Below are 55,403 nucleotides of genomic sequence, written 5' to 3'. Positions count from 1 at the left end.
TTGTGGAAGGGGAAAGAAGTCTTGGAACACATCAGAACATGGCTGGGTAGACACCAGAAACAAGAAAGCCAGTGTAAGGCACTGGAGGTCATGGCCTGACAATTAAGGAATCTTAATCGCTGGAGGCTTTTAAGAGCAGATTAGAAATGCTTTGCTTAAGTGTTTAAGATGTAAGGGAGTGTTGATCACACTCTGGGATACAAAGATGCATTAAATGAGGGCTTGAGGGTGCTACCAGCCCTGCTTTTTAATGAGAGCCTCAAGACTTCCTCGGCTAACATCAGATGAAGGCTTTTTATATCACACGTGTAACCATGACTCCAGGTTTGGGAGGATTTCCCGGGACTGTGGTGCTTCCTTAGCACAATTGTGAAGCCTGAGGGGGTGTGTTTGTTCTCCCCCCCTGTGCCCACAGAGCAGCTGCACCACTCCCCGGCTGCTGCTGTTTCACAGCACGTGAAGAGCTTGAACACAGAGAGCAGCAGGGCCAGACTGGCTGGAGAGCTGCCCAAAGACAGCCACGTGTTGCTTCCTAGCACTGGAAACTCCAGGAGGAAAGAAATCCCCAGCAGCTGCATTTGAGCCGTGTGTCACAGCTGAGCGTAAGTCTGTGGAGAATTGTCACGTCCGACAGTCCAGCTTCTGATGGAAACGGGAAAAGTCAAGTAAATGAGATTTATGGAGCGTGTTGGGAAGGTCTCTGAGCTCTTTGGTTTGGCATGGGCAGGGTGCCTTGCAGGGCAAGCAGAAATCCTTCCTCGCTGTTGGTGTTTTGGATTGGACCAGCTTTTCCAGCGTGGGGGTGGGACACCAGCACAGGGACACCTCAGAGAGGCCCTGCCGAGACAGGAGCACGCCAGCCTGAGTGCTTGGCTGAGAAAGCATTTGATTCTGGGCTCCCCCCTCTGCCCGGGCAGCTGTTGAGTGTTTCCATGGAGGTCACAGCGGGTGTCTGCCAGCTGGACCCTTGGCTGTTGGATGTTATGGAATAATCGCCCAAGTGAGAGAGACAGGAACGCCTGGAGAGGCCTCCACTGCTCCAGCCTCCCTTCAAATTACAGCAGCTGCTCCTCTCCGAGCTCCCAGATGGAGTTCTGGAGACACCTGTCTGCTAACACCTGCAAGCTGACAGCCGGTGTGGGGCCTGAGCCCGCTGCAGAGCCCTCAGTTTCCCCAACAACGTGCAGAAGATGTTTGCATTTTATTGCCATGCAACTCGAATTCCTCCTCATGGAAAATGTGAGGATCCAAATTCCACCGGAAAAAAAGAAGAAAGGGAGGAATTAAAATGATTCATTGGATATGAGGTGGTCAACTCCAAGAAAAAAACTCGTGCATTTTGCCACAACGTGACATACTGTTCTTATCGGGCCGATATACAAAATAATAACTGCTTTCAAAAAAAAAAGAATATATTAAAATTCATCAGCAAACTAGCGAAGTAATGGAGATTTATTTAAAAGGAAACATTTTGGTACTAAAACTAGAATAATAAAAATAAAATGCTAGAGGAATGCAAAAGACACCATGCAAATTTAAGGCTTCTGAGCTGAAATGTGTATCTATTTACCGCAAATGCATTGAAACAAAAGAGGTGGATGGAACCACTTTTGCTGTATCTTTTGGTTAGTACTATAAAAGCATCCTCTTTGTTGCAAACATTTCATTGTGACTGCTTTTCAGGCTTCCTTTGACTGAAAGTGTTCACTTTTTTTTTTTCCATTTATATCAATCCTTTAGTGGATATATTGTATTAATATGGGACTTTAAGTGTAATTTTAAAAAATATTAAATGTTTCAAGATTTATTTTAGAAGTGATTTGGTTGCATTTTGTACTGCCTCCAGTAAAACTCTCCAAATATCTTGATACTCAATGCTGTTTTGGGTACTAACAAGCTAAAAAATTTGATGTGTCAAATGCTAAGTGTACTTAGGATTTCTTTAAATTACATTTAGTATTGAATAGGTCTCAGAAGTCTGGGAAAGGCTGGGAAAGGTTTTGTATTTCTAAGCTGTTCTTTGGCTTTTTAAATTACAAGGTCTGCAGTGAAACAATAATAATCCTGGTCGGTGTGACCTTACAGGAAATCCTTTACTTTGTATCCGAGAACACAGTCGCTGTTGGTAATTCAAGGAGCTTTAGAAATATTTCTAATTTTCTCACTTAAAAAAACTTCAGTACTGGGCTGGAAGTATTTCTGCTTCTCCAATTCAGAAATATTTCTCCTAAAAAAAACCAAAACAACAAACAACAAACAACCCACAAGTGAGTAAGCAGAGGCTTTACCAATGAGAATGTGTTTAAAGTAAGTCTCGTGGCTCCTTCTCTCTTCACCAGGTACCACCTGTGTGGGAGGACACACTCCATCTGCCTTGAAGTCCTTCAGCACTGAACTGTGTAAGCTCCAGTAAAAAAATATCCAACAACTCCAAAACTAAAAACTAATCTAATAAATGCTTCCTCTAGCCCCTTGATAAATATGCCTCTAATGCTAATTAAGCAGCTGTGCTGATTAATTAGATGATGTTGGCTGATAAAACACAGCAGCAAGGAAAGGTTTTACTTCTTTTCCTTCCCCAGGAGATTTGGGCTGTAGCTCAGGGACGAGTGAACCCCTCAGTGTCCCAGACACTTTTTCCATGGTCCCAGTTTTGCAGAGGAGCCTGGGTGACCTCATGAAGGAGCAGGGAGGTGGCTTGGCCAGGTTTCAGCAGCGCATTTGTGATTTCAGATGCTTGGCAGCCCACACCCCAGCTTGGGAAATGGGTGTTGCTTACATGTTACTCAGAAGGTGAAGTTTCTATATATTCCTTCGCAGATGGTTAGCAGTGTCCCTATGGATGCTGCCATCAGATGCATGGAGATGAAGCGTCGTTGTCCAGTCTGGAGCTGGAGGGAAACTTATGCCTTGGTGCTGGGGGAGAGATGGGAGCAGGGACGGAGGAGCTCTGCTCCCTCTGCCAAGAGTGAGGTGAGGGAAGCCAGCCTGGAAGCCCTTGTGAGCCAAAGTGCTCTCACAACCAGCTTTTGGTTGGCAGGGGAGTGTAGCTTGGGGTTGTGCTCCAGTGCTGAGTGAATTTCCTCCCATTGTCCTTGGGGAAGTGCAAATGCCACAGAGGGAGGTCATGGTGACCATCCCCTGGAAGTTCAGGCTGGGGCTGTGCCTCTGGGCCTTCCACAGCTACTCCCATCCCCAGTGGTCCTTTCTAGGGGTGCCCCACTGAGATTCCCTTTGCTCTTTTCTTTGTGGCAGAGGAGTTCTTATTGCTTCCTCATAGGGTAACAAATGCTGAAATTATTTCAGTTTTGGCAGAGGCAGTCAAAGAATGATAACACGGAGCCAAAGGAGCCTAGAAGAGGTGCTGGGCTGTATTCCCAGAATTCCATGAGCCAGTACCATCTCCTGCCTGTCCCCTTCCTTTCCTCATCTTTCAGCCCCATCTCCCTGAAAATTCAGAATGAGTCCCTTGGTATTCATCTTAATCTGGCGTTTAAAACCTCAGGCAATAAAGCTTTCACCACTTCCCTTACAGAGACAATTTTCCAGCCTGTGATTCTCCATTCAAAAGCTTTCCACACGGATTCTCAGCTTAGACATGCCCTTCTGTAATTTCACCCCATTAAAACCATTAATGTATCACCAGTCTTCTCCCTTCGTGCCACTTACTTAATTCAAACATTTACAGATCACTAGTGTGTCCCTGCTTAGTTTACTAATTCCACAGTACCTACGACAGCTGGAATTTCTTTTTTTTTTTTTTTCCCTTTTGTAAAGCCTCCAGCCTGCTGATTCCTTCAGTTGTGGCTCTTGGAGCTGCATCCTTCCTGCAAATCTGAGGCAGACGCTCACCGTCCTCACCTGTGTCCTTCTGCTCCTCTGCACTCCATCCAAACCCGCGTTGCCTGTTCCTGACTGCCCCGCCCTAACACCTGTGAGCAGCCTAATGTCCTGCAGGTGTCCTGCAGGTCATGCCTCCAGAGCACATCCTTCCCTATAAATACAGATTCTGGATTTATTTTTTTTTTTTCCTCCCCGAAGCAGCCAGCTGGGTTGTGGAGGTTGGTGTTAGTGGGTGGCAGCGTGTGGCTAAAGCTGCATGGGAGCAGACTCTGGATCTGAGCTCCCAGCAGCCCAGCCCAGGGGAGGTTTTATTTTTCCGTAAGTATGTATCTTACTAGTGTGTTCCCTCATGCTGACACCCCAAATAGTGCATTCACCTCCCTTGCAAAGAAAGTTTTTTTACATACCCGGTGAGAAGTATCTTGCAAAGTCGCAAAACACTGTTTTGAAAAAGAATCTTGAGTTCCTGAACGCGCAGCTCTGGTTCTACCTGGACCTGTCTCTTTATTTCTCCTAACATGATGAATGCTTGTGAGGGAGCATGTGATGTCTGTGGTTCCCAGCATGGTTTGGGTGGTGGTGTGGGTAGATGCATACACGCTTCTCTACTATCAACCCTGTGACTGGTTCTGTGCCACGAGCAGCTGCACGGTGAATGTTCAGCTCCCGAACTTCCCAGGTGTTTGCAGCCCCGATCAGGACTTAGGGACTGTGCTGAAACGATTGCTGCCACGTTTCCCAATCGCGGGGCGCTTGGGAAATGCACTTGTGTGGTTGTGCAGCACACACGCCCCGGGGGCGCGAACCGAAACGCGCTGATTAGGAAACACCAGGGCGATGTTTAACGAGCGCATTACAAATTCGGCCCTGCTGCACACCACAGCTCCCCCACCCAGCCCCAGGGACTCGGATCTGAGTCCGATCTGAGGCTGGGGCTGGAAGATCTCCAGAGGTCCCTTCCAACCCTGACGATCCTGTGATTCTGTGATCTCAGGGAGCGCAGAAGCAGGATCGCTAGGATCAGTGTTAGAGGCGATCAGCGGGAGATCAGTGTTGGAGGGTGCCTCTCCTGGGAGTGTGTGAGGGGTGCCAGGGCTTGTGTGTGACGGGGATAATGACAGGGATAATGACAGGGACAGGGATAGAGATAGTGACAGTGATAGGGAGACTGACAGTGATAGCGACAGGAACAGGGACAGTAATAGTGACACAGGGACAGGGATAGGGATAGTGACAGTGATAGGGAGACTGACAGTGATAGCGACAGGAACAGGGACAGTAATAGTGACACAGGGACAGGGAGAGGGTCAGGGACAGTGACTGCTACAGTGACAGTGACACAGTGACAGTGGCAAGGACAGTGACAGTGTGAGTGACACAGTGACACAGCGACAGGGACAGTGACACAGTGTCAGTGATACAGGGACAGGGACACTGACACAGGGATGGGGACATGGGGACAAGGACAGTGACTGTTACAGTAACGGCGACTTCCAGTGCCAGTGACAATGACCCAGGGACAGTGGTAATGACACAGTGACGGCGACACAGGCACGGAGACACAGAGGCAGAGACACAGGGTAGGGACACAGAGGGACACAGGGACAGGGGCACAGTGACAGTGACATGGGGACAGGGACACAGACACAGACTCAGGGACACAGTGGCAGTGACAGACACAGTGACAAGGACACAGACACAGGGACACACTGACACAGGGACATAGACACAGTGACACAAGGACAGTGACAGTGACACAGACACAGGGACAGTGACAATGACACAGGGACATAGAGGCAGTGTCACGGGCACAGCCCCATCTGGCCCCAGCCCGTTCCCGTTCGCGTCCCCGTTCCTGCTGCCATCCCCGTTCCCGCTCCGATTCCCACTCCCGTCCCCCTCTCCGTCCCCACTCCCATCCCCATTCCCGCTCCCCTTCCCACTCACGTCCCCCTCCCTGTCCCCATTCCCAGTCCTATCCCCATTCCCATTCCTATCCCCGTTCCCATCTCCGCTCCCGTTCCGGTTCCCATCCCCGTTCCCTTTCCCATCCCCGTTCCCTCTCCCCTTACCACTCCCGTCCCCATTGCCAGCCCCATCCCCATTCCCGTTCCCGCTCCCCTTCCCACTCCCGTCCCCCTCCCCGTCCCCATTCCCATCCCTATCCCCATTCCCGTCCCCATTCCCATTCCTATCCCCGTTCCTATCCCCCTTCCCTTTCCCGCTCCCGTTCCCATCCCCGCTCCCATTCCCGTTCCCATCCCCGTTCCCATTCCCATCCCCGTTCCCATTCCCGTTCCCATTCCCATCCCCGTCCCCGCTCCCATTCCCGTTCCCATCCCCGTTCCCATTCCCATCCCCGTTCCCATTCCCGTTCCCATTCCCATCCCCGTCCCCATTCCCATCCCCGTTCCCATCCCCGTTCCCATTCCCATCCCCGTTCCCATCCCCGTTCCCATTCCCAACCCCGTTCCCGTCCCCGTTCCCATCCCCGTTCCCATTCCCATCCCCGCCCCCATTCCCTCTCCCATTCCCTTTATGAGAAGTAAAATAATCTGGTTTTATTATAAGTAAAGTTATGAAAGTGGGAAACGGGGTGTTGGGGCTTCCTTCTTACCTCCCATTTAATTTTATTTCAGGCGTCTCGCGAAGATTGTAAGGTGAAAGGCCCCGTCAGGGCTGTACACCAAGGGAATATTGCGGCCGAGGTAGGATACAATATATAGATGGAAATTTTACATCGGCCACGTGTCTTTTTGTACAGGGGGGCCCCCCTGTACATGTACAGAGGGGTACGTCACCAATCAATCAAGATGTACAGGGGGTATGCCCTGATCCAATCAGGTGGGACCAATCAAGTGAGGAACCAATCAGGTGGGAGGGTGACACCCACCCGCCGGTTTGAAAAATACCCTTTAAGGTAAAATACTTGTTACCTGCTGAATATTCAAGATATTGGGTAGATAAAAAAGACACGGGCTCTGGGAGGGGTGTGCTTTTCCAGGCGGGCGGCTTGGGACTGCACCCAGCGCTGCAAATAAAGGATCCTTTTCTGTAAGTTTCCTTGTCCTGCGAAAGTTTTTTTTGCCGTTTCTATAAATTGATAGAAGAGAATTTTCTCACACCTTTCCCATCCCCGTTCCCGTTCCCGCTCCCATCCCCGTTCCCTTTCCCATCCCGTTCCCTTTCCCATCCCCGTTCCCATTCACATCCCCATTCCCATCCCCGTTCCCTTTCCCATCCCCGTTCCCATTCCCATCCCCGCTCCCATCCCCGCTCCCATCCCCACTCCCGTTCCCATCCCCACTCCCATCCCCGTTCCCATCTGTTACGACCCGCCCCAGGAAAAGAGAGGGGGGGGGGTAACCTAGGTTTTATCAAAAATTCCTTTGGGGTGGATTAAAGCGAAGCGACACTAGATAATCGGTGTATGAAAATATATAAGATTTATTTCAACAGTTTTGTATCAACAGGTAAGTTAATAAGATTTATTTTAATAGTTTCATATCAACAGATAGGTTAACATTTTTGGGTGCTGTCATAACCTTCCTGGGGAGGAGAAAAATGCATAGGGGAGAGAAAGGCAGGATAAGAGCCAGGGAGAGTAAGGGAAAGAAAAGCTGAGAGTAGACAGATGTCCATAGTCACCGCCCACGGGGTCCAGCGATGCTTGAGAGTGATGGTCTTGATTCGCAGGCGGTGGGGGAGAAGAACTCCCAAATTCCCAAAGTCACTAGTCAGTTTATATGCTCTGGCGCCTCCCTGGCATAAGGGGTTGTTTTTCTCTTTTTTGGGCTTAGTCCTCCAGAGGCACATTGTCTTTTTAGTTGTTTTCAGGACAGTGTAACTACTCGCCCAGCAGAGGTGCCAATAGCCCAAGGTCAGTTGTTGTTTTCAGGACAGTGTAACTAATCGCCCAGCAGAGGTGTGTCAAGAACCTGAGAATGCATAAATCATCAACTATCTCAGTCTCTGACACCATCCCCGTTCCCTTTCCCATCCCCGTTCCCTTTCCCATCCCCGCTCCCATTCCCATCCCCGTTCCCGTTCCCATCCCAGTTCCCATCCCCGTTCCCTTTCCCATCTCCGCTCCCATCCCCGCTCCCATTCCCGTTCCCGTTCCCGCTCCCATCCCCGCTCCCATCCCCGTTCCCGCTCCCATCCCCGTTCCCGCTCCCATCCCCGTTCCCATTCCCATCCCCGCTCCCATCCCCGTTCCCGTTCCCGCTCCCATTCCCGCTCCCGCCGCCCGGGGTCGCTGTGGCCCGGTCCGGCGCCGCGCGGCGCTCTGGGCCCGGCGGGCGGAAGTGACGGCGCGGCGGCCCCGGTGACATTCCCGGCGCTTCCCGGCGCTTCCCGGAGCTCCCGCCGCTCCGCCGCCCATGCCCCGGCCGCTGCCCCCGCCGGGGAGCCCTGGGGGGGCCCTGCCTCCAGCAGGTGAGTGCGGCCGGGGGGCAGCCCGAGCCCACGGGGTGGGGTGAGATGGGATGGAAAGGGGTGGGATGGGATGGGCGGTACCGGCCGCGCTCTGCTGGGAGCGGCGGGAGCGGCCCCGCATCCCCCGGGATGAGGGTAGGTGCCCGGGGGTGCTGGGTGCTGTGGGGATACGCCTGCTCCGAGTCTTGCTCCTTGTCCTAGCACTACCCCTAGTCCTGATCCTGGTGCTTCTCCTGGTCCAGCCCCGCCGCTGCTCTGCCCTGACCCAGCGGATGGAGATTCCCGGTGGAAAGCTCCGGACCGCTTGGTCTTTCCCCGGGACTTTTGTAAAACAAAGTGCCTTTTTTTGCTTCTCTCTCTCTTTTTTTTTTTTTTTCCCGTAACGCTTTTTCAAGTCGTGTGAGCTGTTGGAGGAAAGAAACCCCCTTGGAATAACGACGGGTGTAACTGCCCCGGGGTTGCTCTTCTCTGGGTTTTTTTTTTTGTTGTTGTTTCTTTCGTTTTTTGGTGGTGTATTCCATGGGTGGGAATCTCGGTTTTTATGTGGAAAGAAAGTTCAAGTTGCTCGCTGTGTATCTGTCCCGGGTTCCCCTTGAGCTCCTGACGTCTAATGGGTTGCAGATGTGGCTCTGAGCCACGCAGCCATCCGAGGGGAATATAAAACTTAACTGTGCTACTTGTTCCTTTTTAAAAAGGGAAAAAAGGCAGCCTGGGCAGACTTGTAATATTTTAACTATTTCCTCAGTTCCAGTACTTTAACTTTCTTTGCCTTGGGGGTTATTGGACAACCACTTAAAAGGCTGCTTTTTAAAGACTTGGGGCTTTTTTTCTTTTTTTAATGTTTACCTTGCTCCCACCTTTGTTAAGTAGCATCTAGTTCTACTTGTGTCTTAGTTTGTTAACAGTGGGACAGGGCCACTTGCCTGAAAGTTTGTAGGTACCTTGTTGAAACCATAACTGCAGTAACTTAGTTAAACAAGGTCTTGGTTACGACTAGTTTTGCACTTTAAACCAGCACAAAGTACTGAACAACACTTCAAAGGCTGAAAAAAACTTGTGTGTCAGGATGCTGTGGCATAAGTCAGTCCTGTTTGATTTTTTTTTTTTTTGCATTGTCAAGTAATTCTAACTTTTAAAAATGAGTAAGTAAATCTTTGAACCCATAAGCATCTCTTTAAAAATGTAAAATTTCTTTTAATTCCCCCTCCCGCAGATTCTGTTTAGTTTTTACATCTCCTCTGGTACTTGTCAAGCATCACACCAAGTAATAGCTTCCCTTATGGGCAAGGACTACCCTATTTCCTCTTTCCAAGCTAAAAGTTTAAGTACAAACAGTAATAGCTCTCCCCTTGGAATGGCAAACAAATGCTAAATTTAAAATCTCTCTCTTAAAGTGTCTTAATGTTGCATAAGCCTTTTAAAAACATGTTTGACCTTGAGATGAAAACCGAGTATGGTGCTCTTCTGAGGTCTCCATGGTGTGGTTCTCCTGCCCTAGTTAACACCTGTAATTGCTGTTCCTGTGGTACAAGAGCTGGAAGTCAGGCAGTCACAACAGCACAGCTTTCCCTGCTGCCCTGGAGGAGGGAAACGTGGCCTTTGAGGAGGGAAAAGGTTCTTAACAAGCTCTGAGGAGAACAGTAAGTTGCTTGTCATGTGTTTGCTAAACCCAGCCATCCCCTTCTATATATGTGTATGATACCAAAGCAGTGAGATGAAGTGTGGAGAACTCGTCTGTCCAGCAGCAGTAATTTTTAAGTATTCTGAGTATTTCTCACCTCTGCTGATTTAGAGCAGCCTGGTGCTGGCACAAGAAACTCCAAGGGGGGTGGGGGTGGTTATGTGGCTACTGAAAGCTAATAAAACACAGCTTTTTGTAGTTCTGGCGTCCCAGTGACACTGGTGTTTTGCCTGGGGAGCCAGGGGGAGGGACCCTGTGTGTGATGGAAGGCAGTACGTGAGCCTGAGCAGCTGCTTTTCGCCCTCCAGTGCGGGGATAGCAGTTCTGACTCATTTTTGAACACTTGAATTTGTAATTACGCTCTGTCGACTGTTTCTGTTTGCTCTTCAGCCTAATTGCTGGTCAGCATCGTGAAGAGGTGGGATGAGAAATTCCTGAGAAATCAGGAAGAGGAGACGGCTGTGGCCTTACACACTCAGATGTGTGATGTGTGTGGCAGGGCAGCCTGGGCATCTCAGTGCACAGAGCCTTGGTGGGAATTACAGTGCACAAACCAGTCAGGATGCTTTAAACTGGGTCCTGCAAAGGGAGGGGGAAAGGGAAGGAACCTGAAGCCAACCACAAGGCAGTTGAGAACGGCCTCAACATACAACAGCAAGCCCTGCTCTGACTGATAAAGGAGAAGTGGGAAGGATGTGTGGCTGCCTTGGACAAATGGGCACTGTGGAGGAGGTGGGGATTGATGAGGTAAGGTGAGATTGAACCAACAAAAAGTAGATATGGAGTGTCATGAGGGGCTTTGAACACTAAACATCAAGGAGATAAATTGGTGTAAGTTGATCAGAGCAAAAAGAAATAATTGCCTTGGCTGTCCTGGCACTCCCCCCCCCACCATCTCCTTGATGTGTATTTTCCTTTGAAATGCAGGCTTCTTTTCGTGGATTCTGTTCACTTTTCTTCACTTTCTCTTGTATGTTATCACATCAGCTGCCTCCTCCACCAAGGATGTATGTGCCACCTGTGACCCACCTGAATATCAACATCTCACTTAAACATCTGTTAATGAGATGGGAGTCTCTACGTACCACACAGTGAAAGTGGCTGCAGAACAAGTAATCCACCTGGCTGGTTACCCTCTGACCAAAATGCCCACCATTATCTAGTGATATTAGAAGCTTTGCAGACATTTCCAAATGAGTAGTTAGTTTCAAGCAACCTTCGTGTTATTGTCTGTAACATTTCAGAGTTAGTTCATGGTACGTTTTGACAGAATTGGATTTGTGGTCAATCTCAGCTTCTGCAGTTGACTCACTCAGAAAACTCTAAACATTGGCAGAAGCTGAGCAGCAGAGTTAATAACACATTTATTGGACCACAGTGAAAGATTTAAACACAATAGCTAGCAGTGTGTAACTTGCACCTCAGAACAAGCACTCTGGGAAAGAAGTAATAAAACTTGAAATTCATCTTTGCTCACTTGAACCTTATTAGCAGCAATTGGGAACTGAAAATGAAACAGCACTGGGAGAGGGCATAGTGCTGGGAAAGAGCTCGGGGTTAAAGTTGTGTGATACAGTTGTGTTGATGAACTGAGATGACCTGAGGTTTATGTGAAAAGGAAACAACTTTTGGTTTTCCAGAACCAAGATAAGTGGTCAGCACGTAAGTGGGAGTTCAGCCTTTAACTTTAGCACAGAACTGTTACCAATCTGTGGCAGCAGATATTATTGCAGGGAACTTGAACAACACAAATCAGCACAAAACCCATGCTTTCTTTCACATCTCTGTTCCACGTTTTTAATGCATACTGCAGTTCTGAGTCTGTGAGTGCAGTGTGTACAAATGTGGAATTCTAAGCAAAAAGAGAACTAGATGAAAGGGATTTTAAATGGAAATGTGCATATAGTGTAAAAGCCTCTGCAGTTGCTTTCTCTAGCAGAGTTCGTCTTTGAGCTAAGCTGAGGGACTGATACCTTGTCACTTGCATGGTGTTACTGCTTAAGGGTTAGAATTTAAATGTATAGTTGTCTGTTCCCACTCCTTAGTGTTGCCTCTTCCTGTGTCTGACCAGCCTGAATGGAGCCTGTAGTGGCTTCTCCGTGGCTGTGAGTGGCTCCCTGCAGTTGGGGCACACGTGGATTAGTGATTCAGGACTGGAAATGAGATGTGGCTCCGTCGCGCAGGTGTTGCTGTTACTCTGTGTCAGATGCATTACTGACTGCTCAGGGAGGTCAAGTAACCTGCCCGTGGTCATGAGGTGAGTCAGCTTCAGATTCAGAATGATCCATGCTAATATCCCTTTTTATTTAAGAAGGTATTTAGGGGTTTTGTATCAGTTTGACCATGTAGTCTGTCTGTCCAGTGCTCAGAAACTGATTGAAGTAGCAGAATAGAGTACAGGCTTCAGTATTATCACACCTTGTGATGTTTGCTCTCAAAGACTGCTTAAAAGCTGTTAGTACTCAATCTGACAACTCTTAAATTATAAACAGAACACGTGGTCACTTTTTAATTAGACTCCGGTGTTTAGAGACTTTAAAGCCAGCATTTTTCTTTCAATATATGTGAATCACGGATTTGACGTTATAGTGAGGCTTCCGTAGTGTCCTTCACAATGCTCTTCTGCTTCAGTGCTTCAAAATTTCTTGGAAGTGAGCAGGAGGAGCCAGACCTCGATTGGATAAGTGTTCCTCTTGCTACCTTTCTGCTCTGATGCCTTGTTCCGCGGTGCTTGATCATTAGCATTTCACGACTTATTTTGAGAAGGCAGATCCAACATGGGTAGAGGCCAAGTGACTCACAGTAGCAGAGCTGGGAATAAGAAAGAGCCAGACTTTATAATGCCAGTTGTCTGCATGATGAAGCAATTACCATTTCAGTAATTTGTTTTTCATTGGGAATATTGCATTTCCATGGTACCGATGTGAGGTTGGTGCTGCGTGCTCCAACAGTGCTGTCAAACTTTCTGAAGCAAAAAGGAATGCTATGGTAGCCAGGTAAGGTTGAGACAGTGTTGTTCTCTTGTACTGAGGCTTTTACATCAGCTGGTAATTCTCCTGACTCCTCAGCTAGCTCTCCTGGTTCGTGCTCTCTTGGAATGCCATCTCTTGCCAGAAAGCCAGTTCTAAATAATCTGGCAATTTAGGGAAAAATGTTCTTAAAGAGTAGCGCAGGGAAGCTGTCTACTAATTCGTAATTTGTGGTTGGAAATACAATGGTTTGGAGGCTGTCTCCTAATTAAGTAAGTTGGATGAAGTGCTGGTAGTCTGGAGCCTCACTGTGTTTGATTAGAGGTCTTTTGGAAATTAAGTTGTCATTGTGGGAAGGAGTGGGCTCGTGGGTAGCAGTGTCCATGAGCCCATTGCTGACAAAAACAACTTGAGTTGTCAGTGGCCGTGGTTCCTCCAGAGCTGGTAACACTTATTGATGAGCACTCTGCAGTCTCTGTGAGGAGTCATAAAAAACCCCCTGTATTTCTTTGGGCGTTATTTTTTGGAAAGCCTTTAAGGCAAAATTTCATTTTTCATGGTTCCACTTACTGTTATTAGTAAGTAGTTTTAAAGGCAATTTATGGGCTTTTGATCTGCTCACTGTAAGAAATTGTTGAATACCATAAAACTAAGCTAAGGAAATCCACTGAATATCTTGCCAGAGTTCACTTCATAAGCCCTCAATAATTAGCTATAGACCTCACCTCAATTTCCCTTGTTTGTTTTACAGGAGGAAAATGTTTTTTCTACTTTTTAACATCTATAGTGGATTTCACTGTTTGTCTGTATGAAACTTGCCACCCTTCAGCAACAATAAGACTGTGTTGAATGAATGGAATGGGGTTGAATTAATACTCCAGACTTGATGCTCTTTTTTCCATCTATCTCTCCCTTTTGCTGGGAAAGTTGTTTATATAGTTTATGTCTGCTGTTGCTAAGGATTAGTTTTATGCTGAAGAAAGTTCTGCCAGCTGAGCCACTTTCTCCTAAACAGGAATAATAATGCAACAAATAATTTTAGGGTAAATGGTGTTTTTATTTTTGGATAAGTAAGTCGTGTGGGTTTTTTCTGGGAGGGGGAGAGGGTGGTTTTGTGGTGTTCTTTTTTTTCTCCTGTCAGTACTTGCAGGCCACTGCTGAAACTACCTTTTAATTTTCTTTTTCTCTTTTTGTAGCTGGTAACTTGGTATCCTGTTACATACTGTTATTTAATTTCTGTAGTCAAATATATGCAAAGTTCTTCTGTGTGTTGTGGGAAAGAAATGTCTGTTTCCTGGTCTGTCTGTTGTCCTCTTGAAGTTGAGCTCAGATTTCTTCTCCTTTGCCAACTGGGAGCAAATACTGTAGAAAGAGTCTGATAGTAAAACCCATGTTAGAGGCATTATTCAAAACACACATGTAACTGGCTTTTGGCCTGGTCAGTTCTGTTGTTTTGAAATACCCAAAGCAGCTTCTGTTCATCTGTAGAACCAACCTGTGTTTCCTTCACACTGAGACCTGTGTCACGAGTGCTTTCTTCTTTTAGGAGCACTTTGGGCACATAAAGGCTTTGCTATCAATTGCTAGCAATCTAGGGGGTGCTGAAATCAATCAGCACCTCTTGTTACTGGCCAAAAACAGGTCAAGGGTTTGGTGTCAAGAACAGCCCAACAGCAGTGGGTATCTTCCTGTAGAATTTCATCATTTGAATGCCATGTGACTTTGCCTCTAGTGTATTGATACGATTTATTTTTCAGTGGTATACCTGCTGAGAATTCACGTTGCAATATTTAGATTATACTGCTAGCTTAGTAATTAAAGGAATTAATAATGTTAGTGGTTTTGTGGATGAGAAAATGACTTGAATCAGGGTTTGTTGGGCTTGCAGCTCTTGTCTGTAGAATTTAGGCACGTCACCTGATCTTCAGCTGGCCAGACCATAAAATGGGTATGTTACTGCTCTGTGCCAGGAAGATACTGCTCTAAGGCAAAGACATTCATTGGTGTTGAATTAAAGTATTTGAAGCTTTAAAATTCCTGAGGGTCGGTTTTGTTTATTTCCTGTGGCAAAGATGCATAAAAAGGTCTGATCATAAAATATTTATAAACTGTAGAGTTACTTAGTATCTCATAACTCATCTTTGTTTAAATGGCTGTTGTAAATCCACAGCAAGTCTAGTTCAGTGCCTTGAGCTCTTGAATGGCTGTGAGAGGTGGGGAAATGCTGGAGAGTCACTGGGAAGTGCCCAGGAGACAGACCAGGAGGTGCTAGTTTTGGTTAGGTGGGCACCAGGGGCCCTGGAAAGGAACTTTACACAGAACTCGACAAAACAAGACAAACTTATCTCCTGAGAGCATCTCTTGTCCTGATGTCAAGGGTTGTGCAATTCTGGAGCAGTGTTTGGCAAGACCTGGTGAATCCCCAGTGCTCTGCCTTGCTCCAGGCCTATGGCTGCTGCCTGCTGTGTAAGGTTTCCTGCTGCCCCTCTGGATCCTGGCTCTGATCTCAGCCCAGGTGCACAGCTTTCCCTTGGGAGGTGGAGTTACCGGAGCTGGTGGGTGCTCACAGCCCTAGGGGGAGGCAGGTCTGTCTCTTTCAGTGGCACTGATCTGTGGGATGGATTAAAGGCTCCATGCAGCCCATGTCCCATGGCACTCATCGGTGCCTCGAGGTTTCCAAGCAGCACAAAAAGCAAGAGACATTTGCACCTGTCCATGCTGGACTGGCTTTGATTTTTGTGGGAGACAGCACAAGCCCTTCTAGAATGAATCCTAGGGAAGTGGAGGAGTGAAGATGGTGAAATGGTGGAGTCACCATCCCAGGTATGGCACTGGAGGACATGGTTTAGTGGTGAATATGGTGGTGGTGCTGGGTTGAAGATTAGGCTGGATGATCTTAGAGGTATTTTCCAGTCCTTGTGATCTTGGGACTACTGCACTGCTGATATGGAATTACTGCTTTGAAGTTACATTGCAGTTGTCCTGACCTGCCATTTGGAGCTATTGGTGAATAACACAATGTTGATTATTTTCAGGGTATCTCAGATAAACTCTTCTTAAGACGTGCTCTGAAAATTAGGATTAATTTGCTGCTGTTATACTCAGGCAATTTAAGATACGGCTTTACTGTGAGCATTCTTGACCAAGGTAGAACAATAGACCAACATTTCTTGAGAAGAGGAGGCCTGTTTATACAGAGTGAGGAAGCACTGAATACATTTCCTTCTGGTAACAGGAATGGGTAGGTAAAGTGGAAAGATTTGTTAAACTCAGTATCTTAGAAAAAGGTGGTCCATCTGTGTGATGATTCTCAGTAGGGTGATCTTCTGCAAGCTAATACATAGCAGAGAGAAAAAGAAACAAAGCATGGCTACCCTAGCATTGATTTCTGCCACTGGTTTTGTTGATAGAAAAAAATTAAAAGTCAGTCACTTGGAACAGGTAGTAGTAAAGATATGCCCACTCTAATTTTTGGAGTAGAGAGCTTTGCAGACTTTGAATTGCTGTGCCTGTGAGAAAAATGGGTTCACTATGATAAAGAAGTGAGATTTTTTAGCAGGTTGAGTGCAGCTGGCCCAGTGCTTTTATCTGTGTGCAAGGACTGTGATTATTTTTGTTGTGGGATTCCAGTGCAGCTGGGGAATGTTTTGGGAAGCCTGTGTGCAGACTTGTGAACTAAACCATAGCTGGTAGTTACCTTTCCTCTGAAAGAGACAGAATATGTGCATTAAACGTTACAATGCAAAAACCTGTATTTAAATGTGAAGTCTTGCTTCTTATTCAGGATGAAAAGTGTTTCTTCTCAAGATTACAAAGGATGCTCCGCAAAGCTTTGTATTAACACGCAAATTTGTAATTTGTATTCAGTCTTGGATAATTTGTATATGCAGCCTGTTGAGCACCCAGTAGGTGCAGTCTATTTTTAACCTTCGTTTATTTATGCAAAACCAGTTGAAACAGAGCATTAGTTTAATCCTTTCTTCTTTTGTTTTCCACTGCAATTCTCTTACCCTGTCGGTTCAGAAGGGTCCTATTATTTGGGATTGCTACCAGGCCTGATTTGTGAATCATCTGATAAAAAGCCAGCTCCACTCCCAGAAATGTGCCTTAGGTAGAATTGTATGCCAATGAGTCAGCTTTAGGGCAGCATTTTCAAAGGAACGCTATATAAATTACATAGTATCCCTGTGGGGGTGGCACGGTGTTATGAAAAATCTGCTGTAGAGCATCGAGCACACACATCCACACAGAGCTGAGTCAACTGTCTTGAGCTAAATTGAGTGAGTGCTGGTCTCGCTCCTCTCGTTTTAAGTGCGCGGGTACGTGTGATGCTTACAAGAAAATAAAAAAGAAAAAAAAGAATGTATGGTATCCTGGGGAGGAACTGAACAAGCTGGGAGGTCCAGAAAGCATTGGTACTTCTTCTACATTTATCTGGATGCAGATCAGTCTTTTCTGATAGAGGTCTAATCATTTGGATGGGTGCTGTGTTAGTTAATTAGAAATGGTTGCTCTCTGCCGTAGGGTAATGGCTATAAGCTGACAGAGGGCAGGTTTAGATGAGATACTAGAAAGAAATCCTTGACTCTGATAGTGGTGAGGTGCTGGCACAATTTGCCCTGAGAAACTGTAGCTGCCCCGTTCCCTGGAATGTCCAAGGCCAGGTTGGACGGGGCTTGGAGCAACCTGCTCTAGTGGGAGATGTCCCTGCCCATGGCAGGGGGTAGAACAAGATGATCTTTAAGGTCCCTTCCAACCGAAACCCTGTCTTCTCTGATATCTGTATGTGTTGTTTGTACTAGAATGTTGCTGGCAAGTTCACTGATTAATTCAGTGTCAGCTAATGGAAAACAAGGCAATTCAAGGAGGGACAAAAAAGCATGACCAACACACAGCTACACCTACATGGTTTTTGGTGAAGCTTTGCAAGTGGACAGGTTCATTATCACTTCTCATCTTCTGGGTTACACGTCCTTCTGTCGGAAGACAGAATAACTTTGTTTTTTGCCAAAAGCTTTTCCTGTATTATGAAGCTGACATGAACTGTGCTTTACAGTCAGCCCAGGCTGTGTGCTGCTTCTGTCCTTTCCTAACCCACCATCCCCAGACACACAGTCTGTCGAATTACCTTCAGAGTTCTTGACGAGCTTGCCTGTGTGTTTACATTTTTAAAAATAGTCAGCTGTTTTACATAATTTTATTAGCCCGTGTTGTATGCATTTGTCATTACCTCTTTCACACCTCTGATTTATTCCATCTGTTCTCATCTGCGTGAGATAATGTAATCCACTGGTGATGGAAATAATTGTTTGTGTAAGAACAAGCCATTGTAGTATTTAATTTCACATAAATATCAAACATATATTCAGATTTAGATGAAAATAACTGACTTTTGTGGCATTGGAACTGTGAGCAGGAAGGATCTGGAAGGATGTCCAGTTAGCTATGTACTTTGAACAATTAGCTTGTATGCAGCAATACAGTTTAACTTTTCATTTATGTAGTCACACAAGCCTAAAGAACATACATGTTGTTATTTGCTGCAATAATATAGGTACAGTTTCTCATTTTTTAAAAAAATTACAGCTTGCAAATAAATGGCAAGTGGTGAGAGGAGGTGGGTTGTCCAAATTGTTTTCTTTCAGCACTAACTAAAATGACACTAAAAGGCAATGTTCTGCTAGATAACTTTTTTCATTTAAGCAATTGCTAGAATCAGCAGAAGAAGGTGATAAGCAGGGAAAAAAGAAGTGGTTTGTTGGACTCTGATTAAGAGGAAATGTTTTAGGAATAAACTAAAGTGATTTTAACAGCAGGCTGCTGTGAAAAGTGTAGTACCTGCAAAGTAAGAATCTGTCCTGTCCACAGCTTCTGAAAAAAAGAGCTGGTTTGCTTTGTACAAAATGGGCATTCTTTATCATTAATCCATTCAAATAGCACCTGAAATGACAATGTACAACTGAGGTTAAGGTGTCATGGTATTTATTAAGTATTTCAGGCTGTTGAGAGATATTCCTTGTTCAGCTTAAATAAGCTGTAACTAGAATGAGGAAGATTCTAACTGTTAATATATAAAACTGTTAATATGTAATACTGCATGATTTAGTTTGTTGTTTGCTTGGCCTGAGTAGCTGGACTTGATGGAGCCTTCAACCTCAGAGTTCACAGCAAGCTGTGAACTTAACACCTTGAGATGTTTTTCTGGAATGGAGTTCGTTTTCTTGGTAATCCTCCTACCAGCTGATACAGAGCTGTGTTTTGTCTTTGGTGCATTTAGAACACTGATAACACACCGATGTTTTAGTTGTTGCTCAGTGCTGACTACCTTGAGTCAAGGGCTGTTCTAGTTATATGTACTCTGCTGGTGAGCGCCAGAAGCTCACACCAGAAGATCAGGAGACAACAACCACCAGCAAAAGCTGCAGCTCCGCAGGGGTTGCACAGCCTGCCTGCATGGACGTGGACGTGGACATGAACATGGACATGAACATAGAGGAGGAAGACCCCAGACCAAAGAGGCCAAGAGGCGCAGACTACGCGCCTGAGGGGCTGGTGCGTAAGTTGTGTAATTGCCTGGGGATGTCTTTGTTCAGGGTCCCTCTCCAGAGGCACCCACATCCAGCTGATCTGCTGCTCTGCAACTCTGTTTCATTATTTATTTTTATAATCTGATGCCTCTCTGCTGTGGGAAACCTGCCATCTTCAATAAGACTCTTAGTGCAGTGGTATATATTACGTGATAGTTGTTCTTTAGGAAGCTCCTGTCAGCTCTGGGTTTTTTCTGCTTTTAATCTCTTTTTTTATCTGCAAAAATGCCTTCCCAGAGCAAACAGTGCTGGGAAGGGATTGCTCAGGACCCTCACCTGTGTCTAGGCTGAACCTGTGAGTTCAGGGTGTGATGAGACAAAACAGCAGGTAGCTTTTCATCAGATTTGTGTTTTTTCTAAAGGGATAGTTTCTGCTTACCCTCCCTTCTCTCCTTCCTGACGGGTGTGGCAGAAAATTTCACTTACTTTCTCATTTTGATTTCTGCTGGCTTAGTTAAAAGAACCTACCCAAGAATGGGTTCTGGTGCAAAGGAGAGAATATGACTGTGCAGTCACAATTAGGTGGGAAAAGAGTAAGGGACAAAACTCATCCTTGTTAGTGGCAGCCAACTGTTGGAGAGGCTGGGCTGCCTTTGCTAACCTGACCTTCAAAATCCTTCTGGATTTCTTAACTGAACTTCAGATTTCCTCGTGTACAAATGATGTGCTTTTAGAAATGAGTCCACAATTTCAAGATGTTTTCCAGGTAGTGGTTTAATAATTTCTGCATACCAGTGTGTTCTGTGTGTGACTGGAAAATAATGTATTTTCTGGTGGAGAAATCTAGCACAGAAGTTTTTACAGAATTGCCTTTTAAAATAATTGGTCTGGTATCTGTTGATTAGTGAAAGAATGACATTTCCAATCAGTGTGTAATTAAGTATCCATCTGTGTCTGTAAGCGTCACAACTTATTCTTCAGTGCTTTGTTCTCACTGCAGTAAAAAAAATGGTCTCTCTCTAGCACCACCTTGAGATTACCTTTTCTAGTACTGTTGCAGGAAAAGTGAGTGGCAAGAAAGGAATGGGGGTTTTTTAATATAGTCTCTTCTTGCTGATCTATACATTTCTCAAGTAGAACTAAATTAGTACATTTTTTTCACTCTTTGAGACAAGGCTTTCCTTGGCGTGGATATTTTCCTCTGAACTGCCTGTATTCCTCCCTGCAGCAAAGTCTGTTTGAGTCATGCTAGATTTTTTTTTTTCCAGTGAGAGAAAGACAAAATTGTGGTTTATATACATACTGGAATTGGTGATGTCTAAATAACCAGTTGAAGGGACCCAGAGAGTACAAACCTCACCAGTGCAGGTATTTTTCCCATGCACAAAGAAACACATGTCAGTGTTGTTGCCCTGTGCTGCCAACTCACTGAAAATATAATTCACTGATCGCTGTGTGAGGGATTAAACCAGTGTGGCTGGAGTAGTTAAAGTAAAATCCCACTTAAAAATAAAAAAAAAACCTATAAAATTATTATAATTAGACTTTTAACAAGGTGGCAACCTGTTGATGAAACGTTTTTTGGGGATTTTTCTGGCTATCAGGCCGGAGACATGAAAAGGCAAGTACAGGTGTTGTACTCCCCCTTTGGGAGCTGTGAGGCAAATGATGTTCCCAAGCAGGATGTTGGTATAAAAAAGCCTGTAGTTCACTTTGGCTGCCCTTTAGCTTCGTGTCAAGCTCTCTTCATTGTGCTCCCCGGGCTAAGAGGCTGAATAGGGCAGAAGCTGTTCTGCAGTTATTAGTATGGTTATTTAAATATATTTTCATTCGGCCAGTCTAATGCGCTTCTGGTTCCTGTCTGACCAGACTTTTCTTTTCCCCGTCTGTACATTTCAAAACTCTTAGAGAAGGTGTTTTTCATTTCCAACTGCATGACCAGAGCAAAGCTGGGATTTGCACTACCAGGTACGACACAAATCCCACCGTGCAGAAGTCTTGGCCAGTCGTTCAGTTGTCAAATCTGTGGTTTACTTACCTTTGTAGTAGGAGAATTACTGGATAACGTAGATTTGTGAATGAATTACGTAGAAATACGGATTTAATTGCAGTATTGAGATGCATTTATGCCTCATAACGTGTGTATTCATCATTTGGGTTTGTCAATGCTTTTCTGTGGCCTTGGATATAAGTTGTTCCTACATAATATCTACTGTTTACATTAAGTTACTATCTCCAGAAATTCTTCTTTCAAGTTGTTTTCAAGAGAGTTTTACTCAGTGCAAGTATTCACAAATATTTTTCTTTATATATATGTTCCTGTATTTTGCACTATGCATTTTATGCATACTGCAGTGTGCAGTATGCATATTATTTTTGGAAGGAAAACGCTGGGTTTACCCTTTGGAGTTTTGGGTTTGTGGCTTTTTTCCCTCTCATATTTAGCAGACCTAGTCTTGTCATCTTCATCTTCTTTGTGTTGTCCAATTTAAGCCAACCTTTCTTTCCTTAACTGGTGTTCCTGTCCTTTAACTATTTTCATGGTCCTCTTGCACCACACAGCATTTCATTCGTTAGCCTGAAGGAAGCACAAACTGTTTTAGTATTCTTTAAAAATGGAGTTTCAAAGTGGGTTTGGGCAGACAGGACAAAGCTGAGCTTGGCACAGCACCGTGCTGGAGATTACATACATATAATTACATATGTACAATTGTGTACATACAATAACAGGCATCTTGGGATGGATCAGGAAACTGAAGAAGGACTGTCAGGGTGCAGAAAAATTCTGTCTGAACCATCCAAGTTTCCTCAGGATGCTCAATTACTGACTGGCCTTCTCTGCAGAAGTGCATTTTTTTTTTAGATTAAATCTTACTGCTGCTTTTTCTTGCTCACACTTTGTTTTCTGAAGTGCCATAAATTTATTGTTTACTATGACTTTGAACCTATAAAGAATTTGTTCCATACCATTGATCTGCAAGCGAATGTGGTAGTTGAAAGATCTTTATTCTGTGTTGAATTCCAAGTGAAAATCTAGGTGAAAGGCAAAGTGTGAATAATGAAGATAGAATGATAACTATTGATCTCTCAAACAAAATTTCCTTGAGGTAGCTTTAGGTATTTTTTGGTAGATAACATGCAAGTTATCAATCAGATAAACAGCTTAGGTGTTGTATTTACGCTGAAGCAATGCCATTTGTTAAATTATAACCTGAAGTAAAATGCAGGATAGTGGTGTGGGTGGATAATGTTTCATGCTTGCAGCCCCTACTACTTGATGCTGCTTTCCTGGCAAATCTGAGAGGAACTAGGTCAGCCTTCAGGTACTCATATAACCAGGACTTGTTTGGGAGACGCTCAAGGAGCTCTCAAATGGTGTGTTAATGTCCCGTAAAACATCTTTACGGGACTCACCAGTGTGGTGGTTCTTGCCTGAGAGCAAATCTGTGTTACATGTAGCTAATACCTCCAAAGACAGTGCCTATAGCCCTGTCTCTGACAATTTAGTAGCACTTCCTGCCGGTTCTTTAAGTCTTTTGTACCTAAGGTCAACTGGCAGAGCAGTTCCACTGGAAAAGGAGGGTGTCTGCAGTCCTGCTCTGTGATGTTCAGCAGCTTCTTCAGTTTCTGTGCACAGTGATGAAATTTCTCCTCTGTCATGTTGGTACAGTTTGGAAATCACCAGAAAAACTTTGTAGTTTTATGAGGCTGAGGTCCTGTTCAGATGAAAGTAGACTTCCCATAGATATGGAAACTGAATTATATTGTGGTCTGTCCAGGTGGATGACTGCCAAGTCTGGAAATTTTCAAGCTGGTGCTGTCAGGAGGACTAAAATTGTCTGTTAAAATATATTTAAAGGTCTAGGTAAAGAAGTTTGACATATGTTGATTATAACATATTGATTAAATTTTATAAGCTAGGAGTTCAGAAATATTTTTATTATTTTCTGATCTGTTTTGATTATTCCAGTGAAGTGCACCATGTTTAATGTGTCTCCAGTACCATCTTTCATGGATGTGTAAAAACAAAGGAATAGTTCAGTGTAACAGGATGAGTTCACTAGGAAAAAGTAAACTGAGAAAACCAACACAATACTGAAAAATACAATACTCTGCTCTGGAGCCAGGCTGGGAGAGCTGGGAGTGTTCAGCCTGAAGAAGAGAAGACTCCAGGGAGACCTTAGAGTCCCTTCCAGTGCCTAAAGGGGCTCCAAGAGAGCTGGAGAGGGACTTTGGAGAAGGGACTGGAGGGACAGGACAAGGGGGAATGGCTTTAAACTGGCAGAAGGCAGGGTTAGATGGGATATTGGGAAGGAATTGTTGTCTGTGAGGGTGAGGAGGCCCTGGCACAGGTTGCCCAGAGAAGCTGGGAAGTGTCCAAGGCCAGGTTGGATGGGGCTTGGATCAACCTGGTCTAGTAGAAGGTGTCTCTGCTCGTGGCAGGGGGGGTGGAACTGGATGGGCTTTAAGGTCCCTTCCAACCCAAACCATTCTGGGATTCTGTGAACCATACTGTCTATAACTGGAAGCAATGGGTTGTTCAGGTAATACTGTGAAGAGCAGGGATGAGTGAGCTATTTGTTTAAATTATTCTTACTGTTCTGTTCTTGTGCAGGGTGCTGTATTGCTGAACACCACATATAGTTCATCCACTCTTCCAGACCCTGTGCTCAATGCTTTAATACCAGGAGGACCTTTCTGCTCTGCAATGAAGATGGAGGCAGTGGGAAAAGCTGAAGAACTTGCTGATTCAGAAGTTCCACCAAAGGCTTCTGAAAAGCAAGAGACTGCTCCTGATGAAGACGGACCTATAGAGCTCGAGACACAAACTGAGAAGGACAGCATGCCCACTCCAGCAGACTCTGCAGTGCTCTCTTCCATGCCTTGCTTGCTGATGGAACTGAGGCGAGACTCCTCGGAGTCCCAGCTGGCATCCACGGAGAGTGACAAGCCAACGGGCAGTCGAGTTTATGAGAGTGACTCTTCTAATCAGTGCATGCTTTCCCCTTCTTCCAGTGGGCATTTGGCTGACTCAGACACATTGTCTTCCACAGAAGAGAATGAGCCCTGTCAAGCTGAAGCTGTCGCAGAGGGAGACCCTTCTGCAGTGTCTGGGGCCGCAGCTGGGAGGAAATCCAGGAGATCCAGGTCCGAGAGCGAAACTTCAACCATGGCTGCCAAGAAAAACCGACAGTCCAGTGATAAGCAGAACGGTCGAGTTACCAAGGCAAAGGGTCACCGAAGCCAAAAGCACAAAGAGAGGATCCGGCTCCTGAGGCAGAAGCGGGAGGCAGCTGCTCGCAAGAAGTACAACCTGCTGCAGGACAGCAGCACCAGCGACAGCGACCTGACCTGCGACTCCAGCACCAGCTCATCCGATGACGACGAAGAGGTTTCAGGGAGCAGCAAGACAATCACCGCAGAGATACCAGGTAGAGGATGTTTTTTAAACTGAACTGTAAAGGCATCTGACATCGTTTCTCAGCTGTCATGCTAAGTTAGATGAGTGACGCTTGAGACAAAAAAAAAAAAACAAAAAACAAAAAACAGGAGAACTGCAGCTCTGTGTAAATTTGAAGACTGCAGTGTGTTAACGAGACATGGGCAAATATTAAAATCTGTTCCGAGGTTTTGGTGCACTTTTGCACACCAACAAAGCATAGCAATGGTAAATGGGAGGAAGGACTACCTTTGAATTCTGGAGTTTTCAGATCTTTTCCTTTGTAAGCCTATATGAACTCCTGTCAGTGCTGTCAAATCCCATTAGACGGTGATAATCGAATTCTTAAGATAAGTGGCCAGCTTTGCTTTAGTAAAAAAAGACCACAGCTTGGCAGTTATGTTAGAAATGGCACAGCAGACCTCTTGCCTGTGTTACAGCAAGGCCCTGGCCATTATTGCACTTGTTCTGTGCTTTCAGCTCAACATGTCAGTGCGTGACAAGCCTCTTAGCCTTATTCTAAGTTCTTGCAGATTGCAGCTGGTCACCTATTTTAGGATATAAACATGATTACACAGGTGCCCAAGCTACAGTCCCACCTGAATTTTCAATATCCTAGGCAGAGCTGCCACTGTTTTCCTATGTCCTAAGGTTCAGTAATTTCTACACTTTTCACTTTCTGACGCATTTCTGTTAAGATGGGAGCTAGCAAATTATAGGGACCTTCTTGTAATTTTGTTAGCAAAAGAAAGTTGAATTCTTCAAGGTTTTTGTTTGCTGAGTCTTTGTTATTTTATTGCCTCAAGTGCCGTGGACAGGATTTTGTGTGAATTATTCTTGCAGCATATTATAACACAGAACCATCATCCTATGGCAATTTTCATATGGCAATCAGAAATAAAATCAGAAATAAAAATAAACCTTTTGGCTTGCCAATTTTTACTGGGTTACACGCCTTTTTGCCTCTAATGCTAGAAGGTGTTTTTAGGGGGTTTTTTTGAGAAAAATCTTACAAAGGGCAAGAACGTTTAAAGGAAAACTGCAGTATTAAGTTGCTGAACTAAAGTTTGCTAGATTAATTATTTAAAATATTTGCAGCAGATTTTACAAATTACTGTTTTAACTGAGTTGATTATGGTGGATGATGCTGTCCCCATGAAAACTGGCGTTTTTCCCACACCTGCTAGGAAGCAGGTTGCACGAAGGAAGTAAATGTTTATTTTTAGAAAGTCTGGGAAAGGCATAATATCCTCCTATAATTACTGTGTAGTAAACTTTTAATAGAGATCTAAAATTATTTTTACCAATTTAGTAGTTAGGCTTTCTAGCTTCTACCTTTTTATTCATTATATTTACACTTTGGGGAATTAAAGCCCAATTTAAAGCCTGTTGAAGAAGACTGTTTCATTGAGTTTTGGGACTGGTTCCTCCCCACCTCTCAAAAAACCCCAAAACTCACAGAATAAATCCCCCTGGTCATATGCTTTTTTTTTAAGTCATAAAAGTACCTTGTGAACCAGAGGGCACCACGTGGTATTTTCAGGTTCGCTTGGGTTTCTCACTGCCTTTGCAGAGACCTGAAACCATTCCAGGGCACTTTGAGTGTCTCACTGGGCTCTTGGTCTTAACCATGAGATGCTTGTGGTGAAATGATCGCATTGCAAGGACGAACTTAATTTATTGGTGATGACAGCAAAGCCCAGTTTAACCTGCAGTACGAGGTGTTGCAGTGCACAAACCATCCCGAGGAACGCTAACATTTTGTTCTTACTCCATAGCATGTGTCATCTGCTTGATGCTAAGTTCCATTTAAGACATTGAAACCCTTGAGCTGCCCTTTTGGTGCCATCTGGTGCGACGTGAACCTGCCACGTTGCGGTTCTCCTTTAAATAGGAACAGCTCTGGTTTGTGGGGAACAGCTCACAAGTGCAGGAGAAAAATATTCTCTGTAGAGATAAGGACAAAGTCTGGCCAAAAAAATGCATTCTGTGCTGCTTGTGGTTTGAGGAAATGTTGTGGTCATGACAGATACAGTGGAACTGCGAGTCGGAGTCTAACTCCCAGAGCTCCATCCCAGTGGTGGGTTCATGTGCCATCTGTGATCCTCCCTCCTGGAGCTGGCAAAGTACTGCAGTCCTTCTTGTGACTAGAAAGCCATTTTAGTGCACTTAGCATAACACTGTGAATATCCTCAAAATTTAGGGAACAAATGTGTAGGTAGAAGATAACTCAGGGTATTAAAAAGCGTGACTGGAAATTCAGGCCGTGAGTGTCCTCTGCACACAGTCAGAAGCTGAGAGATTTAACTCCGGTGTCAGGACGTGAAGAAACTTTTACCTTTCCTTTTAAAAGAAGTCTGTACACGTTGATGCAGAAGAGTTTTCCAGGTAGCCTATGTTCCCCCTTAGTCTGCCTGTATTTGGACAGTTCAGCTGCAGTGTTGGTTACTGACTCAACACCTCTTACAGTCGGGGCTCATTTTCAACCATCTGTTGTCTGAAAAATAGCTTTGCCAACAGAGATGCTCTAAAATTTTTAGTGACAATAATGTGGCCTTCATGACAAAGGTTACATGTACTCTGACTCTTAAATTATGGACACAGGGAGTGGGTACAGCAGCCAGTTTGCTTGTGTGTGGTCTGAAAATTAAGCTGCCACGTTTGAGAATACAGTACTCCTTCATGATGTGTCACTAAACCTCTTCCATTTAAGTAGTGCAGTTATCTTTTTTTTGAACTATCCGCACCACTGGCTCTGAAATAGGTTTGGCTAAATTTGTAAGGTAAGGAAAATGTTCAGTGAAAATAATGCCATGAAGTTGCTAGGAGAGCAGTTGTGCTACAGTTCTCTCTGCTGAACTCAAGTGTACTGCGGATTAAAATAGTGGCAGGCTTGGTTTTCTCCTCAGGAAAGATTGGAGAGTTGAGATATTGCTGGTGGTACTTCAATACAAGTATCATGAGCTGCACGGGAGATAAGCACAATGTAAGTTGTGTTATTCTGAACGCATCCTGTGGTGTTATTTTACACCTGAAAATACGGGTTCAGTCTAAACTTCATGTGTGCTCATGAGAATTGTTTCACTGACCCGAGCAGTCGTAAACTTGGGCTCTTTATTTCAGGGAATGCCATGATCTTTGGGTTATTGCAGATGAGAAGCAATTTTTTACCTTTTAGTGACTGAGCCTCTCTGTTGGCATTTAGGATTTTACCATTCTTAAACACCATATAAACATAGCATAAAAGTCCCAGAATAGGTTCTGCTGGACTTGCTGCTGCTGGAAGTTACTCCTTTAAACAGTCTCACTTTTGATGCTGCAAATTGACTCTGAATGCAATTGGCATGAGAGAAAGTCTGGGAATAAATATTTATTTCTCTGTAAACACTTCTTTCTTGGAAAAAGGAAGAGGTTTTTAAAAATAGGAAAATATTGGCATTTCACTACCATTGTGCTTTCTGCAACTCGGAAAAATCTGAATTGAAGTGGGAGTGACTCATGTTTCAGGCTTTCAGAAAAATCTATTAAAAAGTTTGAGTGTTGATGTTGGAAAAGTCTCAGCTCACTTTGTTAAAAAAAAAAAAAGAGAGAGAAGAGTTTTTTTGATACGCAGAAACCCAAAGAGGGGGGGCACAGTGTGTCCATGTTCCTTCCTCCCAAGAATTGTGCACAGACCCTCGAAGAAGCATCTCACAAGGGATGAATTTGGTGCAAGCTACTCAGAATGACAATTATATTTAACAGATAGGAAAAAACATAGTCTGTCGAAAGTGGTTTGCAGTAAGATGTTCATTTGGAAATCTGTGGAATAAATGACACAGAGGAATCAACCACTCCTAATTAGAATGAAGGGGAAGCATATCTTAAATTTTTACATTGTCAGACTTCCTAAATTAAATAACTTTGGATTTGGTTAGTACTTAATAGATCTCATAAAGAGACAGTGTTGGGGCATTTCTTAGGTGCTGTTTTGCAGGAGCTGGTGTCTTGAAAATAGGATACGAATCTTGGATTCTGACCCCTTTGTGACTGCAAATTTCTTCACCTGTAAACTTGGCATAACTTAAAAAAAGCCATTACAGAGGTTTAAGTTTCTAGACAGAGGAGGGACTAGTTAAATAAATGCTAGCATTTTTAATATATAAAATTACTTTCTTGGCTTAATTTTTTTCTTAACCCCGAAATAAAGAAAAGATTGAATAAGGCTTGTTATAATAACTGCAAGGGAAGCATTCAAAACATTGATGCTGCTGTAAATTGTAGATGCATTATGACTGATGCCTTTTAAAAATAGTATTGCAGGGTTATATATATTTTAATACATAGTTTCTTCAGTTTACAAAACAGTTTTGTCAACTTTATCATTCTAGTTCATTCTTAACTTTAAAAACTTAGGTAGATTGTCTCATGTATCACCATCAATAGTTTTTACTTAAATAGTAATAAATTAAATATAAATTAATAAATTAAAACTTAACATTACCTATTAATAAGCCTATGGAAATCAGACTGTCATTTAGTTCCTTGATTTTAGGATAAGATCCCTGACTAGTGACAAATAAACTGCATTATATTGGATGTTCAATGCTAGGAGTAATTGAACAGGAGAAATATTTTTTTCAGGGATGAAAAAGATATTGAATACACAGAAGTAACCAACCCATCTTTTAGGAATAAGTTAGCATATCACATAATTATTTGTAGTTAAAATGCAGTAGGAGGGATGTAAATTACTTGCTATAAAGTAATTATTTTTGAGCAGAGGACCTGAATGCTGAATTTCCAGCCTGTCTGATAGGTAAACAGATGGGGAAATAGACTTAAAAATTAGGGGGTTTTGTAACTGCTCGTAAATAAGAAAATAATCCTGGTCTTTCTTTAGCTGTTACGGAAGGACCTGTGTATACCTCATTTAAATAGCTCCTGAAAAGAATGTGGTGTTTAAGTAACACTGTAATTTCGTGTACACAGTGAAATCCCAATAAAGATTTAGTGCCTTATGTTTTTATTAGTAAATATTTGCTTAGGCTGTGCAATAATTTGTCTCGTTCTTAGGGTATTTTCTATTACTCTTAAGCTAGGGGATGCCGCAAGTTTCACATTTACATATTAAATTGTCGGGTTTTGTAGCTGCTTTGTGTAGCTTAATGTGATGCTTGTCTTGTTTTGGAATTACCTGAGGTAACGTTTGTGTGTTTGGATGGCATGCACATATTGTTTATGATTCCTCAAACAGGTACAGAGCTTTGTTTTCTTGAAGGTTTAATTGCTTCCTAGATAATTCCTGAGTGGACTCTTAAGCTTAGGAAATACAGATACCAAAAAGATGCCTTTTGTTACTGATATGAAGAGTGAGGTAATGAGGATGGCCCTTTTGCTGCTAAACTTCTTTCTCATAATCCCAAAGCTAGTAATTTCCCCCATCTTTTTGATGGATAGTAGCAGGGAGAACAATTCCATTCCAAACATTCCCTGTTTTCTAGGAATGCGTGGAGGGCGTTTTCTAGGAGGGCGTGGTCCTAGTTGGAGTGAGGCTGGTCACTGCTGTTGTGTGGATTGTCCTTGTGATGGAGCAGAGGCTGCTCTCACCTCCCATGTTAGCACAGCTCTCACAAATTATCCCATATTTGTGTTGTGTGTTCTCCTCATCTGCATTCACTGTGTTTTCCAAAACTGGACCAAGAGCTTTGGCCTTGGCTGCTTCAGGTGCTGCAGCCACTATATCAACCTTTATCCCTGTTATCTCGTGTACAGTTTTGTCTGTGTTTAACAGCCCGTTATAAAAGGATTCAAGTGTGTAACTAAAATGCACATAATTATTCAAGGTTTATCAGTTGAACAGTAGCACTTTGGATCACAGCTTGACAGGACTGAACATGTATAATGGTTTTTTGCACCCTCACTTGAATTCAAAACAGAGATTGCAAGGGAGTTGGAGTAATTTGGTTTATTTCTTGAAACAAACAGACTTTTTTGACAGAATTGCCTGAGTCTTCTAGAATAAAAATAATTTTGAAGCCAAAATTTCTGTTATAACCTCAGTGAGTATAAAATGTTACCTTTTTTTGACAGTATAACTGTTGCTTAATATTTGTCAATTCCTCTCGTGTTTTCATATCCCAGGGACAGAATTAGAAAAGTTGTTTTCCTGAGTTAACATGCCTTAATAAGCAATATTTTGTTCTTACTTAACGATGACTTATCAAATGGCCTCAATGTCTTTAAAGCTGGCTTCAGTCGTGCTGGGGGATCTGGAGGAGCGACCAGGGAAATTCCAGGATTGCTTGACAGGGGCACCGTGTGGGATAGGAACTGCATAGGCAATGTCCTGGAAGAGGCCATGAACTGCTTTGCCGAGATGCAGAGGCAGACAGAGGAGAAATTCCGCATGTGGATAGAAAAGCTAACCCGTCTTGACACGGACGAAGAGAGCAAGCAGCAACTGGAGCCCAGGGAACCCAAAATTCAACTAGTTGGCCAAAGAATCCCCCCTACCACGCAGTCAGGGGCTTTCATACAGATGCCTGATAGCCAAGTACTTCCTCAGCAGTCGTTTAATTCTTACGTGGGCTATCAGAATGTCGATGCTACTCTCGAGTTTCCAGCGACTTTTAATAACAATTTTCCACCTATCTTTCCAGAGAATGGGAATATTGCAGAGCCTGATCTGAATCAATCATAAACTTAAGGGGGGGGAGGGGGAGGAGGGGAAAAGAAAATCAGATCTTTGCAATCTTGATGTTATTTTTGGATTATGCTGAAAAATGAGGTTTGCTTTTCTCTTTGTATTTGTTTGTTTTGTTTTCTCTTCTGGGTTTTACTGCCATGGTATCGTTTGGTTATTTCTAATTTATAGAGAATGTATGTAGTTTAAAAAAAAAAAAATCACAGCATACCCACATGCATGTGCCAGCACACACATATAAACACCTTTAAAGGTGTTGGGGAGGGGAACCACCCTAAGCTTTCATCACCAAACTTGGGAAAATATAACTTAGAATCCTTCTTTAGATACCCCAAAAGCAGTAGAGCTATGTTTGCTACAATAGGAGCATTCAGGGTATTCATCCAGATGCCCTTTTTTGCATGTTAAAACATTTATATAAGGAAATAAGTTTTATATTTAAGGAGGTAAAGTACCTTAGAGACCCAGACTAGATACAGACCCATGACATTTCCTGAACTCCACTTACTCACAAGTTTTGCAGCTTGAACACATCACACATTAGCTTTTTCTTCTTCCTTTTTAGGCAGAAGCAGTAAATAAGCTTACCTTAAATATTTAGAAAGAGATATATATATAACTGTGCACAATGGATTTTTACTTTTTTTTTTTTGTCTCCCATTTAGTAGTTCATTTTCTGTCCAGATTTTTTTTTAATCAATGTCACTGCAGTGTTGCACATGGCATGCTTATGGATGCAGCTGTCTGAAACTGTGTGCACAAATAGGCACATGTATATATATATTTATATATATGTGTGTGTGTTGTGTGTGTGTTTGGTTTGGGTGGAAGTCATCTCCACTTATTCCAGGTGTCCAGTTTGCTGTTCCCTGTGACTCCTTCTGAGTCAGTGGGAAGAGATAAGCCCCTGCTGAGGATGTCTCCCAGCAGTGTCTTTCTCTTCCATTAGTTGTCCAAACCTCCCTTATCAGCAGTTTATACGAGATAACTTTTGGCTGAATTGAGGTGGGATGAGTCACACCCAACCTGTGCACACAAAGCACTGCTGCTTCCCTCCTGTATATATGGACAAACCACATCCTTCATGCTGGAATAAAAATAGTCCTGTCTGCCCCAAGATAAGCACCAGTCAGGGGATGGATTGGTTCTTGGCACAGGAATTTGAAGGGAGGCTTGACAGCCAGATAAGTAAACACCATGGTGGTCTGAAGGGCTGCTGGTCTGGGTCAGACTGAACCATGCTTGAATGCCACTGAAATCATTATTTACTTGTGATGGGGAATGCCAGAGCATTAGTTTCATTTAAATAATACAAGAATTTGCTGTTGTGTGGATTTTTAATTTTTTTTTTAATACTAAGAGTTATCCTGAATAGGCAGGCTTGAAACTGTGGTGTTTAAAGTAGGATTAATTTAAAGTGTGTATTAGAAGTCTCTACTTAATTCTTACTTACTATTGTTACAGGGATTTTTTTGGTCACCTCTGCGTTAAGGCCTTTCTTCATGGGAAGTAACTTCTCTGTAGCTACCAAAAAATGTATATTTATCATCAGGTAGAACTTGATAAAAGTTTTGAATGCAAATGCAAATCAAAATTCTTACAGTGGAAATTGGAGGTGTGCACAGACATAGTTTAAGTAAAGAGAACACTGTAGGTCTCCTTTAGCTGTGTTGTTACTTTGCTTTTTAAACCACAGTCACTTTTTTACTAGTTATTTTAGTGTAATTTGTTTTCTTCCTGTTGGAAGTAACCACAGTATCTTCTGTAGATCTGGCTTTTTTTTTTTTTCCCCTCCCTGAAGTCAGTGGGAGTTTTTCCATCAATTTATGTGGCAGTTTGGATCAAACCTGTAACAGGAACTCAAGAAATGCTTTTTGTTATCAGCGTTATACTCACACTGGTCTTTTAACATTATTGTTGCCATAGACATTTTTCTTTTTAAGGTATGTGATGCCTTCATTAAAAAAAAAAATTAGGTTAGAGAGCTGTGTTATTTTCAGAGTAACTGTTTGAAAGACTATGCAGGAGATAATTTTTAAGCACTGGGATAAAGTTCTTTTCAGATCACCTTCATGCATAATTTTTATACAAAGATTTTGATATGAACTTGTTAGAAAACTCTCTCGTCTGAAATTGTGTGCATTTCAGGTAAAAGTTAAACGAGTTGTTCTGTGTTTGATTGCAATTTGATCAACTTGTCCTCATCTGTTTAAAATACAAGATCCTTCAGGGAAGAGTATTTGCTGATATAAAAAAATCACCAAAATGGATCCTTCTGGTGTTCATAGATTTGATACCTATATATATATATATATTTAAATACCTTTATGATGACAGTAAGAGCAGCATATTTTAAAGCATGACAACTTTATAAATCTTCCCCTGCATGCAGAAGCAGCTTTTTGCAGTGACTGGTTTCTTTTAATGTGTATGTCTGTAAGCATGCCCTTAACCTTTTTTTGTAAAATAATATATAGAGAGCAATTAGGTATTTCAGAACAAATTGTGTAAGGAGTTCAGCTGAACTTATTTATCTCTCAGACTGAAACACCTTTACATGTGGATCTCATAAATGGATAATAACTTCATTAGGGATGTAGCCAGTGAAATTCTGCCAATCTTTAATATGTTGGTCAGGTAGTCTAAAAATAAAAAAAAAAAATAAAAAAAAGAAAGAAAAAGAAAAATACTGAAATAATTCAGTGTATTAATAGATAAAAATATGGATTTGTTTACTGCAGGCAACAAATTAAAACCTTTTATTTTTATCCATCACTGTTAGTTGTTATTTTCAATGCAAGCAGCTGTGAACATGAGAAAACAAGCAGAGGATGACAGTAGTTGAGCATACAGACCTTGAAGCTGTACTCTTTCTGGGATAAAATTATCTCAAGGCACCCAGAAGACTGAGAGAATAATTTATATGAGGTATAATTTTAACTTAGTTTCCCCACAAAAGCTACCTAGTGTTAAAAACACCTGTGGTTGTAAATGGTAAATATTCTTTGGTCACTCTTTCCACTTGGCTCAAAACTGGAGCTGAATCTTCAGCTTTGTCATAAATCATCTCTGGGTTTACACGTGAGGAATTATGTTTGGCCTGAAACTGAGAGGGGAACCCCTCCTTTCTGCTGTTCAGGTGTAGTATAACCTACCTGATGAAGGACTTGGCAGCCTGTGCCATTTAACAGGAGCATCTCTCTTCTACCTTTGTGTTCTGAATCTGAGAGATTCAGAAACCAACCTTCAGATTCCGATACTAGTGATGAGTCTCTGTTTTAAGTGTGTGTGGCAGCCTTTGGCATCTCTGTGAGAAAACAGATTCCCAATATAGAGTTTCAGATTTTTATTTTTTTTTTCCCTCCTGGGAATATTTCTACTATATTACACGGCTGCTGTTAAATTTGTTGTGATTTCCATTACAAGCTCTTATTTCCAAAGGGCTTTGATTAGAAACTTTCAGGGAGTTAAAATTTCTTCAGCTGAAATTTTGACAAAGATTTTAATCTTACCCATTCCGAGGGTAAGCTTCATGAGAGCTGTCTGACTTACTTAAGACTATTTTAGGATTATCAGAAGGAAACTCTTCTACTTTCCCAGAGTTGCATTTTGAATGTATGTTTATGCTCACGTCTCATCAAATCACTTCAAAACCACCACTTTTGACAAGTAGAGGAAAAATCAGTAGGAGTTTTGCACAGACGTGGAGAACCACCGATGATAATTTAGTTTCCCTAATTGCCCTGGGTTTTATACTTCAGAATGGTGTAAAGAAACATTCTAGTTCCTTTAAGGAATTTTACTTATGGTTTGAAAGAGTCACATGCATCGAGTCAGATCAGCTGGTGTGGATGGTGTAGACTGGTGTAATTCCAGGGATGATGGTGCCAGTTTAAACCTACCTGGCCTGTTCACAGAATCCCAGAATGGTTTGGGTTGGAAAACAGCTTAAAGCTCATCCAGTCCAACCCCCTCGGCATGGGCAGGAACACCTTCCACTCTCCCAGGTTGCTCCAAGCCCTATCCAGCCTGGGCTTGGACACTTCCAGGGATGGGGCAGCCACAGCTTCTCTGGTCCAAGCTCCTATATTGTCACTGTAAACATTGAATCACATGTTTTCAGTGTGGGGGCTGTTTCAGCAAGGGAGCAGTGGAATACCTGTATGACCCCAGAGCTGGAATTTAGCAGCAGGTAAAGGAAGTAAGTCTTTATATAAATGCTCAGTTGAAATTCTACTAAATGTCAAACTGACACTGCAGTAAATAAAAATTTAAAGGGTTTCTTCCTAGAATTGGTCCCTTTTTAGGAGGCCTTAGATGTCCAGGGGCTTCAGTGTGCAGTGGTTTTGCAGCCTTGGCTGCAAGTTCTTCCACAGGTAGTTCGTGCTGCTTCCCTGCCCTCCAGTTGGGTGTGGTATGGAAGGTCTTTAGGAACTTCCACCCTTCACACACTGATTTCTCCGAGGATTTTGGGTTTTGCTTCAGATAAAACATCTGAATGGTCAGGTTTTATTTAGAAAAAAATTAACATACAACATAAACCAAATTCAAGTTAAGGCGGTGAAACTTCTCAGTTTTTCTATTGCAAAAATAACTGAGCAGGGAGAAACAAAAAGACAATGTAAAATCCTCAGTGTCATTTTTAACAGTATTAGGACAAAATAATTCAGGCAGAAACACACATCTGTATTTTTTTAAGTTCAGTGTCTTTTAGTGTTTGTGCAGAATTGTTAGGTGTTTTTATCTGAGCTGCTAGAGTTGAGACTGGAAAACTAATCTTAACTTCAATAAAACAGGATTACATTTGGCAGTTATGTTACAAATTGAAACATATTTATTATCACTGGTTTCTCTTATTAATATATTTTATCTCTTCCTGTATCCACATACTGTAAAACTCTTTTTAAAATAATATTTCAAGGGCATTAAGAAATTAAATCCTAACCCCATTGATACTAGTAGAAGTTTTCTGCTGGTTTTAATGGTTTTAATTTCATCTCATTAAAAATTGAATTTGCTCTGCAGTTTTTGGCCAGAGAATCCTTCAGCTGACCTTAAGGGGAGTCTGTGCCTGATGAGGGTTTGTAATTCAGGCCAGTTGAGCAGATGTTTTTAAACTAATCAGGGTCTGCAGTGTGGCTGCTGCAGTTACACGTGGAGGCGTTGGAACAAACGTGCTGCGTGATGTGTGCTGTAGAAGCCAAAACATTTGGGCTGTTTGACAGAGATGGACAGTTACCTTGCAAAAACACGGAGCTGGAAACCGGTTCTTTCTCAGAAATTTTACTGGTCTCATGGTGTTGGGTCAGCAAAAGGAAGGCACATGGAAAACAGGCTTATTAAGTTAGGAGGGGTTTCAAGCGCAGGCTGATGGAGCAGGGGGTTATTCTGGACCACCAAAAAGCTGTGCCAGTCCTTCCGAGGGAAGATGCAGTTTGTCCTTGCAAAAATGTGATGTTTTTCTGGAGGGGATGTGTGTTTGCTGCCTTTTCCTAATGTAAGCTGTGTTTACACGGGGAGTTTTTTGGTTTTTTGTTGTTTTGTTGGGGTTTTTTTGCCTGTCATGGCTATGTAAGGGTGGGATGGTTTCCAAAACCCTCCTGAGAGGCTTTTGCAAGTGAAACGGGGGAAGAGATCTGGCTTATGTATCTGTTGCCATAATTAATGCGTTGTTAGGCAGCATCACAGAAAATAAATCCTATACGGGGATATAAAGTGGATACCACTTCCCAGTGTTTTGAATCCACAGCCATATTCCATGTGCCTTTGCTTAACGCACAATGAAAAATTCTTTATTATCTTTATTTATAATTTGGTAAAAAGAATCCGAGATATTTTCCATCTAGTCATCAAAAAGCCTGAAAGAATGAATGTTGTTCAGCAAGACTTGAATTTTTGAGATCTCTTTTCACGTGATACATTAAAAATTGCACAGTCTGAGAACAGATAATAATTTGATCATGTTGTTTTGATTTTATTTTATTATCATGGTTAAAAAAAAACCTAAACACAAAAGCTTTACTGTATGAAATGAAGGAAAATGTGAGGAAAGTGGATTCACTGATAAAGTTCACTTTATAATTTTAGAGAGAATGTTGTTACACTACTATTGATTTTATTGTATTTACAATGTATTATTTGCTTAACCTTGTAAATTTAGAAATGTAACTACTGTAACCTGGAATAAATAAATAAATAAATATAAATAGCAATGAAGTGGTTCATGTTGTTAAACAACATAAAAAAGCAGACATGATCTGCCCCCATCCCCCTCTGTGAATTGTTGTAGGGTTGAGCTAGTTTGTGCCATTTGAACTTCGCATACTTTTGAAATGGCAGCTCTGGGTCATGTTTTAATTAATACCAGGTTTCTATTGCTTATCTAAAACAAAAAAACCTGTCACTTATAGTCTTGTGTATCAATACTTTCTGTTTGGATCAGTTACTGATGTGTCTCCTACCGTAAAGCTATTTTGACAAGTCGCCTAAGATAAATCTTCTAGGTTTTGGCACACAAAATATAATTATTTCTATTACAGTGATGATCAGCTGATCTTAAAATTTATAAGGGTATTAAAGTCCACTCTGTGTTTTGTGTAATCTTGCAGTAAATGGGGTTATCTCTTAAATTTAAGCACCAGTTGTAAATGGGGGCATTCTTAGGTATTTTATTATCTTAAAATGTCTCAGTGTTCTCATTTGTTATGTAGAAATAAACGCAGTTTAGAGTACTGAGACTGAGACCATCAGTGCCCACATTCACAGCAAAGTTGTTGAGGTGAGGCTTGCAATTACCTCTTGTGTAGCCTTTTTAGCAGTTGTACCTTTAGCAAAAGCATTCCTAAGCACTATTTTTATACTCCCCCAAAAAATCCACCACTTAAAAGTAGCTCAGTAATTGGAGGGGAGTGTTGTTTTCAGCAGAGCCCAGCTCCTCTGCCTGTTAGCCTTGAGCAAGATGAGATCTCTGCCTGCCTCAGTTTCCCCTGTGGGTGGACGGAGGTTAATAACCACCTTGGAGCTCTTCCAGGTCCACTAATGGAAAGCTTTTTGTAAGAACAAGGTGCTGTAATTATTGCTGCTGTTATAACTGTACCTGTTCTGTGTGTCTTAAAGCTTGGGGTGATACTCACACCTAAATATGGCACTGTGTCTTTCCCTTGCAAGAGTCACTGATGACTCCAGAGGGCAATTCAGACCACAGAAATTAGGCTTTTAATTTCAAAACTATTTTAACCGGGATAGCCCTCTGGAGATTTCAGTCTTTTTCCACTACTTGTAGAGGAAACATAGCAAAGTTTAAATCCTATTCCTAAGACAGAAGTTCATCTTGCCAAACTTGAGCACTGTAAAAGCGAGGTGTCTTGGGTAAGGCAGTGCCTAAGCTCTTTCTGTTTGCTGGGGAAGCAGGGGAGATGGAGATGCTCCAGGCTGCAATTTCCAGGATGGGATTACCTGGCTGAACTTCTTCTCTCTGGCTACAGCGGGAGGGAGTTTAGGTGATGAGCTCAGCACTGCATGACTAAGTAAGAAAGCTAAAGAGAAATAATGGCTTATAATCACAGAATGGTTTGGGTTGAAAGGGACCTTACAGCTCATCTTGTTCCAACCCCCCTGCCAAGGGCAGGGACACCTTCCACTAGACCAGGTTGCTCCAAACCCTGTCCAACCTGGCCTTGGACACTTCCAGGGATGGGGCAGCCACAGCTTCTCTGGGTAACCTGGGACAGGGCCTCACCACCCTCACAGGAAAGAATTTCTTCCCACTATCTCATCTAAGCCTGCCCTGTGGCAGTGGGAAGCCATTCCCCCTTGTCCTGTCCCTCCCTCCAGCCTCTTGTCCCAAGTCCCCCTCCAGCTCTCCTGGAAAGTCTTTAAGGGGCTCTTAAGTCTCCCTGGAGTGTTCTCTTCTCCAGGTGAACCCCCTCAGCTCTCCCAGCCTGCCTCCATAGATTTCAAGGACTAAATTCCTCATTCAGGTTCTGCCAGCTAATACCTTGTGTTTCCTGTGCAGTTGATACTAAGGCTGAAACTTTATGGTTGATTCCTCCCTTTTTGCTTGTGCTGCCATTACAATGAAGTAAAGGGTGACAGGAGTGTGGATCCTGCAGGGTTGTTTAGAGTGCTGAGTGCTGACATGTGGCTCTGTGAAAAGCATGGGAGCAGGTAGCAGATGAGAAATTATTGAATTTTCTCTGTTGCAAGCTTAAAATGAAAGCTGATATGTGTAGACATGGATTTTTGTGCATGTGAATTCTGATTCAGTTGTTCTGAGCGGAATTAGTTTTGATGAGCTGTGTAAATTGAGGGAGAATTGGGCACTTGGAAATGCTGTCCCCATGATGACCTCTCCCTCTGAATTCTTTAAAAATAAAGAAAAAGAGCAGACCTTCCCTCCCCCTGTTAGCATTAAATGTCAACAGCTGTATTTTGCTGTTGGTGCTTATTAACTTTCAGCCTTGCCTTTTTCAAGCATTTATTGCTTTAGAAATGAATTAATGCTTGTCACCAGGGAAATGTATGTCTTCCAGCTATCTTGGGTTCTCAAAAGATGCAATTTTTCTTAAGTAGATTGTTTAAATTACTGACCAGGGAACCTCCTAATTGTTCTACATTAAGTTTTGGTTCTGGCATGGTTTGTCTTGATGTCTGTTTTTTAATCTGTTGAAACCCTGTTACAGTCAGTAATTATTTGGAGTGTCTCTTTTGTAAAGAAAAGATGATGAATTACACCATTGGTTGTAGTTAATCCTTTTACTTTTTCAACCTGAAAGCATTTTTTCACTTTATTTCCTAGCTGAAGCCAGTTGTCCTTATTTTTTGCTACCACACATTCACTTTGCATCACATCATTGGAGGATCACCTAGTTGGTTAGGCAAGTATTATTTATTTCCACATTTAGCCACTCCTGTCCCATCCACGTAGCACTCAAAAAAGAAACAAGCTTTTGGGAACAGAGGAGATTTAGAAGATATATTTTTAATATGCTTTCACTGCAACTTTCATCTGGTCGTAGTTGTCTGCAACTTATTTTATTGGGTTTTTTTTCTGTTTGGTTTTTTTTTTAAACACATGTAAGCATTTATAGCTTATTTCTTCTTTTATAAATGTTGGGAATCCCAGGATTTGTTGCAGCATCATGGCCATTATCTTGGCTTTGTAGGTAATTTACTAGTGATAGATATGGATAAACCTAGAGTCAAGTGCCTTTCATTTCCAAATCTGATCCTGAAAGGCAAGGCTGAGAAAAGCAAAAAGTAGATCTCTGCTGTGACTGCTTCGTAAATAGGCAGCTTGTTTGGTTTTTTTCCCCACAGATTGTTAAATTGGTGGCTATTATGCTGACAAATATAATTGCAGTATGTAAATCATATTGAAAATATTTTTGTCTGTTTGATGTATACTGAATTTAAGCTAAGTTATAAGGTGTGCTGTTTGGAAGTGTGGAAGATACAAGAGTGGAGCTACAGATAACAAGTTTATGCTTGTATTTCCTACTGATGAAGACTTTCACACAAGTTATTTCTATGGGTAGGTGATGAGAATATCACTCTGCATGTATATACATTTATTATACATTTTTGCATGATTATACATGTAGGAGTGGTACAATTTTGACTTGAGACTATTCGTGCCTTTTGTCTAAATACAAATTTTACTCGTTTAGGCATGTCTATCTAAAAATCAATTTTCGCTTCTGCTTTTCGGAGATCTGAGTAAGAAGCGAGAGAAACAAAGGCCCGAAGGAACAGTCCAGAGCTCCTGAAATTTTAGATAACCCACTGAAAAAAATGGTCAAACAGTCAATATTGTACTTGACCCTCGTATCTTCTGCACTCGACTGTTTATTTTTATAGCTCACATTATGTATGTTCACGCTGAACTCTGATGATAAGACTGAAGGAAAACATGCCTCTCATGACTCAGTCCGGTCGTAACTTCTGCACGTAATTTAATCATCAGCTGTCACAAATAATTAACTGAACATCAGCCAGCTTAATTCTGAACTCGGTATTCCATTATTTTGTAATTGCCTTTTAAAAAGACAAAGATTGCCTTTCAGTTAATTATCAGGGCTTCTGTTCCAGTCATGATCATCAGCGTTTCACGTTGCGAACAGTTTGGTCTTTAAATACATTGGCATTTAACTACTCATTTATTTTTGTCGGGTCTGTTTTTAAGTTTGTAATGTAACATCGTTTCATGGAATTGTTGTTCTGGGGGCAGGTCTGATCGGAAATGTTTTGTGAATTTCTTTGTGCCTTGCTGCCAAACTGATCTTTAGTACGACTTAAGCAATATGTCGCTCTTTAATGAAATGTGTTGCTAACCACAAAATAGGCTTTTCCTGAAGATAGTGAGTTGAATTATAGTTCAGGCACCAAGCTGCTAAAACACCCCCTTCCCAAAAAAAAACCCCCAAACCTAAAAAAAACCTCGGAGGAACAGCTTTTCAGAGAATTAAATTTGAGACTTTTATTTCATCGTGTTCTTTCTCTCTTCAGCAGCCATTTAACTCTCCTAAAAAGAAAACAGGTTTTTTTTCCTGAGAAGGCTTTTCATTTTATTCTTTGTGACTTTTAAAGATTTCTTTAGTCGCTTTGTAACTCTGAAGGTCGTGTCTTCCTGAACACATTCCTAGTTTATGATTATTTTGTATTATCCCTTACAAGTTACACCCTCCGTGTATCACACAAAAAGTCCTACAGGCACTCAACTTTCAGAACCTCCCTGGGGCTAAAGAATTGCAGCAGCAAAGTTGCTGAGCTTTGGCCCAGCCTGTGCTTCTGTTTCATCCTTGTTTTTGTGGATGAAGCCTTGGCCCAAAGAAAGTTTTGATCCTCTCATTTGGGGATGGGGAACTGCAGGCACTTTCGTCTACTCTGAGTCAATAAGCTGTAGCTGGGGCAAGGCATTTGAGCTAAAACACCCACATCCTTCCAGAATTGCATTATTTATCCATTCTCTCTGCTTTCACATTAATCTTTGTCTTGAATTTGCCTGGTTTTTTTCTGAGCCTCTTCTGTTTCTAGCATGCTTTCCAATTATAAGTGATTTTCATTCATCACAAAGAATTTAGTCGGTGCTAACAAAATAGATGGAAAAATAGCTTTTTGTTATTCCTCAAGAACAGATTTCAGAATCACGTAAGCAATTTTATCTCCCTCTTTCCTCCTTTATTATGGTGGCCAAAAATGCATATGGTAATCCTATTGAATGAAAAGCATATTTGTCATTGTACATATATTTTTGTTTCTTGTTATTCTTGATCTTAAAAAGAAAAACCAACAAAACGAAAAAACAACAAAACAAAACACCAAAAAAATTTGCAATTTTTAAAAATTCCCCTGCCCTTGACAGGTAAATGTTATAAAAGGAAAGTTGCCTAATGTTAAAATTTATTGTTACTGGATCAGCTATATGAAAACGTTAGATTTATTCAATCAGCCCTAATAAAATAATGTAACCTGTCACTTGACTTCTGTAAAATTCTCTAGATAAATACCTTGTCTGCCAAATTTAATGTCCTGTGACTTATTATCTTTTATTTTAAAGTGGAGGTTTTATCCTTTAAAGATTGTAAATGTAACGTTGTCAGATATGGAGGTGTTTATGGGTTAATGTAAAAAATACGCAAATAACCGATCCTTTGATAAACGTGTTTCTCTTACACTTGTGTTTTCTGTGTATGCCAAAGTTAAAATGTCTCTGTAATCCCAGGCTGCGTTCATTAACCGAAGTTTAATAATTCATATAATTCATTGCTATAAACTGGAAGAGCTCCACATAGGATGTTGCATTAATCCTTAAACAAATTATTTGTACGTTCAGAGGTGCCTTTCACACTTCTAACCCGTGTTGCTTTTCTCTCCTGCAGATGGACCCCCCATTGTGGCTCACTATGATATATCGGACACGAACTCGGACCCAGAAGTGGTAAATGTGGACAATCTCTTGGCGGCTGCAGTAGTTCAAGAGCACAATAGTCAAGAGTCGGGATCTGCCTGGAGAACCAGAGGGCTGCTGGATGAAATGAGTGCTGACACAGGTTTGTTTAAATTCTCTGCCTCTGACATTTGTTCCAGCATCGCAGTTGGTGTCTCTCCCTTTCTTTCTCTCAGTGTTTTTGTAGTTTATACAGCTGTGAAAGCTCCCTGTGTGAATTTTGTGAGAAGACAGGGCAGGTGCTTATTAAAAGGGTGTGACGTTTATTCCAAAATAAAACTGACAGAAATTGACAAAGATTCCTGCAATGTATTTTTGACACTAGTTTTCTTAATTATTTTTTTCTCCTCCTTTTCCCTCTAAGTGCTATGGGAAACTTAGGTGTGGGGTTTTGTTGTTGGGAGTTTTCTTAAATGAAAGTGAACTAAACTCGTTCCTGAATGATTGATTGTGATGGCCCATGCCACCAGCCAGTCAACTGGTCATAATCTCATTTTGCATTTTGGAATTGTCTGTGTATGTCTTTTATTTTTGTTTATCTCTTTATATCTTTAAAATACGAGCATTAATTGTTCCCATATTCCATCCGCATTTCCAGCATCCCTTAGAAAACCGGACAGCCCAGCATCAAGTAAAGATGAAGGGTGAAAAGATGCTGGTAGGTGGGCTTAGCATCTAGAGATAGCAAAGAAATTCCCTTCAGGAAGGCAAGGGCAGGAGTACTGTGGAAGACTTCAGAGAAGTTCATGTAGCTCATAAAAATTGTTCAGCTTCACTTAAGTGCTCGTAACTCTTCACTAACAAAAGAGTTAAACAACAATGTGAAACATTTCTGTGCTTTGGATGCCACCAGGGAGTATTTCCTATCGACTTCATCCCACAGCCTGGTGTGCCAACACACTGCCTTCCTTCCCACTTGATATTTTAATACCCACCTCAGGATTTTTAGCTGCATAAGACACAGTTCTTTCCTGCCGTGGTGGAGCACAACAGGTTTGTGTTCTATGCTGTGTTTTCCAAATGTGTCCTGCCACAGGGCACTCACACTGCGAGTGTCGTGGTGGCTCTGAGATACTTTTCATTGTCTGTAAGGCTTAAAGAAATACAAATATGTGGCTTTTTAAAAGAGATAGTCCAGCACTGTGGAGCTGACAAGTCCATAATTTAAATATGAGAATCCATGTGCATTGTTTTCACTGTCGCCCCTGGCTGGATGTTGTTCCAACCTTTTTGAAACTCACCTACGTTTTCCAAGCTCATTGGTATTTTTTGCAGGATAGCAGCTGACTGGCAGCTACTTGCCCACTAACAAGCCCCATCCTCTATCAAGTGATTTTTAAAAGAATTAGAACAGCTGAAATCACCTGAATTATATAGCACTAATGGATTGATACTGCAAAGGAGTGTAAGGAAATAAAAAGTAATGTTTCTTACCCAGCTTTCTTCCACTTTCCACCTAAAATGCTGCAGTGCTGGTACAAATTTTTCTTCCTTCCTCCACCTATATCCGAGGGGACTTGCAAGGTAGAGGCTGGTAAAAGAAAACTAGAAAACTTTAAGAGACTTCTTCATCCCTGGCCCTGTGGGAACATGTTCAAACAGATTTGGTCCTGGTGCCTTGGCCGTGTCAGCAGCTGAGAGGATGAATCTCTTTTTCCTCCTGCACACACCTTGTCCCAGAGCCCTGCAGCCTCTGTACACATCTGACTGCACCTTTGTCAGTCCTGGCCTTTTCCTACCCTGTCTAGGGTTGCACACTGGGAAAGCAGAATTTTCAAATCTTGCACCTTGTTCACAGATTTAATCTTCAGCTAGCATCTAGTTTAGCAGACATGAAAGAATGTGTTCCCATGGGAAGACAACAACAACTTAAGCTCTATCTCAGTGAAAAATCTTACTGTGCTATCACATCCTTGTGCATGGGCAAATATTTTGGGGCTGTTTTGCAAGCCCTGGTGTTGTAGGGCAAACAAGGCATCACTTTGGGCATCATCACAACATTTGTGCAAAGAAATTAACAGCGTGGGCATGTTATAAGGCATGAAATTTGTATGGCCAGAGGCTGTAAATCTGTCTGTGTGCTGTAATCCTGATTTATATCAGCTAATCTTGCAATGTTTACTCTGCTAATCATGGTTTCACTACTGCTGATTATCTTTTTGTTGTCTGAACTTTAAATTATGGTAATATATGAAAGCTTTTTGGGACTACAGTTTTATACCTCTGAGGGTTCTTCTTGGGGCTGTTTAAAAGCTGCTCTGCTTTACCCCTCTGTCAGAAATTAGCCTGTCTAGAAGAAGGTGCAGAAGGGTGGTGTGGCATTAATACAAGATACTACAGCCATCCAGTTCCATCCCCTGCCATGGGCAGGGACACCTTCCACTATCCCAGGTTGCTCCAAGCCTTCTCCAACCTGGCCTTGAACACTTCCAGGGATGGGGCAGCCACAGCTTCTCTGTGCCAGGGCCCCACCACCCTCACAGCCAAGAATTTCTTCCCAATATCTTATCTAACCCTGCCCTCTGACAGTTTGGAGGCACCAGCACATGAATCAAAGTCTCTGAGCACTCCCATTTCATGTTTCACTGTCTGACCAGCCACTTCTAATAAAGAAATACCCATGACCCATTTTTGGGCTTTCTGGCAGTCAGTGATATTTGCCAAGAAACTTTCAGCTGAACTGTAATGTTAGGAAAAGTCTGCCTGGGCTATTAATTCATTTTAAGTTCAGCTGACAAACATTTTTTGTCTTGTGACGTGGAAATTACCCCTTCAGGCACCTGGCAGCACATGGGGTTCCTTCCCTTGCTAATCCTGATCAGATGTTGCACCGGGGGTCTTGGCTTTCCAAAAACTGAACATACAGCCCCTACAACAGTCTCTGCCCCTACAAGAAAGGTGGAGAGAGACTATTTACAGGAGCATGGAGTGACAGGAAAATGGGAAGTGGCTTCCCACTGCCACAGGGCAGGGTTAGATGGGATACTGGGAAGGAATTCTTCCCTGTGAGGGTGGTGGGGCCTGGCATGGGTTGCCCAGAGAAGCTGTGGCTGCCCCTGGATCCCTGTAAGTTTTCAAGGTCAGGTTGGACAGGGCTTGGAGCAGCCTTGGATAGTGAAAGGTGTCCCTGCCCATGGCAGGGAAGTGGAATGAGTTGAGCTTTAATGTCCTTTCCAAGCCAAACCATTCTGTGATTCTATTTGCATCTTTTCCAAGTGCTTGAAGCGGTCATTAGAAGGTTTCCCTGGCACTTGTTTCAAGTTTAATTTCTTCTCTCTCTGTCCCCTTGATCTGCCTGGAGGTATAATCAGTTCTGCATGTTCTCACACCTTTGAAATCCTCCGGATCGTTATTGCTTCCTCCTCCTCTCATCTTCTGAGGATGTGTCCACTCGAACTGGATACACATAAAATATTCACCTCCTCTCAAATTGCCTGCTTGACAAATGATTGTTCCCCTGTGTAATAACAGCTGAGCAAGTGGTTTCTGAGAAGCTGGTAGTGTCACCTACTTCAGGGCTGCCCAGCACCCCCCAGGCTAATGACAGACAGTAGAATTAATTGTCTTCTCTTTTTCCTAAAAAAAAAAAAAAGAAAAGAGTAGAAGTTAAATCTTTTCATTAATTGATTTTTTAAAAAATCTATTTCCTGTGAAAGAAATAATAAATTTGTCTGCTTTGTGTTTTCCATGCAAATTTTATTTAATATGACTCAACACAGCTTCACTAATTGGGGTGCAGAACCTTCTTAGGGGTACTTGGCAGAAAAGACAAAAACCTGCCACAATTGCTGTATTTAGAGAGGATTTGTTGTTTGACAGACTGATGAACTGGATAGCATGGAGGAACTGTAATTAAAAAAGCCCTGTAGTATATGGGACTTAATGAAAACCAGATTTTTTTTCAAATATTTTTAATAATGTTAGAGCAGATGTGTGAAGCAGCACAGCCAGAAACTGATGGGTTTGCTGTGTTTTTTTCATTGACCAGCTTCCCCTAGTTTTCTATTAAAAGAAAATAAATTAATTTCCTTTCATGTGTGTGATGTTTCTGTCCAGCATATAGGCTGTGTTTGCCACAGTGTCATTGAGTTTGGTTAGATTGTTTTGTATTTTTAAGTTAAAGGGATTTAAGCACAATCTAACTCTTAGCATTGTTGCAAAATTGCATCTGGAAATTCTAATTGCATCAGGAACAGTCGGTCTGTGTTCACATTTGTATCATAACACCATCACTAGAGCTGTTGACACTGGTTAAATTTAGTGTATCAGATGATGAACTGGAGGTTGAATGATTTGATCTAATAAGATTTTCCAGTCTCAGTGTTTCAGTCCCTTTTTTGTTTGTTTGTTTGATTTTGTCGTTAGGTTGAGAAACTCCTTTTCCAGTGGCTTCTGAGTTGTGTAAGCTGTTAAACATAGGCTGTATTTTCATTTTCACCATCCATAGGTCGTTTGGATCCAGGCTTCCTTGCAGGTGACAAAACCTCTTCTGGTAATGCCCAGGCCAATGAAGAAATTAATATTGCCTCTTCTGATAGCGAAGTAGAGATTGTTGGAGTTCAGGAACATGCCAGGTATGAGTTATTTTTTCTTGCTCTAATAGTTATTTTGATGCAAGAAACAACATTGCAGTTGTTTCTTCTGTTCTGCTGGTCACAGTGGTGTCAGAATGTGTTTCTCTTTAGAACTTGACCAAATTGATAAGTATTCAGATTAAACTTTGATATCTTGATATCTTTGATACTTGATAATGTTTGATAACAAACATTAACTGGCTAAAGGTTTGTGGTATTTAAACACCAAATATTGAGATACCAAATGTACAAACATCAGGAATTCAGAGTTTAAAGGAATATGTGAACATGCAAAAATATTTATGTGGGTTCTTGTTTCCTTTCAAAATATGAAGTTTTTTATCAGCTTCTACTTTGCTTAATTAATCAGTAGCTGTAAAAATAATATGAATTTTTCAATGCCTAGTGTCATAAGATAACCCCTCTAGATTAAAAATTGGATCATTATGAATCTTGCTTTTATTTCAAGATACAAGAGAGTTCAAATCCCAAAAGCAGATGAGGGTAAGGGTGCCAGTGGTTTCTCTCATGCTCAGAAAAAAACCTGTCCAGCTGGGCTCCAGTTGTTATTCTTGATTGGCATTTTTTGCCCTTGCTCTTCATCTTTAGTCTATGATCTTTCCTTGGCTTCAGATATTATGAAGTAGTTGAGCATGACTGGCCTGTTCATATAATGTGGAGTGTGAATTTGGTGGAATAAAAGCAAGTTAAAACAGTATACAAACTAGCCTGCTGGTAGGTGGGTGCTTGGAGACAGAGGAGGGGCATGAGGGACAAGGAACAGAGCTGGGACAAGAAGCAGAGCTCTTCCTTGATGTCCCTTCACTGCATCTTCCTTGAGGAAAGAAGAAGGCAGGTGTGCAGGACCCAATTTCCCATGCAGGAAATTTAAAGATGGTGTGGGCACAGCCTGGTGCTGTTGGATGTGAAGAAGGGGAATTTTCAGGTCCTGTAGTGAGAGAGATTTAGTCTTTGCTTTTAGAGCAGTGAAAGTCCTTGCATGGCCAACTCTTTTGGAAGATACTAATTCCTTGGGCTGTTTACCCAGCAGACCCAGGGCTTGGAGGATCTTTGTGCTAATGATAAGGGGTGTGGACTTGCCCTCCAGCACTAGTTGGTGTAAATCTGTCTGGCACTGTGCACACACAGCCCGTCTGTTGCGGTCCCCTGTTGGAAAGCTTCCCATGCTGCTGCCTTGGTAATGCTCAGCACGTACAGGAATGGAAAGAACTAAACACAGAGTTGCTGTTAAAAATGAGTTTTAGTAGATATGGACTGAAGTAATTTCAGCAAATTGGACTGAAAGCACACTTCTGTGCTTTTCTTTGTTCCTGTAACCATCTCCCACCTCCCATCTCTCACAGACTAGTGTTTACCAGCCCCGTTGAATTCTCACACGTTCCAGTTGTTTGAATCCTATTTAGAGTTTTATTTCTCTTGCAAGTCTAGGCTTGCAGTTATGAAGTATTGATGGGCTTCTGACAGGGTTGTTGTTTGGACAAGGTTTAGGTTTTTGATCAGTATTTTTTGCATGCTTAGTGTGATGTTTGGGTTCTGTTCTTTGCTGTTTTTTATCGTGCTCTGTACTCCCTGTCCTGAGTTGTGACACCCTGGGGTTTGTCCATCATCTGTAGTTTTTCAGACTGTTAGTGAATTGGTGCTGTTTCTCATCATTGGAATATTACTTGGCATCTACTTAGGACACCAAGTCATGTTTTTGGGTTTTTTTTGATTTTTTTTCCCCAGTAGATTTTAATTTTTAATCATGCATGTGTATAAAACAGTTTTCCTCTGGGATTTTTTTTTCCTAGTTTGTTTTTTTTTTTACCACCTTTTGTTTTGGGGTTTTTTTTTTTTTTTTGGCTGCCTTTACTTGGTATCTCCCCTTAGCTGCAGATTGGAAGCATGTTCCCTGAGCTCGTGTTTGACTGAACGTTTTGCTGTTGGCTGCTTACGTGACTTGTTTGAGGATAAACACTTTTATTTTTCTGGGATATCATTCCTACGAGATATTTTATGGCTTGGTTTTTGTCATCTTCAAGAGGAAAAGTTAGTCTTGGCTTTGCCTAAGCGTTGAGGACTGTTCTCACAGTGATGGACCATAGTCCCCGAGACCAAACATCGTATTTAATTTGCTTTGTCTACAACCTTTTCTTGTCAGTTATGCCTAAAAATATTTCTTCTTAAGAAAGCTTTAAAAGAAAGAAATCCCATACATTTCTTAGAGTTCCAATCTCTTATTGCTAAGCCTTTGTAGATGTATACTTTAAGTATGTATTTTTAAGACTGAAGAAGCAATAAAAAAGCCATTCTGAACATCACATCTAAAACTAAACAGCGCATCTGAGAAGACAATGAGACATTTATATTCAGAGAAGTTACAGCTCAGAGAATGAGATTTTTCATTCTATTTCATGAAACTCCAACCAGAACCAAGAAAGCTGAGCATAACCTAAGTAGTTTTGGAGAGAATAAATAGCGCGACCTTAAGTTAGAATAAATAAAGTGTAAATGTCAGGGATATTTGATCAGTGCAGAAAGTCAGAGTTCCTGAAATGCACAAAGAAATGGGAAAAGGTTACCCCAGCAGCCAGAACACCTCATATTTATCTGTGCAGCCAGGAGCAGCTACAGCCACCACCAGAGCTTACCAGGAGCAAAACAATTTTTGGGAGCAGTAGGTATGGAGTTTTACTGGTGCTTGTGTAAGATTTTACAGCTGGGAATGGAGTGATCATCGTAAAGCCTCCTGTAAATTCCTGTCATCACTTCAGCATGAAGCAAGATTAGTCTGTCTTTCATTTTGCTTTTCTTTTTTTCTAATTGCTGTTAACTTTTGCTTCATTTGTCACATATCTGCTATGAATATAATAGGTAAAAATGATGTGTAAATAAGTACCTATGTATCTTGCTTCAGCGAGGCACCTGAGCCTGTGTTTACCTTTAAATACATGATTTAATCACTGAAAGCTTAAATGTTTCGCTGAAGTGACGCTGTGCTGTCGTCAGTGAGCATTTCCCAGCACATTTGTAATTTTTAGTTAAGAAGACCAAAACAAAAATCAGACATAATGTAATTAACAACATCTCGTTTGCAATTATTGTAGCGAAAGTATTTTAACACGGGTTTGATTTAATATAGCAAGATGGCTTTTCTTTTTGTCTCATGCAGCCTCACTTCAAATATTTCTGTTTTTAAAAGTCCAGTGGGTAAAGCTGCCAGCAGGACACTGTGCTTCTGAATTAGGGTACTACACATGGTGGGGCAGGCTTCTTCAGGATCCTTGGGATCCATGCACATACTTTTTAAGGATTATCACTTTACACCCACTGGCAGAACCCATTTCTTATAAATAATTTAATCCCCCTCCCCAAGTTTAAATTTACTCTCAGCTTTGTTTCCTGGGCATTTAGGATGTCACAGACTCTACAAATGGCAAATCCATGAGGGCAGTTCGGAGAGGGACGTGTTAACCAGATGCCTAAGTGATAAAACCCTTCAGCTGAGACTCTGGTGCCTGAATTCAGTAGTGGCAATAATCCTCTGTGGGTTTTTTTTGCCTTGCTGCAGGTGTGTGCATCCCAGGGGAGGCGTGATCCAGAGCGTGTCCTCCTGGAAGCGCAGCTCTCAGTTCATCAACGCCCAGCAAACACAGTCATGGACAGCAGTGGCTCCCCAGCAGAACTGGTCCTCACCCCCAGAAGTCGTGGACCTCACCCTGGATGAGGACACCAGGCGCAAATTCCTGCTGTAATCCCGTGTCACTGTGTCCCCGTCCCCTTCCCCTCTTCCCCTTTGTGGCACAGAAGTTCATGATTAAACCTTGAGTTTCGGAGCCCCCTCCCCACCCCGTTCTTGGCACTATGAAATTCAAACTCACGACGTCTTTTTCATGTCCATAAGAATGTAGTACGACTTCAGTATGACTTAAAAGGGTTTTTTGCCTTCTCAAAGGGGGATTCCTCTCAGATTAACAGCACCGAATTTAAAACACATCTACAGTTTACTAACGTGTGCGTGTTAATCTGAAGAAATAACTGTGTGCAAAACTTACATCCTCCCTCCCTTCCCCTCCTCCCGACTCCAGAACGTTTTTAACTTATCAGTAATATTGAGTTTGTTAGTAGGAGTTAGTGTGTTGCTGTGTGAGCATCAGTGATTTTGAGGAATGGTGTGTCCTCACTGATTTCAGTGGAACTGGGGGTATTCAACACTTCTGAAGTCTGGGCCAAGAGTGTTCATACACAAGCTGATTTGGTTGTGTTACCAGCAGGAGGGACTGTCTTTAATGCAAACGGCCCATAACTTATGCACTGAACAGCTTTTAATTAAAGCATTTTTATTCTCAGTATAATTTATAGTTTATTCAGTGCTGAATCTTCTGTCTACTTGACTACTGTGTTTCACTGATCATTTCCCACGGCTTGATATGGCTAAAACAGTAATAATAGTAGTGACTTAGTAGCAGCTGATTATTGCAAAAGCACAGGAAAAGGTAATAAAAAGGCCCAGCATCCCTCTCCTTTTTAATTATAGCTGAACTTTTTTACCTTTATCCAAGAATTGCCTGGAGGAGATGGAGAAACTAAACGTTTTGCTCGTAGTCCTCATTTCTCCTGTTGCTTATTTGCTTCATTCACCACTTCAAAAAAATAAAAAAAAAACCCAAACAAGCAAATTCCAAAGCCCCAGCCTGGCAAAGCACTGGCAGCTGCTGGTGTTCAGCTGAGACTGTTCCCGAGAACTTGTGGGGCCACTTAAGTGCTTAAAACACTGTCCTAAAAGATGTTGCAGGATCAGAATCAGAACCTAAGGTTGTGATTTTTTTTTTGTTGTTGTCGTTTAATTAATAAACTGCACCCTGCAGGATTCTAGCCTATATGGCTTTAAATCTTGCCTCTTTTGCGAGTTTTAGAATTGTTTTTAGGGCGTGATTCAGATTCTTTCTACCAGAATATTTACAGAAATCAGTGGAACTACTCAGTTTAGTGGGCTGTGGTTTCTGTGGTGTGTATGGAAATTCCTGCCCCTCATCTGTCATTTTGAGCCTTTCTCAAGGCAAAAACCAAAGATTAGACTTCTAACAGAATGATATTATTCACTTTTAAAGTCTCTCGTGCAATTAAAATGTTCCTTCATATTCTGGATGTTTTTGGTGGGAATTTTTTACAGCTCTGTCTTCAGATTTTTTTAGCAGTTAGGGCTGAACAGGGGTGGTCAGGACACGGGAAGTTCTGCTTTCTTTTCGTGCTGGCTGGTTTTGAGATTTATTTGGCTTCCAACAGTTTTACCTGTGGGCAGAAGAAAACAAATTAAAAATAGAACTGCCTGTGTTGTCACGTAAAGGAAAAACAGCCCAGTATAGTCAGTAACAAACATCTCTTTTTCCCCATAAGCAGAACAGTTTGGACTGCACTTTACAAGATGAGTAGGTAAGGGATCGATACTCCAATTTCCAGCTTTCTAAAACACTGAACATTAAGTGTATTATTGCATGGCCAGAAAAATGTATGTGGTGCTTCTAGTGACCGATTTCTTTCCCGGGAGAAGGGGGGTTGGGAGGGAGGGGAGTGTGGATGGAGCCCCTTGGCAGTGCAGTAGGGAAAAGCCCCCCGCACTGCTCTCCGTTGGTCCCTCCTCCCGGTGTTTTAATCGCGCACCTCAGTCGTTTCCATGGGCTCACACACCTGCTGTAGAGGTAACTCTGGAACAGGGGCTTAGTGTGGCTGCTTCTCCCTGTTCCACAAAGTCTCCTGGAGATCAGTTTTGAAGAAAGCTGCAGGGACCCGTTTGCAGTCCTTCCGTGAAAAAATGCAAACTAACTCTCCTCGGTTTTTTTTCAGTTTGTATATGATGTGACTTCCATGTATATATAAAAACAACTGCATCCTAACCAAACTTCCTCCATTTGTGCACTGTGTTTGTTTAAACAACTCACATATTGCAGTCCGACGCAGGTTTTCTTTTATTTAAAACACTACGTATTTTCTCGTATTCTTAAGAGATTTTAAAGGGTAGTGCTCTGAAAAACACAATCACTGGATAGCTTAGGGTTAGGAAATGGTTTGGTTTTGTTTCTCTCTCTCTCTTTTTTTTTTTTTTTTTAAACTGTTATTTTTTTTAAAAAAGAGCAAAATGTGCCTGGGTGGTTTTGCTCTTCTAAGCAAGAAAGAGAAAAGTCAGCCATTGTATGGCTAAGAACCAATGCACTTGGGGCCTGATCCAGAACCCACTGGGGTCGGTGCAGGGCTTTCCATTGACCTCAGTGTGCATTGGCTCGAGCCCTTCAGGGTTTAGCAGTTCCTGAATTGCTGGAGTGTGAACTTGGAATCTTCTATAGTGAAGACAAATCACTGCTTAGAATATAAATGTTTAAAATGTGCAACTCTAGTTTTAAAAAAAAAAAAAAACCAACAAAAAAATTGATTCTTCTCAACACTCACTATTTAGTTCTCATTTTCCATCTAGTATTTAATGGTCTTTGGAGAGAAATAATAATAAAACAGAGTGTTATATAAATATAAATATATATATTTTTGGTGCAAGATGAGACCTTCTGTTTTTTTGAAACAAGTCTGTAGAATAAAGGTTAAACTATTTTAAGACAAAATAAAATAGAGTGTATTATTTAAACAATGTCAATTTGTTTGGAATTTTTATTTTCCACTTTCATCAAATGTGCTGCAGTTTGTCATATGTCCAAAATAAATCCTTAAGATCTGGGTTACAGCTGCCCAAATACAGCATGTGTTCCCTGCTGTAACACATACAGCATGTATGTAACATGCAGTAACACATGCAGTTTTGCATGTCCAGAATGGAAAAGTGATTTCCCGACTGCAGAATCTTGTTTTTATCTCTCAGACCAGGGCAGGACTAACACTTCTCCCTGTAGTGCTGGAGGGGGTGCCAGGAGATGTTCAGGTACCAGTAACAAGTGGCTGCTGCCCATCACAGACTCCCAGAATGGTTTGGTTGGAAGGGACCTTAAAGATTATCCAGTTCCACTTCCCTGCCATGGGCAGGGACACCTTCCACCAGCCCAGGTTGCTCCAAGCCCCATCCAACCTGGCCTTGGACACTTCCAGGGATCCAGGGGCAGCCACAGCTTCTCTGGACAACCTGTGCCAGGGCCTCCCCACCCTCACAGGGAAGAATTCCTTCCCAGTATCCCATCTAACCCTGCCCTGTGGCAGTGGGAAGCCATTCCCCCTTGTGCTGTCCCTCCAGTCCGTTGTCCAAAGTCCCTCTCCAGCTCTCCTGGAGCCCCCTTAGGCACTGGAAGGGGCTCTCAGGTCT

The 55,403-nt window shown here is 42.3% G+C and overlaps 1 protein-coding gene across 4 annotated transcripts; it reads left to right on the top strand.

The window, feature by feature from the left end:
- Positions 1-8,138: 8,138 nt before the first annotated feature.
- Positions 8,139-54,740, top strand: ARK2N (arkadia (RNF111) N-terminal like PKA signaling regulator 2N). Of its 4 annotated transcripts, XM_051803717.1 has the most exons (6): positions 8,146-8,280; positions 9,779-9,920; positions 24,073-24,889; positions 43,462-43,632; positions 47,977-48,103; positions 51,675-54,740. In XM_051803717.1, exons 3-6 carry the CDS (start codon positions 24,166-24,168, stop codon positions 51,856-51,858), a joined length of 1,206 nt encoding a protein of 401 aa, XP_051659677.1. In that variant the 5' UTR covers positions 8,146-8,280; positions 9,779-9,920; positions 24,073-24,165; the 3' UTR covers positions 51,859-54,740. The 4 variants fall into 4 exon arrangements, with proteins under 4 accessions (XP_051659678.1, XP_051659677.1, XP_051659676.1 ...); XM_051803718.1 differs by lacking the exon at positions 9,779-9,920 and having other exon boundaries at positions 8,139-8,280; XM_051803715.1 differs by lacking the exons at positions 8,146-8,280; positions 9,779-9,920 and adding an exon at positions 19,335-19,482.
- The last annotated feature ends 663 nt before the right edge of the window (positions 54,741-55,403 follow it).

Source organism: Manacus candei, unplaced genomic scaffold (genome assembly GCF_025592945.1).
Source record: "Manacus candei isolate 608988 ecotype Guabito, Panama unplaced genomic scaffold, ASM2559294v1 h1tg000059l, whole genome shotgun sequence".
Lineage (NCBI taxonomy): Eukaryota > Metazoa > Chordata > Aves > Passeriformes > Pipridae > Manacus > Manacus candei.
Note: the sequence above shows the minus strand (reverse complement) of the source record. Positions and strands in the feature narration are given on the sequence as shown.

Excerpts from the sequence above, each read along its gene's own strand:
- ARK2N (XM_051803715.1), top strand. The coding sequence starts at position 19,384 with ATGGACGTGGACGTGGACATGAACATGGACATGAACATAGAGGAGGAA. Across the intron at positions 24,890-43,461 it reads AATCACCGCAGAGATACCAG|ATGGACCCCCCATTGTGGCT; the intron begins GTAGAGGATGTT and ends TCTCTCCTGCAG. Across the intron at positions 43,633-47,976 it reads TGAAATGAGTGCTGACACAG|GTCGTTTGGATCCAGGCTTC; the intron begins GTTTGTTTAAAT and ends CACCATCCATAG.